The sequence below is a fragment of the Diadema antillarum genome, unplaced genomic scaffold (assembly GCF_040938485.1).
Source record: "Diadema antillarum isolate AM-2024a unplaced genomic scaffold, OU_Dant_1.0 seq00000616_RagTag, whole genome shotgun sequence".
Lineage (NCBI taxonomy): Eukaryota > Metazoa > Echinodermata > Echinoidea > Diadematoida > Diadematidae > Diadema > Diadema antillarum.
Genome location: NW_027271540.1, coordinates 846,401 through 918,489, shown reverse-complemented (window position 1 = coordinate 918,489; position 72,089 = coordinate 846,401). Strand labels below are relative to the sequence as shown.

Below are 72,089 nucleotides of genomic sequence, written 5' to 3'. Positions count from 1 at the left end.
GGATACGCTGAACATTGCACCACTTAACTGCTTTCGCACAGGTGGATTTAGTAACCAACCTTACGACCTGCACAACAACAACAACAACAACAACAAATCTCGTTTGGGGGCATTGAAGGTCTCAGAGAATTGCGCAAGGAACAGGATAATAGGGACTTCCAAAACTATGGGCTCCTGCATTCAATAGGGCTAATACCTCCACCACACAAACTGATACTGCATAGTGTGCATACTGTGATATCCTGTTACAAATATTTTCTTGTTCTCTAGCACTGAATTCATCTTGTTCATGTTGGTAAATGTAAACTCTTATTATCTCAATGCAGCAGAATTCAGCTGCTCAGCAAGACTTACCTGTCCCTTTCTCCTGACTTTCGCCTTCTTAAATTTCATTCTGTGTTTCACTCTTGGAGTCCTCAGCTCTTTTCGTCTGTGTGGCGTCAGTCCCCTGTTCTTAGAAATCTGATGGAAGAAATTATAAATCATTGGATTACTACAACAGTCATAAAAAAGTTTCTTCCTTGCCTGAAAACACATTCCTTTCTCTGAAATGAATTACTTCACAGATGCATCCTTGTACTTACTATACTTTATATACTGTATACAATGTGAATCTACTGGTTCAACCTTTCCTGTTTAAACAGCTCATGTGCTTTTTGATCACTTTGACATTAATTGCATGATTCACAATTTCAGCTATTACTACTCATCAGAAGTTATCAAAAGTTGATTTGAAATTTCAGATGGCTTTTCAGAGCCAAAATTCAATAACACTTCAGGCTGTGCATAATCTGGCCAATATTACAGCCACATTACTCTGTTAAAGAGCTGGTAGCATGGAGACACATTGCGATGGGAAGCTGGCCAAACTAGGATATATTCAGGAATATCCATAAAGAATTGTGTACAGTTCTATCATTTAATCTTTATGCCAGAACATACAACCTTGTATACAGGTGAGAATCTTGACAGGAGTTGACAGTTACTGATTAGCGTATGCTTTGGTGCGCATACTCCCTGATGGGCAATTCTATTCCAGCAGACCTGCACCAGTTTTGACTTTTAAATGTACCCTGGTTGGCAGAGAATAAAGATTACTGTAAAAGTTTATATTTTTGCTTGAGTAATTTTTCACGCTTGGCCAGATGAGAAGAGTTCTATGAGTTCTTAATTCCACGGAATCAAGACATCAACTACTGCAAAATAGAGTAAGCAAAGATATTCGTGTGCTTTTATTTTCAAGCTAGTTTCTTGTTGCATAAAATGCATGAAAATTTCAACACGATGAAAACGTCCACTTTTACAGTAAGTCAGTGAAGCCAGCTTGTCTCCCCACCCATCAGGCCTTAACCCTAACCAGGCCGGGCTTTTTTGGGTGTTCTGTGGCCGGGGAGGGGTTGATTCAACCCCCCCCAAAAAAAATCTCGGCCGTCGATCGCGCAATCGCCATGAAATTTGGCACGTGCATTACCTGTGGCGTAATCTACCAAGCTATACAAAAAGAAATGGAAATTTTTGTCATAATGATTAATTATGCTAATATATGCATAAAATCATACATTTTGCTCTAAATCAGAAATTAAAGCTCCTAGAATCCTAATTTTTGGTGAGAACATTCTTTGTAGCATTCCTAACAATGTACTTGCAAAAAAAATTTGGTATCAAAATCAATTTCTTATGTATTTTATTGTTTTATGAATTTCTTATGTATTTCTTTGTTTTTTCGACCTTTTGTTTTACAATTTTTTTCCGCAAAATTTATGACAGAACCTATATCAAGCATAATTATGCTAAAATTAATTAGTTTCAGCCGATAAAAGTGAAAATAATCATATCTTTATGAATAAGAAGAGAAAACTCAATTTGCATAGACTTTACACACAAAATCATGTTTTTGAGCCATTATCGGTCTGACAGGCATGTATAAAACGTTATGCAGCGTCCTAACGGTATGCACGTTTTTCGCGAAAATGGTGTCAAAAGATGCGCGAGACTTCAAAGTAAAAAGTCAGCGAACGGCGCGGTCAAAAAATTTCGCGCGGCGGAGAAGTCGCGAAAAATGTCGAGGGGGGGTTGATTCAACCCCCCCCGGCCTTTTTAGGGTTAAACTCACTTCACAAGAATTGTTTCTGCCACTTGCACAGAGTTTACAATAATCACTGATTTTATTCTGTGTGTAACCATAAATCATCACTTTCTCAACCATTCCTAGCAGCCACTGTAGGGCATATTTTTTTTTTTCATGAGTATATCAAATAAAGTGCATATTTGGATGCTGAGTTATATTAGTCAAATGTTGATTACAGCATGGATCAAGAAGAGGGGTTTGCTGTAGTTATTGTTTTTGTTGACTTCACCTGATAAGTGATTCCTCTCTTGCCTTCCTCTGCCTCTTCCTCCTCCTCATCATCATCATCAGGCTCTCTGGGTACAGAGAGTAGAAAGGAAAGAAACAATATACATACACTCACATGTAGTATGAATCAAAGACATTGAATGTAAGCTGTACTGGATTAAACACAACGCTGATTTAAGTGTTTTAATTTCTGTTTAGACAAAAATAAAATGTACTTGATTTACAAAAGTGAACACAGCATGGGCAGCTGTGATGGACAGGCAGCCAACAATTGAGCAACTATTCTTATCACATTGTCGATGCTTTGATTTTATTTCAAGAAAGCTCATCTCAATCACTTTTATGGGTTGCCATGGCAACAAAGAAACACTTTTTCACAAGGCTAACAAGTAGGAGTAAGGCCTGTACGAGAACAGAGCCATTAGTTTCTTGTTATATTGATATGACTGTCTGTCATTGATTTCATGACTACATTGCTTTCTACATCATATGTATCTGTTTATATCTCTACCACTACCAAAGACTGTCTCTGCCTACATGTGTTTGTTTGTTTGTTTGTTTTTTTTTTTTTCCGTTTTTTTGTACATCCTTCCAAACATGACTTTACCCATCATCAGCCATCTTTGCTCTCTTCTCCTGCTGTCTGCAAGCTACACTCCTGTAGTATTCCAAGGCCTTAAGTTCCTCCTCTGACAGGTGTGGATTACCAGCAGTTTTCTGAGATGTTGGGTAAAAATGTCAGGGAAAAGCTTTGTGAATGGTTTCTCACAATTAACAACACCATCAGCTTTTTGGGGTATACATGTACATGTCATTGATTTGTTTTACTGTCATTACTTTGAAAGATTCCTCAACTCATGATAAGGTTGATGAAAGAGAGAGAAAGAAGAAGTTCATTTTAATACCATAAAGAATATGCTGCATTTCAGTTTGATCCTCTTTTCACAGTAGAAACTTTTATTACGGCAATGATGTGTAAAATAAATAAATGTGGAAATATAGCATGTTTGTAAAGGGTGACAGTTGGTCCTTTTTGTGTTTTTGACCTTTGATGGTGCTGAGTGGTTCCTTTATTTGTACTTCACCTGTAATGGTATTACGTAGTATCGTGATTTATGTTCTACCTTTGATGGTACAGTATTCATCGCATAATCGGGACAGGTTGGGAGTAGCAAACACGGCCCCTTTAAGCGAGGTGCCCGATTTCGCGATGAGTACTCACCATACACTAACGGCATACGACATGTACATGTAGTGCACACACACACACACACACACATGCATACTGACGTACTGTACATGTACATGAATACACAACACGCTACCCCTCGGCGCGACCCTCCAGCTCTCCCTGCATTCTTGCAATGATGTAGAGTAATCGCAACCGGGTTCGATTCTTCTTCTGTCAAACACGCGTGTATACGTAATCAATGTCAGCTCATAGTCTAGATTCATAAAACGTTACGTATTCGCACATACATTGAACCCTTCGCATGTTTCACGCTCTCCCTCCCACTCTCTCCCCCATTTCACTGAATATGTAACTGTTCATAGCCCTCATTTCAATCACGTAACTTTTGCCCAGTCACAACTGAGGAAGATTGTGACGTACACACAGATCACAGTGTACAGCTGTATTGAAAGTTGAAACCAAAGACAGTAGATAACAAGATACGAAGGCGCGCGATAACAATGGACTTTGCCCTCAGAGTGTATGACTGAGATTAAACAACGCACACAGCCTGGGCTGTATGAGGCATGTTTTTTATTGGATGTGAGTCGAGTAGGAATTGCAAGCGAGCACATGGCTTTGCTTATGTAGGGGAGGAGAATGTTCGTGAAGGCATGTGCTTTGCAATGACATGGATACATGTACGTGTACTGGACGGACGGAGGTCAAAAAACACCAATCCGAAGCTTGCTTTGTAAGTTTGTTGTAAACGACAACTGATACGGAATTTTTGAAATTATTGTTGTGGTATTTTGGTAGATTTTTTGTGTAAAATATTAACAAAATCAAAGATCGCTTGAAGAAAAATTGTCCCGTTTATCAGAGGTCCCCGCCCGATTATCCAGTGAAAATAACATGCATTGGAAATGTTTCTGGGAAGCGTATATCATTTAAGCGAGGATCCCGATTATCAGATGCCCGATTATGCGATGAATACTGTATTAGGTGGTACATTTATTTATTTACTGCAAAATTAAATTTTCGCATATATGTACATGACACTTGAAAATTTTGCAAGGAGACGAAATTTGTGAAAGTAAAATGCATGCAAAATTTTTGTTTTCTACAAGATGCATTGAATGTCAGTGGCAATTTGCAAAAGTTTCATGTTGAAAGAAAAAAACTAGAAATGTCGCTATGGTGACTGGTATGCCTCCGCCATAGTGCATGATTCGCCCAATAGGTGTATAGAAAAATGTCTTCACAATGTGTGATGACAGTTTCACATAACTGACAAAAACATTAAAATGACAGGTTTGTCAGAAATGTCTTGAATGTTCACTTTCCTTGAACTAGGTTTGCTTTAATTATCTGAGAGTGCAGGTTCATGTACAAGTATTTGGGGAATTGTCACTTGAGGATTTTTACTTGACCTTTAACCAACCCCCATATAAGTTTATGCATTGAATAATTTTCAAGGTACGAAGAAAAAGTAATTTTTAAGGAGTTAACCTTGACCTTTGACCCTGACTATTGACCCATGACCCCTAAATTCCCTAGCTAATCCCTGCCAGTCAATGCATGCATATGTACCGAGTTCCATGAAGATACATTGAACCATTTGCGAGAAAAGTGAAATTGTAACATTTTCACTTGACCTTTGACCTTTTGACCTCTTACCTCATGACATGAAACTCTCTCTGGAGAATCATTATGCAGTAGTACATGTCCACATTATGTTTTGATAAAATACCTTTGAGCATTGCATAGATATATGGGGGAATTAGCAACAATTTAATATTTGACCTTGACCTTTTGACCTTTGACCCCTTGCAAATTTCACTAAAAAACTACTCGACTAATTGCCCATCATACTTCATCCTTGGACCAAGTTTGGTGAAAGTTGCTTCATCCAGTTTTGAGTTATCACGTAAACAGATAAATTTTAGGATTTGACCTTGATCTTTGACCTTTGACCTCTGTCCCATTTCACTCAAAAACTATCAAGTAATTGTCCCATCATACATCATCCTCTAACACAGTTTGGTGAAATTTGCTTGATCCAGTCTTGAGTTATCGCGTAAACAGATACAATTTCATGATTTGACCTTGACCTTTGACCTTGGCCTTTAGCCGATTTCACCCAATATCTAATCAATTGCCCCATCATACTTTATACTTGGACCAAGTTTGGTATAATTCCAGTCAATATTACTCAAGTTATCGCGTAAACGAATGCGGACGGACGTAAGTACAGACGGACAGACGTACGAACGGACGTACGGACGGACAACCCGAAAACATAATGCCTCCGGCACCACTTTGTGGCGGAGGCATAAAAATGTCAGCAAAAGTTTCATACCACAACTGTTTCTGGTTTTACAGTATGTTTTATGTTTGATGGTATTAGGTGATAACTTTGATAATATTTTACCTTTGATGGTGCTGGGTGGTCTCTATCTGGCACAGTGCCTTCTTGTTTCCTCTTCACTGAAGACAAAGACAAAGTCAGAAAAAGCAACAACAAATAAAAATTTCTTTGCCCCTACACACACAATCATTAGTTAGGTAAAAAATTTATTCTCTATGCAGTCTCTACTTCAGGCACTGAAAACCTGAAAAACTGAAAAACTTTCCACAATTTTTTTTTTACTACCAATGAACTGAATTTTGTCACTCATAAATGTTATGGTCATATATCATCAGTCATGTTGTGATCATAATTATCATAAGTCATGCTATTGTTTTCTTTTTTTCCTATTACATTTCTTTCATTCATGTTTTGTGGTTGTATTTCAAATTGTAGACACATCTGTCTTCAGTTTTGTTTTGTTTTTTTCTCAGGGTTATATATTTCTATTTTTAATTGACAAACCTCCAAACCTCTGTAAAAAAAAAAGAAAAAACAACAACAACATTTAGAACTTTTTTGATGAGTCTGTCAATGTTGGATTATATGATTACAAACATCTAACTCACAAAATCATCTGAGCTTTTCTTCATCTGGCATGCCCCTGGAGTCCAGGTAAATGAGATCACATGGCTTGCCTTCAATTCTATCAATCATTTCTCATCAATCTAAACAATCACCAGACAATCCATCTAGACAAAACATTTTCTTCTTCATGTACATCATGATGAAAATATTCACATCAACCCATATCGCAGAACAAGAAGTAACGAGGAACCAGTATTACAGTTTGAGTAGCTTGTGTGTGTGTGTGTGTGTGTGTGTGTGTGTGTGTGTGTGTGTGTGTGTGTGTGTGTGCAGCTGTGTTAAATGTCTCTATTTCCGTGTTGCTGTGTTTGTGTTCTTTAAAAAGTTCTGAATATCACGTTACCATTAAACCTCAAACCACTGTCAGTGCCTCAGTGGGATCTCTTGTCGCTATGTACAGTACCAGTATAAATAAAGTCAAGACTTACTCTTTTCTCTTCTATTATCTCTCCTCTGAGCTGGGCCACTGTCATCTACACCTGGTGTCTTCTCTCCATCCAGACAAGAATCAATTTCATCTCTTAGTTTCTTCTCAACAGGCTCAAGTTCAGAGATAAGCTGTGGGAATGTAGCAGTTTGTACTTTTACAGCTAGAAGTCCCTCATTAGCACAGTTTCTCATCATGGGCCTTTGCAAAGAATGCATATTGGCTCTTAATGACACAATCTAAAGAGAAACATCTCCCACTGTATGAGTCAAGTTCTTTGTGAATTTGACTAAATACACATGTCTGATGTCTGATGAATGGGCAAAATGAAACAAAAGACAATGAATTAATATTGAGGGCAAAATCCAAGTGTGTACTACATTGTCTATAAAAAACTGTCTCTAACAGCAGACATGTCACTCAACTATTTGGACATTCTTTGTTCAATACACCAGGCTTGTACGGGAGCATACATTGCAGAGTACATCTGGTATGATTATATTGTCCAACCCTTGACACTGTCAGAACCAGCTCAACTTTTGTCAATAATGTCATTTGTATCTTGCTGGTATCTTGCAAGATAAATGGGAAGACAAACATGCTCCAAGAAGTGAAAAGACACACAAGTTTTCATCTCTTGGTGGTTGTTGGGAGTGGGTTTCTGCAGGACTCCACTAAGTTTATGACAGACAGTTTCAAAGCAGATTCTATCAATAGTGCTGACAATATATCCAGAGGCAATTACTCTCCCTATCCTGAGGGTTCCTCCTAATGACTCATCTGGATTGACTGACTGCTTGGCTGACTGCATCTTGCACCAACAGTTTGGATGGATATAACTCAGGTAAGTCACTTCACCCTAACCTTGTCTCAGTGATCAATAGATAGATGAATAACAAGAATATTGTGTTACCTTTCTAAAGGCCAAGATTCTTGCAATGACTGGATGAGATCTTACAGCTGCCTGCTTTGCTTTCAGGACCATGTAGAAGCTGATATTCATACAGTAGCTGTGAGAGGAATATAAAGTCGATCAATCCTGTTGCATCACTTGATCTTCAACAGACTACATGTACCTTAACTCTTATTACTTTAAAAATGAAATGATTTGCAACAGAAAGAACATGCTTCATGATGACTGAAAAGGAAGGAAAATGTGAAAAGTAAAATAGTTTTTGACTGTACTTTCATCTAGTGACTTTTATCACCAGCTTAGCCCCATGAACTATGTTTCAGGTGTTGCTAAACAACACAGGTCTTTGTTCATGGCTTTGTAGCATTGAATACCGGTCATAGCTTTAAAAAACAAACAAACAAACAAACATTGTACAGAGTTTCTTGCATCTTATTTTTTTTTGGGGGGGGGGAGGGTTGTTTTTTGAAAATAATCATTTCCATCAAAACTTTGTAAAAGGTTTTTCCCATGTAGAGAAAATTTTACACAGATTGTCAACTGTCAAATCACAGTCACCTTCATTAGACAATAGAGATGATAAAAGTAGAATGACCTTACCACAGGTACAACTGGTATTTGGTGTGGATGTAATGGGCAACGTCTGAATCTTTATCAATGGTCCCTTCCTTTATGAGTGTAAGGAGGGGTTCAAGGCGATCCACCAGCTCACTCATCTGAAATGAAAACAACAATCATTAAAAATAAGAGACCGGGGGTCACGCGCTCACTTGAGTATCGCAAGTTCACTTTCCATGCATTCTTGCAGACTCTTACCTGAGAACATTAGAAACTTGGGGCAAGGGCAGCTTTGAGAGCTTGGGGCATGATGTCCATTTGATGACATAAATGGTATCCCTGGTATTCAAAGAAGAAGATGAAAATGTACAATTTGGGCCCCATTAGGACCCCTCCCCACCCCCTCCCCTGGGTCTCAAGGGGGGGGGGGGCCCTGATTCCGCCATGAACAAAGTTGAAACTACAGTCATCAATGTACTAACTTATATTATTAACTAAGTCATATCACTTCTGGTTCTAGAGAAGAAGATTTTTTTTTTTTTTTAAGATTCCTTAATTTTAGTGGGTTTGGGCCCCCTGGCAGCCCCCAGGTGGGGCATGGTGCCCATTTGAACATGTTGAGATCCTATCCCCCTAGGGATGCTACCTGCCAAGTTTGGTGAAAATCGGTCATGGGGTTCTCAAGAAGAGGAAAATGTAAAAAGTTTACGCACGACGCACGACAGATGCCGGACAACGCATGACACACGACGGACACCAGACGAGGAGCGATCGCAACAGCTCACTTGAGCCTTTGGCTCATGTGAGCTAAAAATATTGGTAATTTCACAGAAAGTGAAATTCAATTCGAATGATAAGCTTTGCAGTACATACACACCAATGGACTATAGGACTTTCCAAGTACTACAGAGAACATTATACGGGTAGGCCTACTACCAGTATACTACATATACTATACAATGTATACCGAGAAACCACAGATAACAGTTTTTGTGACAAGAAATCATTACTTTTTTTTCTGGACCAAATACATAATTCCAATAGCATTAAAGTTTCAAAATTTGCATAATCCATTGGTCATAACACTGCTTTATGGGGACTAGTAAAATGTGTTGCTTCTATGGTTGTTTAATGCATTCAATGTATCATCAATGTACTCATGTAGCCAAAGACTGGAGAGAATTAACAAAAAATAAATAAAAAAGAGGACAGTGTACATTTATTACAGCCAGATCAAAACATCTGATGACAAAACATGAAATGAATTCAAAGAGACCGACTACTTCACAACATACATATCTGTTGACAACCAGAATATCAATGAAGAACCTACATTGTACAATGAATGCAAGAAGTGTAACATCAGTGCATTTTGGCACTACAAAAGTATAAAAGTTTGTTACATTTCTGTTTGTAATACAGAGCACTGTGCACACTGTACATCAGCATCCATTCCAAATCAAAATGGTGTAGACCTCACATATTTGGACATGTTCTACCTACAAGTTTTAAGAAATGATTCAATCTTGGTTAGTGTGCCGAGAAGAGACAATGAGTTATAATCAGAGGTATCTTATTATACAAAAAAAATAAATGTAACAAGTCCAACAGTTTTTGCACTACATCTAAATAAATTTTGCTTGTTATCTTGCCTGTATGCTCAGCAACATTTATCTACATGACTTCTACTTTGATCAGTGATCAGTGTAGCAGCAGGCTTCATATGCAAAAAGAAGGAGAAGAAGAAGAAGAAGAAGAAGAAGAAGAAGAAGAAAAAGAAGAAAAAGAAGAAGAAGAAGAAGAAGAAGAAGAAGAAGAAGAAAAAGAAAAAGAAGAAGAAGAAGAAAAAGAAGAAGAAGAAGAAGAAGAAGAAGAAGAAGAAGAAGAAGACGAAGAAGAAGAAGAAGGTGGTGATGTGGAAGACTTAAAGCAAGTGAAAAATCAATTGCCACAATGAGTTGGGAGGTGATAACAAATGTATTGAGATACCCACCCTGAGTTTGAAATCTGCTGCAAGTTGGAGAAATTCTGGAGACTCCTTCTTCAAGATCTGTTTTTGAGAAGGCAAATGAAGTTTACACATATAAGTTTCACTTTTCTTTAGCGAGTAATAATCAAAAGCAACCTGTTGTCAACTTTGCCTAATGTTGCTATTACAAACTTTTTCAATTTGAGTATCAGAACTTATGATAAATGAACTGATCAGAGAAAAAAGAAAATATATGTAGCTAGCTGGTTCAGGCCTAGGTGCAATAAAACTTAAATCACATCATGTTGCCATGATTGTTAGTAACTTGCTTGACAACATGGGTCCAATTAACACAATTTATCACAACAGCATTTGGAGTCATTAGTACAGTGTAAAAAAAACAGTTGTCACATGCTCTATTTGTTTTTTTATATCTATCAATAAATCTACCCTTGTGACTGAATATACTAAATTACACAAGAGCCACAATGATGCATTCAGCTAGAAACAAAGGTCTTACTATTATAGTGCACCTCGCAGCACAAATGCTTGTTTACATGAAATACAAATCTGTATATTGATATCACTCTATATAAGGGAATGCTGTCCTCTGTTGTAATACTTCAGCAGACATGTGCTCACTAATCTCAGCTTCCTTCTCTTTTCAATGAGAGTACAGTATGTAAATGAGAGGCTTAAACCAAGTCAAGGCTGAAGTTTGGGATTCTCTCAAATACACTTTGACTCTCATGTTTGGTATGCCACATAAAATCTCATCAATGAGACTGTCTTGTACTATAAGCCATGTTCAAGTGCTCAAAAGCAAACCAAACCGTACCATAACATGTCACATCGGGAGCATGCAAGCGCTCTGTCAAGACAGCATACAGTAAATGTACATCACAAGTTATTTATGGACTCTAGTCAGAGTGGTAACATGTTACGATGTAGTGTGTGTTACCCGCACTCTTCTTTGTCAACTTCTGGTACGGTCTACTTTTGGACCAGTTTACAATCAAGTGAAAGCTAGATGCCTTTGCACCACATTGGGAAGTGGTCCATTTTTGACAAGTCAAAGAATATTATGTGTGCTCTGTGTACCATTTATTCATTCATAATCTGACAATATGGGGTTTCTGTGCACAGCAACTTCTTAGATTAAAAATACATTTTACAAAAATCAAACTTCTCTTGGTTCATAGCATACAAGAGTTATGCATGTACGAGAGAACTGCAATATGATGGTTCACACACTCAAAAAAAAAAAAAAAAAGGAATACAGAAGACAACTGATGGTTAATACTCACATCCAGCTTTTCTCGTTTAGACAACTTGCTGAGATCCTTGGCAACTTTGCTCTCTTCAAGTTTCTCATCTTTGGACACCTTCTCTGCATGCTGCCCTTGTATCTGTAAATTAATGTGACTATTGAACATTACATTTCATTCCAGCTTCTATTTTTCACTGAATTGTTCCTGTATACGCCAAAAATTTCACAATGTCTTTATTTTCAAAAATTTTGCAAATCAGGTGCTATTCCTGAATTTAAAACACACAAAAAGATTAACTCTAATCCTGACATAAATGAGACGTGCTCGCATACATTTTCCCCATTCAGTACAGTACTCTACAATCGCAAATTTAATCACACGCGAAATAGTTGAGAAGTCCCAATTCGCAAAAAAACTAGACTCGCTACATATATGGCAAATAGTAGTCAGCCTGGTACACATATGTAGGTAGTACAGGAACTTAAGAGATTTGATGAGAAGATTTTTTTTTTTTTTTTAAATGAGTGTTTGTGAAAAGATGCAGAAATATTTTCTTCAAATCAGCACTTGTGCTGCCTTTCTCTCCATTTTTAGCAGGCGGAAGAATCATCCTTGAGAAAATTGCTAATGAAATAAAGTTACTGCAACCATACAATTCTTGTGTCATCAGCAAAAACAAAAATCATAATGAACAGCATGGCAGTGTATCACTGTTTTGTAATTTCCATAAATTGGCCTTTTGGAAAATGAATTAATGCATTGACCCCTCTTTTGTTTTTGCTAGTTTATCTCATTTTATTGGAATCATACAATTGGTAGTGCAATTTCTTTACCTGAAGATTCTACCTCTTTCCCTTTCTCTGAAATACTGGTATACAATGTACATGTATGTTGGTATATGTGACCCTGCACCACAAAGCCAACAAAAAGTCGCCAGACATGGATTTTTCGTTAAGAGCAGACCCTAAGTTTTAAAATGATGGATTACTCAATTCAAATAGACTCTCCAAAGCTATCTGATATTGGAAAGAAAGCACACACTCTGGAAAGAGGCATTGAAGTACAGCGTCTATTCAAGTGCTTAATCTTTACCAAGCTGTGCTAGCTGTGCCATGAATGGAACAAAAGACGGGATGTAAACCACTGGAGCAAGAACAATGAAGAGATTATCAGATTAATCTGAGATTGAGCATGCTTTACGAACACATTCTATAGATGATTAATGCCAACTTTCAAAGCAGTAGCACCGTCCTTTCCAAAGTTATTAGAGTGAAAAATCAAAAAGTATGGATAGGGTTTTTTTTAAGAAATGAAAAGGGGACTCTTAAAGTAAAACCTAATCACACTATTCTACCAAAGTGTACGAGAAAGACTGCTAAAAAAATCCTTTTCATTTTATGATCCCAAACTGAGTAACTTTGGTAAAATGTAGAAGACTTATTCTTTCAGAAAAAGTTTTTAAAAATCAAGATTGGCTGGGTTGACCAATTTCACCTATTTTTAATCCTCACACAAAATCAAGTGAGTGCAACCTTTTGTTGGTTTTGTGATGCACGGTCACATACTTGTATGATAGGGTGATCTCCAGCTACATCTGAGGTTAGTCAAACCTTGAATATTTCCAGGCCAAAATCTTCTTCTTCCAGAGCCTCAGCCATCCTGGTTTGAATGGCCAGAGCCTCCTTCTCCTCTTCCTCCTGCTGGGCCTCCTCCTCAGCTTGGTCCAAACCTGGAGATCATATCATACCATCACCATGGCAACAAGCCAAACAGCATGGTTTGAAGTTCATCAACTACACTCAGTCTAATGTTTGTAAACAAATTTACTGCTCAATATGATTTCCTCAATTACATCACTGATAAAAAGAAGTAAGATTGCTTCTAACGCCCTCAATGGTGCAGGCATAAAACAAACAAAAACTAGAAATGTCGCTATGGCGACTGATGCCTCCGCCATAATGCATGATTCTCCCAATAGGTGTATAGTACAATGTCTTCACAATGTGTGATGACAGTTTCACATAACTGGCAAAATATTGAAATGACAGGTTTGTCAGAAATATCTTGAATGTTCACTTTCCTTGAACTGGGTTTGCTATAATTGTCTAAGAGTGCAGGTACACATATTTAGGGAATTGAGAATTTTTACTTGACTTCTGCACACCCTTTTATAAGTTTATGCATTGAGTAATTTCCAAGGTATGAAGAAAGAGTGTAATTACAGTACAAAATAGATGTTTTGGGGGGCATTGAAACCTGGCCTTTGACTCTTAATCTTTGACCTTTGACCTTCTGGCTGGAAATTTCCCAGAGAATCTCCAGTAGGTAATGCATGTATATATTAAGTTTTTAAACTAATAATGCAAGCATTGCATTTATTAGCATATGAGGGAAATAGTAAAATTTTGAGGAGTTGACCTTGACCTTTGACCCCTGACTATCGACCCATGACCCCTAAATTCCCTAGATAATCCCTGCCAGTCAGTACGCGTATGTACCAAGTTCCATGAAGATACATTGAACCATTTGCGAGAAAAGTGATGTTGCAACATTTTCACCTAACCTTTGACCTTTTGACCTTTGACCTTATGACATGAAACTCTCTGGAGAATCTCTACGCAGTAGTACATGTCTACACTAAGTTTCAAGAAAATACCTTTGGGCATTGCATAGATATGGGACAAATAGCAACATTTTTAGCATTTGACCTTGACCTTTTGACCTTTGACCTCTCGCCAATGTCACTTAAATCTACTCAACTAATTGTCCCATCATACATCATCCTTGGACCAAGTTTGGTGAAAGCTGCTTCATCCAGTTTTGAGTTATCATGTAAACAGATAAATTCTACGATTTAACCTTGATCTTTGACCTTTGACCTCTGTCCGATTTCACTAAAAAACTAATCAAGTAATTGCCCCATCATATATCATCCTCCGACAAAGTTTGGTGAAATTTGCTCGTTCCAGTTTTGAGTTATCATGTAAACAGATCAATTTCATGATTTGACCTTGACCTTTGACCTTTGGCCGATTTCACCAAAAATCTTATCAAATAATTGCCCCATCATACTTTATACTTGGACCAAGTTTGGTAAAATTCCAGTCAATATTACTCAAGTTATCGCGTAAACGAAAGCAGACGGACGTACGGACGTACGGACGGACGAACGGACGGACGGACAACCCGAAAACATAATGCCTCCGGCACCACTTCGTGGCGGAGGCATAAAAAGTTATGAGAGCCAGAGGACCAGTGTAAAGCCTTGGAAGTAGGAAGATCTCAAGTAAAATAGAGAAAGCTCACAACATAGACTTGCATCCAGAATGTTCAATGTACGTCTCCCTGCTCAAAGCTCTTTTGAGTATTTATCTACTAGTAGATTATAATCATCTCTCCTAGGCTAATGCATACCATAAGCTGTGAATCCAACACAAGTTGTATGAATAGCGCACTTTCATTTTAACCTTAGTCCACTGATTTTCATAACATTCAAAGACTGGAATAAAAGTTCAGATACAGTGGGTTTTTTTTCAATACCTGGAAGATCATCATCAATGTAGTCAGTATCATAGAAAGTCTGCTTTCTCTTTCCCCATGACGACAACGACACACCCTCCTCCTCCTCCTCTCCATCCTCCTGGTCTTCCTCAAGATCACTGGCAATTTCTTCTAACTTCTCTTGTCTTCTAAACTCCTCTAGTCGTTTCTTCAGGATGGCGTCTTCTTCATCATCATCTTCATCATCCCAGCCAAGAATTTCCTCCTGTATAGACAAAGCAAAATAAGTTTATCATCTAAGAGTTGTTTCCTCCTATGGTACATAAACTACAGGTACCTGACAAAAATAAATAGAACAAAGTGTATGTACATGTACATGTGGCAGTTAGTGGGCTTTATTATGGCCCACAGGAATCTAATGACAACAGTACTGCTGAGCTCTTCTAACAAGGAAACAAAAAATAAAAAAAAATAGAGAGGAGATTTCAAGTAAATTCAAAGACAATGAATAACTAAATAAATGATAATATTTATAAATTGTTTGATCTACAGTGTAGCAAGAGCTCTTTAAAGCTATTTTGCTGTACTGTACTAAAATACATTGTAGTCTAAACAGTAAATATTGAAATGGTATCGAGTCCATAGAACACATCAATGGACTATACCATTATGCTCAATACTAAAACAAAAATAAAATGGGAGAGTAAATGAACACATTGATAGCTAACTTTATACCAAGAAATCATCTCATATATAAACAAAATGTCATCAAAGTTGTGATTTATAATCACCATTCTCATCATCATAGAGTATATACATATCTATAGTCATTTCAAACAATAATGGTTTGATACATTTGATGCATACATGTATACATACACATTCAAGTAGATCCAACAGACAGACAAAAAAAAATGAAAAAAAATGGGAGAAATGTTCCATCAGATTAATCCCTCATACGATTCCCGCAAACACACAAAACTATAGTTTTAAAAGGAAGTTGCTAGTGGTTTGCATATCCCTCATACCATTCCCGCAAACACACAAAAATATAGTTTTAAAAGAAAGTAAGTTGCAAATGGTTTTGCCCCTCAAAAAAAGAGACACTTTTCATTTTGATCTATATTCTAACATGGTGAATAGATATCAAATCTCCCATCACACTGATGGATAGAAGAGCAGTCTAGCAGAAGAACCTCAACAACATCAATATTTCCATTGTAATCAACCAGGAAGAACTACATGTCAAGAATTTTCATAATGAAAATGACTGTCTGGACAAGGCAAATCAGGGGTGTAGCCGGGGGGGGGGGGGGGGGGGGGGAAGAAGAAACAGAGACTGCTATCCACAACTGGGTCAGAAACCAGTCCTCTTTAATAGAAATACCAAATGTTTCAGTTCTCTCTTTACATTTTCTCTGTGTTTTTTCGTTCTATTCTAATCATTTGGTCAGCTTGCAAACTGATGTCTTTTAGTTACTGCTGGGCCATTCAATTCCCATTAAAACAGTTTTTTGCTAATGGACATGTGCAGCATACTGTATCCTATCAGTAGCTATCAAAAAACATAAATTATTCAAGCAAATCATAGGACTTTTTATCTAGAGCCCTACAGATACATGTATGTATTATCTAGTAGAATGAATCATGGGACAAGTGCGAGACTTACATGTTGTACATGTTATACACACTCCACAGGCTTTCTTTCACTTATAAATACTTATTTGTGGTTGTACAACTGGAACTGTTATTGTACAATGTATGTGATTGGACTGAAGGGTGAAAACACCTGACCTCATAATATTTTGACCCACCTCATTTTCTGAGCTGTCTGCTGGTTCAAATGCTCCTCCCGTCTCAAGATTGATCTTGTCCTTGTTTGCATGGAATTCATCGACATCATCATAAAAGTACTCCCTTGAAGTTGGATCTGGCACTTTTTCATTTTCATATGCTCTTGGATCATCGCTATCATACTCATAGTCCTCAGCCTTCTTCTGATGTCCTCCTTTCCTGTGAATTCATTCAAGCAATGAGAAACAGCATGGTACAATGTATATCAACAGATCAATATGTACATGTACACTGTATGATAGACATGCTAGAGCTACAAATATCTTGAGGCATCTACAAGACATACATTGTAGACTAGTTTAATTTGTAGGAACTTCACACTTTATTTCAGCCATTTTTCTCACTGATAATAAAAGGTGGATCATAAGAGCTTGTTATTGTGTTGTGATGTGTATGCTAGTCATCTTATTTTCATCAGACTGAGTAAAAACATAAGGATTGAGAAAATGTAGCAATATTAGTAGAACACATCATTGAAAGTTTGAGGAAAATTGGACGATCCATTCAAAACTTATGAATTTTTGATGTTTTTTGTGCAGTAACCGCTGGATGAGAAGACTACTGCAGTGTATGATGTCACATGTGTACAACAATATAAGGAAAATATAAAGAGAATTTCACAAAATTTCATCTTTTGAAAAAAGTACCCATTCCTTTGACTCGTTACCGACATATGTCATGGGTAATATTATTCCCCCTACCTTTAGAAAGAGGCAAGTCAAATGCTCTTTTATTATGCGAAAAAAATGAAAATATGTTGAATTTTCTTTGCATTTTCTTTATACTGTTGTACTCATATGACATCACAAGCTGTAGTAGTCTCCTCGTCCAGCAGTTCCAACAAAAAAATTTTAAAAATTCATAACTTTTGCATCGATTGTCCAATTTTCCTCAAACTTTCACTGATGTGTTTTACTTATATTGCTGCATTTTCTCAATCCTTATGTTTATGAAGGTGAACTTGTCCTTTAATTTCTAATCTGCCAAATTTCATAATTCCCCATTTTTGGAGATCGACATAAAATCCCACTTTCATTCTTATTTAATTCAAACACACACACACACACACACACATACACATACACATGCAACACAGAACACTCAACACCTCAATCAACCGCTTTGTAAACAACCAATACAAGACGTGGGACAGGCCGAGGGAAATGAAAAAAAGTATGTCTTTTTAAAGATACCATAGAAAAGCAGAATGTGATCGCTATGGCCATGGGATCGCTACATTCAGATCAACAATCAACTGCAAACTTATAGCTGTACTGCGAGCTGCCGTGAGAACAAATGTGTACCATTGATTTCGAGTTGAAAATCCATCATTTCTTAGGATTTTAAGTGACGACAAGCCCAGAGAGAGATGGAATAAGGTTTTCACAGCTAAGCTGCCTAGTACTATCTAGTAGAAATTGAAGTCTATTTTATGCCATTAAAACTGGAATATTTACAGTAGAGTTCTTTTTCTAGTAAATTACTCAAGAATTCAGGCACCTGTTGCAAAACTACACTACTATAATTTCGTATAAACACTAGCGCCAAGACTCAGAGTACAATCAAGTTCAATGTTGAAGGAAGGCAATCCCAGCTGTGGAGTTCTGTTTGTAGTATGCAGAAGAAGAAGAAGAAGAGAGTTCCATGTCTGACTCTGTTCTGAATAATGTAGATTCCCTTAAATCAGTGCTATTCAAAGAGCTATAGCATAGGCCGGGCCTAGCGCGGTATAACGCTAGGCCTATAGTCACTTACACGAAAGTAATGGGGTCGGACTTCTACTCAGATTACCAACCACAATGATCCAGCACAGACTAGACTACAGTATTGTAGCTATTTATTGGCTTTGGCTTTAGCGTTCTTGCAGTCTGACATGAAATATACGATTAAAAAAAACACTGTCCTTTTACCTTCGTTTCCCCATGTTCATCCACTTTCCTTGTTCTTAGCAGCAAATTTGGCAAAACTGTTGGAGGCGAAGGCAGAGTACATGTACGCTCTCACTCCTGTTCACGAGCTGAGATCCAGCATGATTATCATGCATGCATGCATGCAGCAGAAACAGTAGACGTACTAGTAGTGTACAGATGATACACGTGCACAAGGGGTCATACAGATAGACTTTAGCCCCAGACGTTTGGTTAATAGTGTATTAGCCTATGTCCATTCAGTTCCCTACACATCTGTCTGTCTGTCTGTCTGTGTACACAAAAAAAAAAAAACCAAAAAAACTTGAGACTGGATGAACGCATTCTCACCAACTTGCAGCTTGTGTCCATAATGAATAAAGAAAATATTGAATTTGGGGGTCATGAGGTCAAAGGTCATAGGTGGTCATACTTTACTTACTTACTTACTTTTACTTTTCCGGAACGATGTTGTAGGACAGAGCCTGTTCATCGATCAGGTAGAGTTATCTCTTGATGCTCTCTTTCCAATCAAGCAATTGTCCAGCGCTGTTACCCTTCTAATACAATTAACAGCTCAACTTCTATTGCGTATTTGTGTTATTACCAAAAATGGCCTATGGCAGGAGTTGACAGCTACTGGAGACCAAGAGCATGTATGTACCAATACACATACATGTAATGACTATAATCAGTCATAATCAAACACAACACCTTTCCAGTGCTTGTCTAGCCTATTCTTAAAGGCATTTATGGAACAAGCAGAGACCACTTCTTCTGGGAGAGAGTTCCACATATCAACAACTCTGTTAGCAAAGAAATACTTTCTGACATCTAACCTTGCAAACCGTTTTCCCAGTTTCATGGAATGACCACGTGTTCGTCCATTACTATTATGACAGAACATGTCAAACTTTGTGTGATAGTGTCCATGTAGATACTTGTACACATCAATCATGTCCCCTCTTTTTCGCCTAAAAAAATGTAACTGAGAGATGGCAGTGAAAGGTGGCGTAGACGTTCAGAGTAGGACAAATGCCTAATCCCCGGAATCATTTTAGTCGCCCTTCTCTGAACACTTTCAAGTCTTCTTTGTTCACCTAGCTTGAAAGGTGACCACACAGCTTGACCATATTCCAAGATGGGTCTCACAATGCCTTTAAACAAGAGCCTAACAGTATCCTCATCCAAACACACAAAGGATCTCCTAATAATTCCTAACAGCTTATTTGACTTAAATTTGCAACAGCTTTGGAAATATGGTCCTTGAATGTCAATTGTGAGTCCACTAAAACACCCAAATCCTTCTCAGCTTTTGTTTGAGCCAAGACAATTGTGTCAGACCCTTTCTTCATGACATATTGGGAGTCTGAACATGACCGACCAATTTTCATTACAACACATTTGTCAGGGTGGAAACGAAGCTGCCATCTATCTGCCCATGACTCAAGTGCCTCTAAGTCCTCTTGCAGCTGCTCAGTAGCTCCTGGCTTATCTGAGCGCACATAGGTACCTACAACTTTGTGTCATCTGCAAAGAGTTTTGAGCTAGACCGAACACATGTTGGGAGGTCATTTATGTACACTACAAACAGAATCGGGCCAAGTACACTCCCTTGTGGTACTCCACTTGAGACAGCTGACCAACCTGATTTCTGACCACTGACCACGACCCTTTGGCGTCTGCCAAGTAAAAAAGATCTAATCCAAGCAAGGACTTTGCCCATATACGGAAATAAATAAATTAATTAGGGCATTATACATGTACACTAGCAGCACCCGTGGAAATCCACGGGTCTGAGGGCCTCATATTTTTTTGAATTTATTCATATTATTCTACTAAGGCTCGTGATGTCATACGAGTACAACAGTATAGACCGATTCTGTGACGCGCTATGTGTATTTTTGGCATGGGCAGCGCCATTACGCGGTGTCTTAGCCGACCCCCCCCCCCCTCCCCTCTCCCCCACCCCCTTCCGCGCGCGGAATGAAAAACTGATGCATGGTCATGTGGGGTATTCTGCAATTAAGCCATTTTAGCCAATAGGCGTCTCATACTGAGTGCACGAACGCTTGCTTAGTGCGCGAACCTTTGTTACGGAAGTGCGTGATAAACATGTTGCCCGGGGGTGGGGGAGAGGAGGGGGGGGGGAGGGTCGGCTAAGACACCTCAAAATGAGCTCATGGCTGCGCCCTGTGCCACAAATTGTCTGCTGCCTTCAACGAACCCGAATCGGTCTATAAAGTAAATGTAAAGACAATTCAACATACATACTACTAGTATATTTTCACTTCTTTCGCATATAATAAAAGAGCACTTGACTTGCCTCGATCTTTCTAAAGGCAATGGGAATGATATTACCCATAACATTATGTCAGTAACGAGTCATGGGAATGGGTGTATTTTTTTCAAAATACAAAATTTTGTGAAATTCTCTTTGTATTTTCCTTATGCTGTTGTACGCATGCGACATCATACACTGCAGTAGTCTTCTCAACCAGCGGTGACTCCACAAAAACTTCAAAAATTCATAACTTTTGAACGGATTGTCTGATTTTCCTCAAACTTTCACTGATGTAATCTACTAATATTGCTACATTCTCTCAATCCTTATGTTAATGAAGGTGAACTTGTCCTTCAACATGAATGATTGGATATTCATCCAACTATATTGCACGGTGTGTTTACTTCATGAAGCCTGTCGATCGAGCAGAAAGAAACAGCTACAACAAATTTAGAGTTGCAATTCTGAGGTCAAAGGTCGATCATAGATCAGAATTCGAGACATAAAATAAGCTGCATGCATGTAGTCTCCCATTAACTCAAGTAGGGGTGAGTGGGGTGAAGTGGGACATAATTATGCAGTACTGTGATTTGATGAACTGTTCTCCTATACTAGTAACTTTTCTGTTATTTAGAATGGGGGCCCAAAACCACTATTTCGGCACAATTGGACAATCACAAAACGGGAAAATTAAAGTTGTTAGAATAGGTTTCATTTTTATACCAATCCACTAGACAAATATTCAAGTTTGTAGTTGAAAAATATGAACACATAGTTTTGCCTTATTTTAAAGGTGTGATAATTTCTTCCATGGGGCGTAAATTTCATCATGTAACATACGTTACCATGTCATTCTATTTCAAATGCATTAAGATTGGTGACTACATTCTATGATTGAGATAATTATGCGTCAGATGTGAAGTATACCATCGGCTGCCATGTTTGTAAATGCTGCCTGCAGATGGAAAGGATGGCAAATGACCTGTATGCTATACTGAACACAGCATGTCCTATTGTGTTAAACCTTAGACAGGTAATGTTAATTTGTTTTCTCGATAATTTGACATCAGACTTTCTTCAGAAAATATTTTTCACCATTTATCAGTCCCAAATTGCCAGGTAATTCTTGAGTATCATCGATGAAACATGTGAAACTATATGCGCAAAAGTATAGTCGTTAGATTCCACGTAACGTATGTTTCACGTTAATGTAACGTAAGTTACAAAGACAATACTACTACATGTGCAGCAAATTTTGGAACATTTTCTTTTTGGTTTTTGTATATATTCTTACACTAATTTCTCTTCAACTCTAAGTGAACGAATATTATAACACGATGTCGCAATATTATGGCGATACAATTCTCAAAAATAACAATTAAAATAGTTGTAAAACTGCAAGACTTTATAACATGTCCTCGTATAAACTCTTCAGTAGAACAGTAATCCGTAACTGTTGATATTTTGAAGACAATTGGCTTCATACTTATGAATTTATGGCATTGAAATGATAAGAGTTGGGAACATGCTGTTTCGTGCCTTAACGGATGAAAATATTGTCATGATGTACGTGTAATATAAAACGAGTGGTGGGTAACGTAGGTTTCACTTTAATTTTATCATAATGAAAGTTTTCGTATGCTTGATGTCTTGTGACTTGTTATCTTCATATTGATGTCTTGTAACTTGTTATCTTCATGCTGTTGAAAGATATGTTTCGAATCCATAACTTTGCAGACTCATCAGCTGTCGCAACAGTTACTCTATGCAGGAACAGTTTGAAAATAGCAATTGCAATAAAATAGTATTCACAAAATTTTTAACACTTGTATGAAACAAGAAACGGCAGAAACGAGATGATTACTCTGTTAAAGTGCTTCATAATGAACAATAACGCCGTATTGCTTGTATTTAAAATGTCTGAACTCGGTAAAGGAGAGATAGGGAAAGAAGGAACCGAGAAATGTTCTTTGTTAACTAAATAAATGACCACTTTACTAAGTTGACTTTGGCAAAATGAGGTCCATGAAATAACGTCAAATTACACAGTTTCATTAGCACAATACTGGGTAGGATGAATGAAATTGTCATTAGTGAAATGATGTACTCGATTTTCCTTGTTATGTATGCATAAAACAGTATAATCCACAAGGATAACAAGAATAACAAGTCTTGCATTAATAATTCTTGCCGTATCTTGAAATTGTCTCCAGGAAAAATGTTTTGAATCTTTAAAAAGAAAAGTGAAAGGACAAGTTGCTATGCATGCACAACAAAGGTACTGATAATGATTATAGGCATGCAGGCCCGTAAGTAGGATTTTTATGGGGTGGGGGATGGGGTCAGGAGTTAGAAAAAGTCGACCACTTCCAGTATTAATCTCCTGACGGGCAGAAAAATAAAAAGCTCCCGTGCCTTTTTTTTTTTTGTTTTTTTTTTTGGTTTCATTTCTTTTGCCGGGTTTCATCGACTGACAAGCAAGAAAAAGAAAGAAAGAAAAGAAAATTGAAGAAATGTAAAAAAAAGGCTTCAGCTCAATTCGATGCTGCCAGTACAAGCCCAATTTCATGTTTGTTTGTTTGTTTTTTTATTTCAAACGGGGGAGGGTGAGTCCGCGATTCATTTTTTTCTTTTTATTTCCTTTTGTTTATATTTTGACTGCTGGCAAAGGGGCGGGGGAGCCTGAACCCCCTCCCCTATAATTACCCTGATGTGGTAGGGTAAAAAAAAAAAAGATGTGTAACTTTGCTTCTTTTCTTTGTTAACTATGAGACGGGCATAAGTTTTTTTTTCTTGAATCTTTGCTTAGAGATATGCTTTTTTGCCATTCTGATTACAGCTAACACGTTCCCTATATATGGGGTTTTAATCCTAGCACTGCTCTTCCCCATTGCAACTGTATAACTTCAACGAGAAGGAAGAACAAAAAATGTTAATGTCTTAAACATATAGCTTACTGAAACATATATTACTATAATTACTATTATCATTATCATTATTATTATCATGTAGGCCTGATCTATGATGGTAACAGTAATACAATGTAGTTGAAATTACATTTCTCTAATGCACTGTATTTTTGTTGCCTTTTCTTCATTCAAAATGTGTGTTTCTTCACTTTGAGATCATCAACGACATTACGACAGAAATTTGAGTTTATTTTCTCCATTAAAAATAGTCAGGGAGTAAGTCACCATATTGGTTTATGATAACCAAAGATAAACATAATAGAAAAGACGTATTTCCCTACAGAATTCCTTCAACAATAGTTCTAGAACAATTAAATGTTATTTTTATCCACGCACATTCTCTAAAATATCCTTTTTCAATGACATGAATTGATGAAACTTACGTTACCAAAACTAGAAACTTACGTTACTACATTAATGCAGGGACCTGGTCCACTAGTTTTGAATTAGAGATCTTTGTAATCTCTAATCTTATTAGCTATGCATTGAATTTTTTTAAAACAATGTTAAATTCGTTGCTTATACCTGAAATATGACATCATTAAAGCCAAGTTGAACATCAACGCCCACCAAACGATTTTTTTAAAGATACTATGATTATGTCCCCTTTTACTGCATCCTCCAAACAAACAAGAACATACAACTGTAAATGAATTTGATATGTTTTGACGTAGAAATTCATCAACATCATAACTGCAGCAATTAAATTGTCTCAGATTAAATGGGATTTTCCGTAGATTGTCTGTTATTAACATGACAGCATCTTGAAACTTACGTTACCAAAATTTGAAACATACGTTACTTAATAGATTGAGTGATTTATTTCAAAAGAATAAGCCTGTACAGCAAAGTAATTACTGGATTTTTACGGTGAAACCTACTGACTTAATAAACACACAATAAACAGAAGTAAAGCATGATTCTATGAAAAACAACAACACATTTCCAACAATCAAACACTTACTCAGTTTTTCAACACATCATGTAAAGGTATTTTGCGCCCTGCCAATGCTCAAGATGCCAGTAAAAGAGGTTGCTGAGCTATCCCATGGCCTCAAATCGACGGCACAGATTCGAGAAATATACATTTAGGTGGTAATTAATGGTGTAATTAAGCTTTCTGTCATTTGGTGGTAACGTAAGTTACATCACGTATGTTACACTTGTGGATTAAATCGTATAAGTTAGCAACATAATGATGAATCTTTTGCCACCCATGGGTATGAGGACAATCTACTCCATAAGTCTCAACTTTAGAACAATCATTCAGAGCCATGCACCTTCATACTTTTTACAAAGATGGTAACGTATGTTACTTCTCTTAAATCTACCTTTTTAAAATCTATATTTGCGAGATTAGCAGTCGCATGTCTTTTGAAGCTGAGTGATGAAATATTTTTTAACATAAACTTAGACCCCTTTTGGTCAGAAAAACAATACAATTGTGTAGCATTCACTGTAATAGCGTTACCAAGTTTGCAGTACAAAGATGGTAACGTATGTTTCAGCAGATCTGGCGACACATTTCCATCAGGTAGTTTGTTGTTAAAGAATGATAAGCTTATAAAGTTGTGATAGGTTTTCATAGAACTTTCGGCTACTTTTCTGAAACTGTGAGTAAGCTTCTTCTTTATGCTCATATTTTCCCACAAAGTTGAGAAAACATAAAAAATCATCGTTGGCGACATGCACTTTTGAGCCTGTTGGCCGAACTTAACCCTCCACCGATGGCTTAGTGGTACAATCTCGCCTTCGAAATGATTTCAGTTTTTGTCTATATGTCCCTTGGCATCACATAAAATCACCGGAGCATTTTGAAAGAGCTTTTTATCTCTCCTAGGTGAGAAGGAACATAAGCGACACGATTTTTGACCAATTGCGCCGAAATAGTGGTTTTGGGCCTGGGACGTACACCACATGATGGGTTGTAAAGTCTCATATTTGTGTTAATTATTATATTGATTACAAAAAAGGGGGGCTTTTGAATGCAGGAGAAGTGGGACATTGGGTTGAAGTGGGACTAATGCTATAGTAACTATAGGCTAGACACAAGCATATACTCATATATAGGCCCAATATATATATATATATATATATATATATATATATATATATAATGTGTGTGTGTGTGTTGTGTGCACGCGCGTGTGCGCGTGGGCAATATGGGTGTGACTGTTTGAATATTAATATACACACAAAGAGTTTCATCAAGTAGACATAAAATAAGCTCATAATCTCCCAACAACTCGAGAATGAATGATCGGATGTTGCAGGATGTATTCATATCAATGTATATAAGCAAGAAGCAATTAAATTTGGGCTCAAGGATCATATAGTTTTGGTTCGAGACCTAATTTCAGGTTTCTAACATTTTTTGGTGTGATAATGAGAAACCTCTTATGATATATGAAAGAGCATGTAATTCTATGAGGAATTCAATATTTGTTGAAAATCTGGTTTTGAAATGGCTGAGATATCCAAAAAAGAGCAATATTCTTATAAATGTGGGACCAGCACTTTATTACGATCGCTTTGTTTTACTTTGTTTTTGGATGTTTCAGTCATTCCAAACCCGATTTTCATCAAATAAACTTTGAATTCCTCTTAATGGTATGCTCTGTCCTCTATCATAAGTGTTTTCTTGGTATCTCGCAAAAAGTTACAAGCCTGCTTGGCGGAGATGCTCTCTCAGAGTGCTCTTATTATATCATTATATTTACACATTAGGCCTATACACCTACATTATTATCTTCAGCATGCCAATATGATCTCTGATGCCAGTTATGGTAAAATATATATACACTGCAGTGATTTGTAGATGATATACATTACATTGTAATATAGTATTATAGTTTCTGTAGCATCCCAGCAGCATTCGTGGTATGATAATATGATGACAATGATAATTACATATTATCCTAATCATCACCATCATATTATGAATAAAACGTAAATATAGCATAATTATTATGTGGATGGACAGCATGCAGCAATATTAGTAGAACTCATTGGCAAAGTTGGAAATTCCATTCAAAACTTATGAATTTTTAACATTTCATTGCTGCCATAGCTGGCTACATTGTGATGTCACACATGGACAATAACAAAGAACCCCACAAAATTTAATATCTAATGAAAATAACATTTCCCCCTAATAATTCCCTCTCTTTTCTGAAAGAGGCATGTCCATTTTTTCATTGTGCTACAAAAATGACAAATATATACTTGGTAATTAAATTATTTTTCTATTTCCTTTATGTCATCTATGTGTGACATCATGAACCTTTGCAGTCTTCTCATCCAGCAATGGTCACACCAATATTTCAAAAAAATCTATAACTTTTGAACAAATTTGCTCAATTTTCCTCATACTTTGCTGATGTGTTCTGCTAATATAGCTTCATTCTTTCATTCTATATACATACATGACATATTATTGGTCTCATTCTCCCAACATAATCAGCATTATAATACATGTATATTAACACAGTATCACTCCAGCCTCATACAGCAGCACATAGTCGTGACCTAAAGTATTACATGGAGCCTGTATTAAAGTCCTCCTTCTCCTGCAAGAATAACAACTAGGATCATCCATCATTTCACAAAGTTTATTCAGGCATGACAAAGGTAGGCCTACAGCATTTAGCAGGATCCAGAAAGCTACATAACAAGGAACATGAAGTGGTTTTTTTTTTCCAACACTACCGATCTATAGGAATAATAATCATCTCCCTCTGCCTCTGTTACAGCTCAATTCACAAGTGATGTCAGTGTATACATCACCCCAGTTTAGCTCTTCTTAAGCTGCCAAACAGGATTTTCCATTCAAGATTCAAGGTTTTCACAATCATTATCACTATATATATATATATGCATATATATTATTGTTGGTATGACCAGGGAGGCTTCTCTTCCACCTCCCTGGTATGACATCATACAAACAGTATCTACCTGTATAGTAGTAGGATAGTAATCCATTTGTACATGAAACAAAAGATATGACACATACATGATTTGATTGGAAAATTTTCAACCATCTAATATTGCTAATTATATACCAGTACAGCTGTACATGTTACATGTGTGACATCTACAATTGACAGATTTAAGAGGATGATTTTATCACCATGACTCAATTTTAGCAATGTAAATATGTTAAGAAAATATTACTGAATAGTATGACTTCTCATTTCAAAAACCACTCACAGGTATAACAAATAGAAGTCTGGTTAGTATCATTTCATATTACATGCTTGCATAAACTGAGAAATAGCCATGACTTGAAAGACAATACAACTTAAACAGTAACTTGATATCATGCTATCAAAAGGTCAACAAATCACATATGAATAACTATTTGTATTGTAAACTAACTTTATGAGATAGTGTGTGCAGAAAGGTTACCCCCTGGTAAGTGATGACTGTGATATACCAGATCCAAACTAAAGCATTTTTATATAGAGGGAAAAATTCTACTCCTGACAAACTCTCTTTTCCATCATTATACAGCCAATTTATACAGGAAACTTTGGAGCACTCAAGGAAAGAATATGATAGAAGTTCCTGCACACGCCAAGGTCACTCTCAGCCACTTCATCTGTGGTCTTGGCATGCAAGGAGTCTGGATGAAGAAAATCAGAGAGGCATAAGTCAAAGCACTTTAGGAATGCTCACTAAGTTCAACTTAGTGTATAAATGGCATATTAGAAATCACATCTGTCTCATATTGCTGTTTCACATGATTAAGAACATTACTGATGGCATAAGTACTCAGATATCATTAGGACAGGCCAAGGAAAACATTGTAGGAATACATGTATAAAATGTATTTCAATCTAAGGCCAGTCGCACATCAAAGCACAGAACCATAGTCTTCACTTTTTCTTCTTCTGACTGATGATGGTAAAGCATGTACAAGTCTTTTCTACATCTTCTGACTCCATCCATTCCTTGTGCACTGAAGAACATTGATATAATGCTAAACACATTTGATAAATCATTGACTTAGATTAACTATTGCCCCTTCAAATGTCACTCTTGAGATGATTACATAGATGTTTCTAAGCATGGAATTTCATTTTCCAGTCTTGACATCACAGAAATACAGATCAAAGATAGTAGAGATAGAGGTAGGTATCATTGATACAGATAACCTATAAAAATAAGCCACTCCAGTGAGAGGTATGAATGGGTTTGGGTTACCTTGTCATTCTGCTGCACACTTTGATTTGCTAGCATCACATATAAACACTAAATGACAAGATTGAAATATACACAGCTACAACTTGTATAGCTTGATGTAACACACTTGTGTATCTCTATGTATTTCACAAACAGTTGTAACAAAAATAAATATGATCACTTATATGGTGTTACTAAAAATATAATACAGATGTATATCCTATTTTACATGACAAAACAAGGAATGGTACTACTAAAATACTTATACAAACTTTCTGTCAGAGGTATGCTGGCTTTTTTGAGTTTCAAAGTGTCAGTGGATCAGTTTTGTAATGTAAATCAGTGGATGATTTCTACATTTAGGAAGTGATATTTGAAAATGCTTGAAGTTTTGGGAATAATTGAAGGAGATTCAAACAGTGTCTGCTCTACGACCCAGAGTACGCTTACATCATATTATGTGATCACCCAGCTTAAAACCCCTCAAAAAGTCGCAGATTAGGATTTTCTGTAATGAACCAAAACAGTCATTTTGGTTGAGTGACTCAAATTTGTCATGTTTGTCTTTGGTGGGAAAGTAAACTTTTTCTCTATTTCTGTCAAAATTTGGTGGCTTAAAACAGAAAAAAAAATCCAGACATTAGCATTTTTTTTCTGGACCATAATTTTTTGGGGCAGGTGCTGCTTTCACTTGGAAATAGAACATGTTTTAATTAATGCATCTACACTGAATGCCTGAGTGACTCAATTCTTTAAATCCTCTTTTCTCCCTCTGTATTAAACTGCACTTCCTAACTCTCTCTTCTTTCAGTCAATTTTTTGAATACATGTAGGTTAGGGCAGTCCAATCTTGACAAGTTGTACAGCATTTTGAAGATTACATCTTACTTTCTTAAACTACATCTGTACATAAAAAGTGTAAATTCATTTTGGCCAACCCTTTGTTGGTTTTGAGCTGGGTGATCACGTATCATAAGAAGACTATTATTGCACAATGATACAACAATACCAGTGGCTCTGGTGTTCTACAGAATTTTAATGTCACTTTTTCCTAACAGAAAGCCTGAGTGTATAAATCCTGCAAGAAAAATGACAGGCAGAACATTTCACCTTCTTGTTCCTAAGTCTTGAGGCAGACAGAGATATCACTGACTGAATGTAGTCATGATTACAAACTCGATATGATCAACTACTTTAGACTGGTTTAGAGATCACTAGCCTTGGCAGATGTTTAGAACAAAAGACTAACATCCCTGATGCACTCAGAGCAGAAAGAAATGCCATGATGTCTACCTAAAGAACTTGTGGGATTACTGCATAAAAGCTTCACATTGCACAAACAACCTGACACAAATGAGTCATGACGGTCTAATGTTTCCATGTCATTACATCCAAGCTAAATGACTTTCTCTCTTTGGGACCTTCTGTGTGAATATTTCAAATAGTGTATGTCTCTCTTTTTTTGACAAGAATGTGCTTTCTGGATGAATATAAAGACAATATGCACTAAAATAACACTACACTATAGCCATATAAATTTTTCCACATGATATTTCTAGAATTAAAAAAATATTGCAAGGCTAAGCACAGCGTAATTGTAAAAGACATAGTTTACATCTGCATTTACCATGGTAACTTGGTAGAGTTGACCTTGGGAGCTGCTTGCATACGACGTACACTCTAACAGACTGTTCTATGAAGCAGCTTTATTAACTTAACTTGTAGAGCTTTTCTCCACACTCTTCTAATTTGTTGCCATATTCCAGGTTCTGTGGAAAGATGATCAGATGAAATAAGAGTTTAAAAGTGATGCACTACTGAGCAGATTTCTGGTCAACGAGATACTGAAATATCATTATTTACAACAATGCAACGATACAAGCAATCACATAACACAAACACACATACATACACACATACTCACACGCATACACACACAAACATAAAATTGCCACCAGGAGTTGAGTGGACATTGCCATTCACCTTTAGAAATTGACACATGTCTAAACAGATAGAGTTGAGTATACAACATAAAAACAGGCTGACCAAGTTTACTCTATTTGGCCAAAGCTGTTATTGCCTCGACATGCATTTTATCTTAGCAAACTTTTCGCAATTAATTAAAAAAAGGCTCATTTAATCATCCTTTTAGATACATGTAGTTCTTTCATTGATATGACCAGTGCTAAAGCATCATATATACAAGGAAACTGTTTTGAGGCACACCATGTCTAAAATATTAGATATTGGTATACCACAACCTACTGTCCCTGGGCAGTTTGGACTCTCCTCCACATGAACACCTACAAAGAACATAGGACTTCCAAATGTTTAAAGCTCACCATGTACATAAATGTGACCATGCATCACAAAACCTACAAAAGTCACATCACCTGGTTTTATGTGAGGACTGAAAATAGGTGAAATAGGTTAACCTAGTAATTTTTTTTTTTAATATCTTTTGAAAAAGCAATTCTTCTACATAATTTTCAAGTTTGGAAATATATAACAAAAGGGAAACTGTGCTTTATGGCCTTTTTTTATTATTATTATTACTATTTTTGTAGAATAGTGTAACTCAGCCATCTGATGGTAAAACGGTCTAACTCGAAAAATTTTTTTGAGGTAAATTCACTTTCTGGGACATGTGAGGGTGCTCTTTCCAATGGTGCTATCGAGAAAAAAATTTCATTTATTTTATAATTAAAACCCCAAATAAGCACAAAATTCTTCAGTTATCAGTGTTTAATATGCTTCTTCTTGTCCCATTGCTAAAAATGCATTATACCCATCTCCTAAAAAAGCTCAAACCTCTAAACTTTAAAGTCATTTTTCTCAGAACAGCAATTTTCGAGATAGACCATTTTACCATCTGACGGCCGAACTAGGTATGGTATAGCAGCCCCTATCCATTTTTTAAAACCCTTCACACGTTTTGCTTCGAACTCTTATAACCATTGATAAGATGCTACTGCTTTGAAAGTCAGCATTAGTCATAAATAGAATGTGCTAATAAAGTGTGCAAACTTTCATCTTAATCTGATAATCCCTATACTGTTGTTTCTGAATAGAGTTTTTCATTTTGTTTTTGCCCCATTCACCGCACAGCGCACAGCCTGGCGTGTTAGGCACTTGAATACACCTTAAACTTCAAAGCCTCTTTTCTCAGTACACACTTTCCTAAAGTCTGTACTTTCTCTTCATTATTTAGACAGCTAAGGAAATTCTATTTGTATTTTGAAATTGATATTGAAATTCTATTTGTACATCATTCTAAAGCTTGGAGTCTGGTCTTTCAGAATCTGCCCTTAACTGAAAGTCCATTTCTGGCAAGTTTTTGGTGGTGTTGTGATGCAGGGTTACATAAATGTTTTTCTAATTTGATGGATTTACTTCTATTCTTATCCTATCATCCCAATTGATGTATACAAACTGATGAAAGTATTGGCTGACATAAAAACACTGGACCCTCTAGACTTGTACACATGGCAATTCTTGGTATCACCAATGCACAGAAAACTTCTGCACACGCTGCAGAGCCCCATCAAAGATACACTGTGGGATTCTTCAGTGCCATTGTTGCTTCCGGTGGTCTTGCGCACATCACAGTACCCATACATTTCAATGGAGTTTCAATATTTGTCTACTTTTTCGTAAATTACCTTTTTTTTTTTAAAGAGTTGAAAGTTTCTAAATTTAAGGATTTGCGGTCACTAGAGTCATAGTTCACAACTGCAAGGCTTCAGTGTGCAGGTCACATGATGGAAAGCGAAGAAATCTTCCAATAAAAAATATCCCTGGATAAAGACTGGATGTGACCTGAGTGCACGTGCAGCCAAAGCTGGGACAAGTTTGTCTCCTGAGCTCTCCCATAATGCATCTACAGCGTAAAATACTGCTCTGCGCATGGCCCCTAGGTATTGGTGATACTGAGAATTCACAGTCAGTCCTCTTTATGCCAAGGTATATCTTATACAAGACTCTTCAACTCACCTCATAATTACACTTTGGTACTCCCTCCATACCATAGAGGGCGCCCCACCAGCAGCCAGCCATCACCCCAGTAGAGTCATTATCTCCCCCATGTAGCATTCCTCGATGGCACAGCTCCTCCCAGCTTCCATCACATCCTAGCAATGCATCATATCTGTCAAGGAAACATCAACAACAATGATAATGGTAAAAATGATCATAGAAATTGATCTTCTCCATCCAGGACAGCCTCCTAAGTGTTGCCATTGTTTTGCCAGACAGCCCTGCCAATGCAAAGACTCCAACTCTCCCGCTTTCGACTGGAGATCTCCCGCCAAAAGCCCATTTTTGCAGAATCTCCCGTTCTCCCGCTTGAGATTGAATTTCTCCCGCTTGAAATGATTTCTTACTTAATTTCATTGTATGTTGAAAAATAAGCCTTAGATATCACAAGACAGCATCTAGAACCCTAGACCGCAAGGAACTTCATGCTCGTGATGTGCGCTTTGCGCACATCAAGTTGGAGTCTTCCGTTTGCTAGGGGTTTCAGGCGGGAGAATCTCCAGATCAGAAGGTGCATAGGGTTGGAGTCTCTGCCAATGTTATTACCCCAGCACTGCGAGGTACCCACGTTATACACCTAAGTCGAGAGGGACATGGTTGGTAAAGAAATATTTTGTCTCGGGATATAGCCACTTGACGGGATTTCAAGTTGGAACCTCCGATTGAGTGTCAAGTACAGTGTCCCATTCACTATGTCACAGCGCCCCCACATGACCATGAGGGAAGACAGTTATTATTCTTTTTTTTTTACGATGACTTTTGAATAAAAGGGATGAACAATTTAAGAATGTGACAACATAATAACATTACAAAATAACCACAAGTGTTTGAGTATCACTGAACAAACAAAGCTCATTTCATTCCATAACAGTGGAACTGTACAGTATCTTGGTAAATGAAATTAAATGATAATGATAATAAAAAGGACTTATTATGTGCCATTACTCTAGTGTTACTATTCTGAGGTGCAGAGGGATAGATAACATAAACTGTATACGCCATATATTTTGCGAGTCAAAATTTTCGCAAATCGGGAATTACCAACGATTTCGCGATCGTGGAGTCCTGCACTGAACGGAGAAATGTACACGCGTATGTCACATCCACATCGTAATCAGAATCAATATTTTCGCATAATATTTTCAATTTCGCGAATAGCACCCAAATTCGCGAAAATAAAAACCTTGCAAAATATTTGGCATATACAGTACAAATCAACATAACAGTGTGTTTCAAAAAGGAATCAATTCAATCTTTGCAACTGATTGACAAATTGCCCTACATCGACGTAAATAAGCACTGAATTGATCAGTGTTTTAGTAGTAGCCATGATAAAAAATCATGGGCGTACGTACTCGAGCAGGATCTTGTTGCTCACAGAAATAGGGTGAGCTGCCAACTAACCCTATGAGGTATTTCCTAGATATCATTTAGTAACATATCAACTTTCTTAATATTTTGCTCCTGCAAACTACATTGTATTTCCATAAAGTCAGGTCCATCTTTATGATATACCAATCACCTCAGCTGTTACAGCAATGCAGAACTTCCTTGAAATATACCACTTTAATTAATTTGAACTCACCAAACTCATGATAATTCATCAATGATTATATAAAAGAATTACCTCTATTCAAAACAAAGAACAATCTTGTCATGTATTATTGTCACTTTAATTAATACAACTTTCTTTGAATCTACACTTTATAGGAAATCCAATCAACTGGCAAAAGGAAACTCACGCAATCATTGGGGCATCATGTCCACTTGATCCTCCCCAGCCACCGAAGCTGACACTCTTGTAGAAGGCATCTCTCTCTACCACTCCATATTTTTCTGGAAACATAACTGTTGGCTCTTTTCCTTCTTCTACAGACTTGTCAAGACCTCTCTCCTTCAGGTATCCTTGCCACTTGTCAGTGAAGTATGACCATGCCTTTTCATTCTCTGTCACATCTCTCCCTACAGACTTGATGTACTTCATGACGTCACCAAGAGAGTTCAGGAGATGGCTTCCCCATCTTGTGATTGCAACATTTTGGATTGCTAGCGATGTAAAGAAAGCTGCTGCAAAGGAACCCAGGTAGCCTGTGGGATGATTGTGGGTCATGCGTCCAGCCTCCACGCTGACCGCTATGAGATCTGGGAGCTGTTCCGGTCTTGGAAAGCGAAGACCAATGCACATTGCTCTCATAGCCGCCCCACAGCCTCCACCTCTACAAGAAAAAACAAACAAACAAAAAGGAGAAGAAAACATATCCTGTTTAAAGAGATATTGATCATATATTTTTTTTTTTGGTCTTGTACTTCCCTAGAGCTATTTTCTTCACAGAGGTTTGTTTGTTTTTCTTGTTTAAATTATTTTCTGCCTCTGTGTGTGTGCGTTTGATTGTGTTTGTTCTACATAATATATTTGTTTTTGTTTTTCATTTTCCCATCTACTAAGAGCATAATGAAAAAAAATAGGACAGTATGTTTTAAACTTTAGAAAATGCTACCTCAAAGACTGAGCACTGTCAAATGACAGCATTTTCTGGATATTAATATTTCAGCTTTGGTGTAATCTGTACATGGACAAATTGTCCTGAGAATAGTCATTTTTCAAGCAAGCATCACACAAATTACAACAGGATCAAGAATGTAGCTAATGGCACATGCATTTATTCAGAATACACAACTGCATGGGCCTTTCATTCACTCTGTGCAGATGTCATGCAATATATATTCACAGGTCACTCATTAGTACACTATATGACCAGATCCTCACATGTCAAATGCCATCAATGTACATAAAAGCAGTCAATTGACATTATACTTTTCAGTATACAGAGTTTAGAATTCTTTAGAACTTGATACATGACACGCAGGGTAATATCTATTCAAAGGTGTATACATACACATACAGTTTGACCTCGATTATCCGGCCTCCTTTGGAATATCCAGAAATCTCTATTATCTGGACGCATTCACGCAGTGAAGGACTTTTTTTTTTCATCCAAAAATTGAGAAAAAAACAGTGACTTCAAACTCAATTAAAATTTCTACAAAACTCACACGATTTACCCACAATATTCCCGACAGAACTAACATAAATTCACACCACATTATCATCATAAAAGTAAGCAGTCATGATCTTTAAATTCACCGTAAGAACATGGATGGAAAACTTGTCAGTAAATCACGGCGCTACCTGCCTAGCTGCCAGTGCACTGGGATGGCAGCTTGGACGGCAGCTATGGATATACATCAACATTGTGTCTCCCATATCCGGCCTATTCGCTTATCCAGATGAGTGCCGGTCCCGACATGGCCGAATAATCGAGGTCGAACTGTACTATGTCTTACAGGCTAAAACCTGATAAATCATATAATGCGAAGTCTAAGTTTGTATTAAATGCAATTGCTATTTACCGCACTACAGGTGCAAAACCTGTAAGTGTTATATCACCCAATACACTCACAACTGAACATCGGTAATAAAATTACCATGGTTGAATTATATCTACTGGATGCATCATCAAATTCAAATAAACATTTGTAATCTTGATGTCAGCCAACAAACTCTCTGCTATCCTCTCAGCCCTGTGAGAATTATAAACTAGAATGTCATATTCCAGCAAATTTCTCACCTTTTGTTGAAGGGAACAATGTATCCACCTGGTCGGCTAAGTTTGAACTTGCTGATGGATGATAGTGTTGTGCCTCCTGGAAAATATCATGTGGCATATGATGGGGATTTACATTTTAATCCAATCAGAGTTCAAAGAGTAATAGCTTCATAACTTTTTCACAGTTTTGATGCATTCCCTAGTTTTCCAGTAATGATTGATACTGAGGGTAGAGTGTAAAACAACTAATTAATGCCCTTGAAAAGAAAGATGGAACTCTCATTAAAGGAGACCTCTGGATGATTTTCAGATTTTTGCATTTGAACAACTATGAATTAGTTACTGTAAAACATGATATATTCGCGGCATGAAATTTTCGCGAATTGGAGCCGACAGCCCTTTTCGTGACATGAAATTTTCGCGAATTGCCACTGGTGTTCAATGCATGTAGTGTAGACAAAAGCTTTCGCGTGCATTTTAATTTCGCGAATTTTGGCGCTCGCGAAATTCGCGAAATTAAAATGCACGCGAAAATTCCTCGTTTTACAGTATACTGATGATAGAGTTTCAGAATTTATGATAACTGGGATGAAGAATAAGAATATTTTCAAAATTTAGAACATAACAAATTGCAATGAACAAGGATGATGACATAGCAGAGTCACCATAAGTATGCATGAGTTAGGGCTCAAGGAAGCAGAACAAAAGAAGAAGGCATGCATAGATTATACACAGGTGAACTCTCAAACAAGCGGTATTGTAATGGAATTACACTGCTACATTTCTGAAATATGTGAACCTCCTATGTCATCATCCTAGTGCAGTGTAATTTGTTGAAGATTTTTCAAAGTATTGTTTCTCTGATCAAGAACCACAATAAATTCCACAAATCTATACATGGAGTTGTCGATTTATGTACTACATGATGTGAAATTATGAAAATCGTTTGGAATGTCCCTTTAAGAAATTGGTATCTTTGGTGCCTATCACAAATTTCAGACCTCTCAACATGATACAGCTTTTGAGGATATGTTAATAGCTCTATTCTACTCAGAGTTACTTCATAGAAAAGACAGTGTCAATGTTCTTTAATATCAAACATTTTTGTAGGAACGAAAAATGCACAATATATTACTTTCCTTTTCTGCTACAATTATAGAATACAACCAAAATTGACATGTAAACATCAGAATAATTGAGTGGTACTGTAAGATATCAATATAAAAAAAAAATAAATATCTGACAGATTAATTATTCATACCCGGTGCGCGACCACTCATATCTTTGCTGCCTTGGTAGTATTCTCCAGCAAGCTCCAAGAACAGTTTCTCCCCAACAGGCTTGCCACTAAGAAGAGCTGAAAATTGAAGAAATTCAGAGATAGAAAATGATTGTGTCCACTGAATATACATTGGTAAGGGTTTGTTCATTCATTGAACTTATCATTTAGTGCCTAAAATATCTTTCTATGAATATCAAAATCGGCAGAAAAAGAAGTGTTAAATTGTGCTTGTAATTGTGGTGAAAGTTACATGTGATATTGAGAGTAGTTGTAGAGCATTATAGGCTAGTCTCCCTTGTATTAAATGCTATCTTGTGTAATGCTATCTCAAAAAAAGGTTGGAGTAACTTTACATTTGTTGCTCTCCCCTCCTCTGCCCTTCCTCCTGAATAAGTTTTTGTTGTTATTGGGTTTTTTTATGACTTAATATGAATAGTGCACATTCCCTTGACTCGTTACTGACATACATTTTGGGTAATATCGTTTCCCCCGCCTTCTAAAAGATGTAGGTGCTCTCTCATTATACAGTGAAAATACATTGATTTTTCTTATATTTTCTGTCCATGCATGATGTCACAAATTGTTGTAGTCCTTTCATCCTACAATGGTGGCACCAAAACTGTTAAAATTGTTAACATTTGAAAGAATTGTCAGATTTTCCACAATAATGTGCATGCATTCCCTCAATCCACATAAAAATAATTTGGGTTTAAATCTCTTTTAAAAACAGATTGATATTCTTACCTCTGGCTGTAGCAAGATGAAGTACTGTATCATCACTCACTGGAAATGCAGGCACTGGAGACAGAAAATAAGGAAAAGGTCGATGATTAACCACAGAGAAATTTGTCTATTACCAAGTCTTCATGGTTGTAATGAAGCCAGAGAATTTATAGTTTTCAACTTCAAATAGGAGAATCTTTAACCCGTTCCTTCCGCAATTCTCTAAATACCTTCAATGTCCCCAAACGAGATTCTTTTTGCCCTTTGACAGAAACGGACAGGTTGCTAATCCACCTGTGCGAAAGCAGTCAAGCGGTGCGTGCATCAACTCCCCAAGGTCAACTACATGTGCCCTTGAACAATAGAAATATCGATCGGGTGCAATGTATGAATAGAGCGTGCGCTGATGGGCTCACAGACTCTTTTGTTCTACACAAATCAGGCACCAGAATGCGATGACTGGGGTCAGCGAACTAAGATATCTACTGTGATCAGCTTTGATTGCTCGTATGTTCTTACGAGTTTTGTAGTAGAGCAAGGGCAAACAAAATCAGAATAAAGGTAAAAAATACTGTGATATACAAATTCTTCCAACAGAAAGAGAAAAAGTGCTGATAGAATAAACTCTAAGCTTTTTATCAAACCCATTTTCGGGGACTTTATAACACAAAGAAGCATGAATTTAGGCCACGAAAGCAGACACTCTTGTCTTCATCTTGGGAATACCAGGTTCCCGTATATCAGTTGCTCCCACGGAAACCTGGTATACCATGTTCCTGTAAGGAATGGGTTAATTTAGTTTTAAAAGACTGATATTTTCCTTTCTCAGCTTTTATGGGAGGATACATATATTGTTGTATGTAGATAAAATAAATCGCATTAATAAAGGGCCTTCCCAGAGCCACTAGAGAACTAATAATAAAAAAAAAAAAATTGTGAAACCGTAATATTTTCTCCCGTCCCTCAACCCCATGGAACAACTCTTCCCATACAAAATAAGTATGCAGTATAAGGAAGTGTATCAAGTTTATACCAATACACTGAAACATTTCTAAGGTACATCCCTGTCTAGAGAAAGCGATATAAATTCTAAGTTAGCCAAGCCAAATCCTCACCAAGGTCCTCACTGTATCTAGCCAGATTTGCCTCACCAGTATGGTCCTCACAGCACTCTAAACACTATGTTAACTTGTATTGTAGTACTACAGTACATAACGTAAGAATTAAAGTCAGTTTCTTACACTTGACCTTTAACTTGGTCACTCCTCCCAGGGCTGTCACCTCTTTATGGATGTCGGCTCCAACAAAGTTGAATTCCCAGGACCCAGATCTGTACCCCATCGCGTCCCCCACACCACTCAGCAACATGGATGCCTTGTATCTCGACATCATGTCTGCTTCACTTCCACTGGCCATCTGGTTGTCAATTCTGAGACAGGATTTTCTACACAGATCTGTAAAAACAATCAATGAAAGAAAAGATGTGGCACAAAAAGCTGCTGAAAAATAATCATCAAAATAGTGGCAAGTCAGTGGAGTAAAAAGAAGTCTCTAGGGGACTCAGCAACACCTACCCTAGCAGAATCTTTTTCAGAGCCAAAATTACCATGTTCCTTTGACAAAGATTCTGCTAGGATCAAAAGCTCAATCCCCATTTGACTTCATAAGAAACGATTATACATAATGGAGGTCACATAAAAAAAACATATTATATCTGAGCATGGAGGGCAGAGATGATGTGAGAAGATTAAAATGGTACTAGAAAACTTATATCCCAGTGTTCAAAAGTCTGTTGTTGTTGTTTTGTTTTGTTTTCACCATAGATAGTGTTTAATGTGATATGTAAGGAAAAAAAGAAGAGAATGGCAATTGGGAGGTGTTTGTGTATGTGTGTCTATCAGAGAAAACAGTCACTGACTTTGAAACACACAGACAGATACACAAACACCATACACACACACACACACACACGCACACACGCACACGCACACGCACACACACACACACACACACTCATACACATGCACACACACACACACAATTCAGACACGCAAAATATACATCTGCATCCATGACCATAAAATTTCCATAGCTATGATATTATCATACACAGTCTATCACAAAGACAGACTTGATTTGAGGAGCTGAAATGTTGTCCTTCTACATTGTAGGAAGGTGTGTCTTTCTATCTCCCTCCTTGGTGGGTCTTACTCTGTCTCAGACCAGAGGCTGTATGTTGTATTATGGCCATTATGGGGTAGGCCTATAAAAAAAGATAGTCTTGGAGTTTTTTGACTGCCTCAGAATATTATTATTATTATTATTATTTATTCGGCAATTCAATATACAATGTACAATACAAGCTGATATAAAATACAAACAGAAAATCGTAAATACATGATATAAAAATTGTGGTGGTTCCAGGTGCATGCTGCTGGTTGCCAGGGGAGGAAAAGGCAAACTTAATCACCGAGGCTCGAGACCTTCCTCCCCGACCAGTGCATGCACCCAGAATCAGCTATATCAATGTAAAACATATGGAAGAGATAGGACATGTATTCACTGAGATACGGAATGAAACATTTATAACCTTTGACCCTAATTGACATACCCAAAATGGTGTCTGATCAAAAAGTTGTTATTTTATGAATTAATGTATTAATATGAATTATTATGAATTAATGTAAAATTAACACACAGTACAGAAATTAGACAAAAATAAACAAGAATGTGGCAGAGTAGAGTTTGAGAGGAAAGAAAGACGAGGTAGCCTTGGTTGAAGCAGAGTTTGTATTGTGAGGCTCCTCTGAAAAATATAAGGTAGCGCCTATGTGATTTTAAATTAAACCTTCAGTGGTTTAATTAGCAACTGAAAAAGGCATAAATGAATAAATAAAGAATACTGCTTATCAAGTACATACAGTTTGATAGGCAAGAGTATAAAAACTGGCTTAAATAAGCAATCTACACACTACAAACACTAGCTGCTTAAACATAAAACATATCTATAGATCCAAAAGCAAGAGTATAAGAAAGCCTAAAAAAAGAAAATATATAGTGAAAAAGAAAAAGAGAAGAAATAGAGATTACAAAGGAGTATTAAGACAGAGGTCATATGAGCGTAAGAAATACTTTATAAGCATTACCAATCGTTTACATGTATGTAGACTTTATAAATATAAATGTAAGTCCTGCATAAGTGAAATCAGGAGAGATTATTCAGGTTAAATATACATAATGAAAATACCATGACTCAACACAATATCTGTTTAAAAAAAAAAAATGTTTTAGTTTATGTTTGAATACTGACAGACTGCCTCCCTCTCTAAGTACAGAATCAAGAGAATTCAAAAATTTTGGACCAGTGAAAATTAAAGAATTAGAAGCAACCTTCATTCTGACAGAAGGCAAATGGTAAGAAGATGCTTGTCTAGTAAAATATCCATGAATTTGGTTATTTTTCTTGAACAGTGAACAAAGCGACGTGGGGATTAAGGCCGACATCTAACTCAAACATAATACTGCTCATGTGATAGTTGTATAAATCCTCTGCTTTAAGGAGATTACTTTGATAAAAGAGGTTTTCAGTATGTGCTAAAAAGCTGCATTTATTAATGGTTCTAATAACTCGCTTCTGAACAATAAATATTTTTCTTGTCTCTGTTTTCAAGTGAGTTCCCCCATGCAAGAATGCCATAATTAAGATATGGGAGGATTACAAAGTTGAATATCTATAACATTTTTTAAATGCTTTTTGGAAGAAAAAAAAAAAACTTCAATTTGTATTACACAGGGGTCTGTATTTCTAGACAACAGCTTTGTAAGATTACTACTAGGTGCTATTTCCAACAAAGATTATCATCAATGTACACGTATAGCCCAAGAAATTTCGTGGAATTTACTCTATTTATTTGAACACTGTCAGTAAAGTATGACATTGCCGGGCAATTCACTAAGTGAATTAATAAAAAGCATATAGCTTGTCTTATGGATATTTAATGATAACTTATTCGCACAAATCCAAGCAGTGACATCCCGTTATCCATCAATGCAGAATTCATCTTTGGCAAGAGAGTGATTAGATTCGCGTGGGAAAGAAAAACACTAGAATCATCAGCAAATATTAAAGATAATCTATAGACAAAATATTTGTAAATTGTGGATAACTGAAAGTCATGAATATATAAAATGAATAAAAGTGGACCCAGGAGAGATAATCATCTAAAGTCAGTAAAGATACATATATATTGCTTTCTATTTGAAAGGTATGACTATGACTTCACGTTCTAAACCAATCACACAAGAGCTACTACACCTTAACTCCATACTGGCAAAGTTTCTTGAATATTGTGATCGACCATGTCAAATAAAAGGCTTACCAAAGATGCAATCCATAATATATAAGCTGTTGGCGTATAGTTTATGAATCTTATTTAGATGACTGGTGTGATGAGAGGAGGATCTTATTCTTCGACACCCCACAGCTCCAGTGAGTAACGCCAACGGTTAGACCCATCTCCATGTAATAACACATTCATACCTAACCGCAGCAGCGACCCCATACGGACAAATACATACCGTAAAGGCTGTTACTGTGTTACAGCGCCCCGCGACGGGGTTAATTCATACCTAACCCCGCCCCCAGGGAGCTGTAGGTAACCAGTCGCTGGTGCGGTTAATTCACGTATACCCGGAAGAAGTGTATTTAAGCTAACCTGTTTTCACTTCTGTACATCACATCATGACTCATAAATAACTACGTGAATGTCAATGTGCAAATACCCACCCCGTCATTCCGATACTAATCTGTATGTCTGTTAGTGTACTATAGACATAGTGTTGGACTATGACTTGTCGTTATGCCACTTTTATGGACACCGTCTGTTTAGTATACTAATACAAATAGGCAAAGCGTTGGTGACCGCGTGAGATGAGATGATGGTCATGATTCAGTGAAAAAGAGATTGCGCAACACAGGCGATACATAGCATGCCATGGCATAGGACTACATGACATTGCAGAGCTCTCGAGCGAGAGTCATTATCATGATTTACAGTCCACATTGTGGGAACAATGATGTATTTACCTTAGTGCTATGCTACGACTCCGAGCCTTCGTTCACTAGACAACCTGCGCTGCTCTGCTGACCCAAGCATCAGGTGCAGGTGTGTCGACAGAAATCAAGATCTCTTTTATTTTCTTCAGCTGACCCGAAAATGTTGCTGTTGCTGTAATGCCAGTATGCTTCGAGTTCAGATAGAATTCGAATTGCAGATGGTGACATGACGTGGTGGGCCTAGGTATACCCTGAGCAGTGCGTAATAATAGCAATCAAAACGTAAACCACGCCCGTGTTTGACAATGATTACTAGTACCGTATGCCCCGGTCACCTGACATCTCATCATCACGTGATCTTTGGCACGCTCGTGCAGCTTTGCATGCGATGATGCAGTGTGCGCCTGTAGCTCCCCCCCCCCCCCCCCCCTCCCCACTACCACCACCACCACATGGAACCACATAGGAAGTAAACCATTATACACATAATGCTAGCCGTTTCAGATTCTTAGAGACACCCCTTTCATTGATTTGATGGTAGAAGCCAATAAAACCGAAGTTTAACTACAGATTCACACCCTGGGATTTGGTATCGCGATATGAAATTAATTCTACTGTTTAATGCAACTCAACATTTAGGAACCTGATACTCGAGACGTTTCTAGTGATTTTTTCTTTCACATTCAAGCAAAATACTGAATTAGGGACCTATACATTCCACGATACTCTTTCAAACGAGGGGACTCGTTGACAACTATATAATTGAAGTGAAACTGAAGTGGATTTAACCAAGATTTCTGCAGGATGATAAAAAAAAATGATACCTGATGGGCACTGTGCATAACCTTCTTTTCTACTATAAAAAAAAAAAAAAAGGTTCTGGCATTATGAAAGAGTAATTGACTAACCACTTTCAGAAAGCAGGGTGGAATAATTGCTACCCTTGACATAATATGCCAGTATCAATTAGCTGATGGAATGTGGAATTTTCATGAAAAATGAATTTTTGTGGAATTTTCTTTATATTCTCTTTTGTTGTCCACACATAACCTCATAACCTCTATCTCCTCATCCAGCACCAACACTAACACCAAAATATCAAGAATTCATAACTTTTGCATTGATTGTCCTATTTTCCTCAAACTTTCACTGATGTGTTCTACTTATAAATGTTGCTGCTTTCACTCAATCCATATTTCTCTTTGGGTTTGAGTTCCCTTTAACTCCAGGCCATATTGAATGGTTCAGATGACCCATGGCCATTTTACATTAAACGCTTTACAGTTTCTCATATTAGAATGGTGGGTTGATTCTTGTGAAGCACGAATTAGCAATAATTAAGTAGAATTGATAGTGTTCTTGACTCCTGTCAAGTCTGAATATTGCCCGAGGATGCTTACATCCCGGAACAAAATGCTATACACCACTCTGTTCCTCCTGATCCGCAGTATTTAAATGTAGGTATTATTAAGGTGATGATATAAGATAAAGATAACGATCCCATTTTCATAGCCAGAGTGGTATTTCCAGTGTCATCGTTGCCTCCAAGAGCACTATTCTTACATCCCAAGGAGATTCGAGAGATGGAGTTACAACTGACTATAATTATTCAATCAACTGTCAGTTTTCTATGGATGGACAAAAGAATTCCACAGGTGCATTTTGCGCCTTTGATGTTCGATGCTTGAAGCCGCCATCTTTCTGAGCAATCTGAAGATTCATTTTTAACGCTACCATAATATCGGGTATATGCTGCTCGTTTATATATCAAATGCAATGAAATTTCACCTAATGATAAAGCATATAAGACAAAAGTCGATTCCTTTAAAAATATGTGCAAAAGTGTAAATCTGAGCTGCATTTTGTGATGGTGTTTGAAATTGTACCCTCATGAAAAGCCAGTTTTATCACTTTTCTCCTTATTTCCGCCAAATGAAACTAATATGGTATCATCTTCAAGTATAGTTCTTCATAAATTGATATGTCAGATTAGCGTATATAAACACGTACAGTCGAGTAATTCTGATATCTATTTCAGCAATATTTGAGCAATTTCTATTCGCGCACCCCCTTGCCTTTACCATTGTTTACCGCCCATCGTTTGTAACATGTAGGGATAGCGAAGAGTAATTACCATCACAAAGACATACCTTCCTTGAAAAGGGGCTGGAGATTATGCAATGAGACACGAGTCAATTGTCTTCGCATCTGAGCGGCAGATCCAGTTTGACACATATACTTCAAATATTTTTGAGTGGAGGCTTCGAGCATGGGATCAAAGCGAATATGACTGTTCTGACTCCATTTCTCGAACCTCCTTGTTTATACCATCCTAGCATTACCAGATATATTACCAGTTTACACACCCTAGTCAAGGGAAACATAGTGGGACAAAATATAATTTGCTCAATAGGCCTACATAATTGCGATCAACCTAATTTCTGTAATCTTCGGGACTCTCTATACAATTGCATGAGTTGTTTGATACCATCAAATAAAATTATCACACTAAGTTCGAATACAGTCGACTCTAGAAACTTGAGTTGGACCGTAATGTTTTACCCCAGGTTTAGAAAACACGGAACAACCTGGGCAGTGCTGGGTGATGATAAGGGCAACACCCTCGAGATGAACAGTGAATACCACTAGAAGTGATACCCAGCTGGGCAAGCTGGGTAAATAAGACCACAAATATATTTAACGCATATATTAAAATTAGTATGCAGTTTGCTTCTTAACCCACCTGCCCCCCCCCCCAACACACACACACACACACATACACACACACACATACACACACACACATACACACACACACACACACACACACATACACACACACACACACACACACACACACACACACACACACACACACACACATACACATTTGCGCGAGCGGGCACACATAGCACACTCATATGCACGTACCCACACAAGAGATACACGTATTATCATAGATTATAATGATAATGATGATTCATAATTTATACAGGGCCTCGACATTATTTCTGGCGATGGCCCGTGGCCACTAAACATTGGACAACCATATGTGTATTTTCGAAAGGTTACTTTTGGTGCTCTATCGGGTAAACAGCAATTAAAATGGATTGCTACTTAGTTTCTTTTAATTCACCTTTTTATTCGGGCCACCAAAATTTGTTATTTAAAAATATTAATGAACCAACGGAATGGGCCACGAGAGCAGTTAGTAATTAGGCTACATACATCATACTCTTCTCTCTTTTTTTCTTTTTTTCTTTTTTTTTTTTTGGGGGGGGGGGGGTTCCAAGCGAAAAGCAATTGATATTTTTAGAAGTCACCCACATTATCTTACTAACCCTTTTCTCCCGTTACACCAAGGAGGTACTAGTACCTCCTTGGTTACACTCATGGATCTGTAGCACACATGGGCAAATTCCCATGATGGTTGCTCATGGCTGCATTTTGTGATTTCGCGCGTTACAAGCCGACCCGCAAACATCATTGGGTTTGCCATAATCCGTTGTTTCCATTATTATGTACACGTGTCAACAGAGGCCTGACCGGATAATGTAAAAATACATCTTAATAGTCCAAGTTGATTACAGTCATTGCATACATTTTGTCCTTTTGGTAGGCGTGTGCAAGGCAGCTAGCTCGGGACTGCACTATTGCAATGTCACAAACGGGCTATCTTTGTGCGGTATTTCTATCGATGTATGAAGTTCAAATCTGAATCCTAGTCTGTATGGGTAAATCAAGAAACCCGTGTGTTGGCAAAGATGAGCAGTCACAACTATATTGCCTATATACCACTTTCGTAATAATCACGTTTTGGCAGTCATAATTTACTCCACTTAGAATGGCGTTATGTGTTGAGACAGGAATTATCGTTTTCGGGATAATTGTTAATCAAAGTGATTCATTGAATGTTAACATAGCAGACAATATTTCAAAGAATCTGATGCAACACTATTTATAGGACATGGCAGTTTGCCTAGTTAGTCATGATAGTAGTATTTCTTTAAGTATCTTGCTTATACGGCTTAAAATCACTCCAAATTACTTTGAGATGTTCACCAATAGACCTATTGTCCATAACTTTAACGGTTTCGTGATTATATCTCAGTTTCTTTTTAATTTTCGTCTTATTTATTCCGTATTAAAGCGCAGTATGAGGAATGTCGCACTAGAAATAGCTAGAGCTTCAACCAATTCCAATAATTACGCATGTGAAACTTAACTTTTGTTGTTGTTGTGACGCATAGGGCCTCCTTTCCCCAACCGATGTTCGTTTCCTGTATCACAACAATGTGTTCACATTAGAATGAGGCACAATTATTATCATAATAGTTCAGTTCAATATATTGTATTGATTCAATTCGATTCAATTCGTTTATTTCCATTTCAATCACAATAAAAACAAAATGAAGCATTCACTGTTACAGATGAACATAAAAAAACAATGACATATGAAAGAAACCACAACGACTTACAGCAGGCAACAAGTAATGGAAAATGGTGTATACATAAAAAGCCAATGAGGCCTGTAGGCGCGCATACACCGTTGTTACAAATCATGTAGAATTGGAATCTAACAGAAATCATAAATCAGTTTTATACAGAGGATACACAAAAGAACATCAAACAAACAAAACAAAAACAAGAACAAGAGATAAACATAAGACGGATTGCTAAATACGTCAATGTAATTTCAATAAAAAGACAAAAGATGTCTTTTATACTGCTTCTTAAATGAATTATTATATTGCTTATTATATTGAACTAAAGATTATATATATAAATACATATATACATATAAGTATGATATAATTATAAGGCTCTAATGGCAAATTGAAAAGAAAAACAAGAAGGCCAGAAGGCCTCGTGTTAGGAGATGCCCTGAAATAAAGAAATCTTACATACGATCGAGGTCACTATACATGCGAGAGAACGTTGAAATTCACCACTGTGGTATACATAACATAGACACCACAATAACACACAGAGCATACACAAGTGAACATGGATTGCAGACATGAGACATAACGCAAAGAAACCACCACTTCGTGGTTCTAATGAAGAGAAAGAAAGAAACATGAAAAAAATCACAAGTCGATATATATACATGTATATATATATATATATATATATATATATATATATATATATAAGTACCCGGTATTCTTAAAACTCCTGACGTGTTGACTGACGTCTCGAAAGCAAAGCTATATCAAGCACATCACACTTAATTGCCCAGCTTGTGGTTATCACGCTCATTACATATTCACAACTTGATGACCACGTGGTGTCATGACAGCAAGCAGCTAATATCGCACCACGCACGTCTACTCGAAAATCACAACATATGGTACAGTTACCAGCATTATAAACAATGATTTCTACCCGTCCAGCTTTTGACTCAAGGCTCTTCGCATGATTATAACCCAACGTGAAGGAAAAGCAGCATTTATTCCTCACCATGGCAGTAACTAAAGAGACAATATTTCGAGTTGTGAGCCTTCTCAGCTTCTTTGTGATCAGCATTGTTGGTATGGAGTACAAACCAACATTCGAGACTAGACCATGGGCAGATTTCATGACCACCATCCTCATCATGCCAGCCAAATTTGAATGTTTCTTCCAGGATGCAGGGGTTGGAAACTCGCTAGCTTTTGAATTTGAGGTGGGTATATAGAGATACGTCATAATGAAGTATACGTATGTGCCTTATGCTGGCTGGAAGGTATTCCATGTCGCTTTTGGTATTAATGGTACAATTTACCATTTGTAGATGAAACAAAACCCTAGCATTAGTGCTTTCAAATAGTTCTAAAATGTGAGTTAGGGATAGAAGTAACCATTGTAAAAATTTGAATCCGTATTATCAATGTTAAGTATTGTTAAATACACAAAATGTAAACAACAGTTATAATAACAATGTTTCCAGACTAAACCGTCTTTAAGAAAAATACTGATATATCCTTATATTTCAGGCTTTATTGCGAAAATTTTAAATAGTAGGATGTTTTGTGATACAACAGACCTACTTCATTTATTCATGAAAATAATGTTCGGATATCTTGAAAATTTTTAAACCACTGATCCCAAAGGTAAAATTGGACCTTTAATGTTTCCCATCAACGCGTACACATTTTAGGTCACAATAGTCTCATAGTCACGTATAGTTTGATTTGAGTTCGCATGGTTTATTGTAGTCACCTCCTCGGGGACAGACCGGAAAGCAATCAAACCTGAAGAAAAGCCTTGTATGCTTGTATAAAATGAGCTACCAACACTGAAAATATATCTGTTCTGAGTACACTTACATAGTGTTAATGTGAGTAGGCCTATACGTTATCCAATACAGGGTATATAGCCCTAGGTTCACATAGATTAGTTGGTATAAAACATTCCGATATCAAGAATTAGGCCAACATGAAAGGACATTAAATAATGTGGAGAACAAACGAAGGGTTACAGGTAATATCTTGATTGAATGTCAACGAACAAAACAAAATGCAGAGATTGAGTTGATGTTTTTTGTGTGTGTTTTTTTTTTTTTTTTTTTTGGGGGGGGGGTTCATGGTCGTTTGCTGGTGTGTTTTTTTTTAACTCGTCGAGTGGCTGAAAAGTAGCTAATGCAGTAAAATACGTGTGATCTCACCGTGTGCGAGTGTCGACTGAACTAAATATTTTGAATATCGTGTGGAAAGGGGAGAACAGGTATACGGATGGGAGCAGTAGTATTTCATCTGCAGACTGACGTAAAAGATTGACCCACTGGCTTCAATATCCCTCATAAAGTAATACCACTTCCAGTTTAGCTTATAGTTAATAGATAACCAGTCTTATAGGAGAGGCAGGTGTTCAGTCACACAAGGTATAACCTCTGAGATACACGCTATTGCGCGGATAGGTGGGTTGATGGTGATGCAGCGTGGTGTTATTAGTGAATGTGAACTCCGAGTGGACATGGTGGAGGTATACATAATTATACTTGTAATTTACAGAATATAGGATGGTATCATTGAGTGGTGGTAACTTTAGTTGAGGTAGCGACAGGTGTAGTGGTATAATAGAGAGGACTGACACATTGTAATGGTAGACACGTACGTGCATAAGATTATAATGTATGTTATGGGTAATATTCTAACGTTTAACTTCGGCCTGCTATAAGTGTTAATCTCTCAATATCAGATAAACTAATTCTCTCTCATAAGCGCTTTTTTTTTTTAACTTGATGACCTGTTGTAAAACGGTGTAGTCTGGTAAAAATGACCAAAACTCATTTTGCTAGATAGACTATAGATTTGTCGTGTGAAAGTGCTCTGTGAATGAAAGATTCGAAGCAGGCTACTGCGAGTCGATTAAGCAATAATGTATTGTCAGGAAAAGGTCCATTATTGAAGGCATCTTTCTCCTCTCTGTTCGGGTGTGATACAGCTTTCAGGAAAGGACAGACGACCTAGTCTGAGTGGCTTTGTAAAGAGTCCAACGGGACTTGTCCTCTACAACAACGACAACACGAACGTGGGAACGTTTTACCACACCGCGGAAGTGACAGGTAACACATCAGTCACAGATCATGCACGAAGCACAATGAAATAAGAAGATATTGATAGTATATGGTTCTATAGACAGAGTAATTATTGTCCGTCTTGTCTGAAGCATAATACAGTAGTACATTACCTGACATGCCTGCATAGATTACATTGACCATCTCTTTATAGACTTTACAATCACTTTACAATATAATGATCTTCAAGACCAGTTTATGTAAATGTGAATAAACATAACCGAGTTCAATGATAGTTTCCGTACGTACAATTCAAGATGCGTCTCTGTCATTCATCTTTTCCACTCAATTCTATGAGAAACAAACAGCAAAGAAAATGATATATACATTGTATAGCGCTTAGCAGGTGTTTCTTAGCGCATTGATACAGAACTAAAAGTTCTGAGTTTTATAGGACACAGAACATAATTACCGTAAAGAGTATGGAGATGATGTTGACAGTCTTTACTAAAGGAGGGCTTCATTTCACTAAACGGTAATCACGTCTATCATATGCCTATCATTTTGCTGTCTACCATCAATGATCTATAAGTAACTTCGTGTAATAATGTCCTGTAGTGAAAATATTGTTTATCATTGTTTGCTCGTTTTTTAATTAAGTATGCAAATGCAAGGGGCACGTATGAATGGTTTGAGGTACTATACGAAACGCTATTTTTTTTTTTTTTTTTTTTTTTGGGGGGGGGGGGGTCTGGGTCTAAGGTATGTAGGCCTACCCCTCCATTTCCCCTCCCCTCCCATCCCCCTCCCCCGATCTTATAACAATGGAAGAATTTGAGGACGTAACTCTCAGAAAGTTGTGGTAGTTGTTATTTTCTTCAGCACCCCCCCCCCATTTTTTTATAAACCCCCAAAGTATAGGGGCTGCAGCAACCCCAGCCCTCCCGTTCCGTTTCCCTTGTGTTTGTATTAATGTGCTTGTCGCTTTGTCTGTCTGTAGGGCCTATCCTTTCCTTTCCCAAGTGCCTATACCATATTGCTGTCTGTGCAATTGGTTACACATGATCTCCCTGTTATTTACTAAACTCAGGAACTTACCAGTTTTGTATCGGCAACAATCATCAAAAATACTACCCAAAGTACGTCAAAATGTACCTTGCGGTGACCGACAAGCAACGCATGAAGGACTATTACAAGCTGGAAGAAGGCATGCAGAAATCACTCGGGAATATGTCGGTAAGCTGTTAAATTTACATCAAATTCATATTTGACTTTATACTTTGGCCCTTCTCATCAATCCATGCACAGATCACCTATTTCAACGTCTCTGAATTCATCGCCGTTTTGATCAATATCTTTTTTTTTCACTTTTCTGTCCACCCGTCTATAAAAGATTTTTAGCTAAATAATGGGACATGCAATGGATTCTCGAACAATCCAATAATCAACGCTTGCAATAAAATCTTTGTAGAATATCAAGACAGTACAGGGGCGGATCCAGGAAGAGGGTGCGCCTTTACAAAATTAAAGGGGGGCGCACGCACCCCTCCCCCATTTTTTTCTTTTGTTTTAGCAAAAAAAAAAAGGGGGCGCCCCGCTGTGTGCTCCCCCTTGATCCGCCACTGCTATGTGGTCGTACTCAAATGGAACTATTGAATGAATCGCTGACAATAGAAACATTTTTCATCATGACATTCTAGTCATTTTTGTTTGTTTTTCGTCTTTTTTTTTTTGCAATTGTCAATAGTTTTCTCATGTTTTTTTTTTTTTTTGTGTGTGTATCTTGCACGTTGGATGATATCCAGAGCACGTTGCAAACATTGACAATGCGGGTACGTACAATGCGACGGTACCAGCAGTGGAGCGGCATCCGAGAGAAGAATGACCGGGAACTTCTGGAGGCCAACAAGAGCTACGTGACCGTCTGGTCCTCCATCCAGTGCCTGGTGATTGTAGGTGCAGCTTTCATACAGGTCTACACGCTCCGCAGCCTTTTCAACACGGCAAAACTGACACCATCACAGAAACCCAGGTGCTGACGTCCCCAAGAGAAGTTGAATCAGGGAGGTGACAATTTCTCTCATCTTCCTGGTTGAATCTATCATCATATCATGCTGTAAAGCCCTCCGGAGTCACACGTGCGGTGTAAAAATAGCTCTCTTGGTGCAGATGTTGAGATGAATGGCTCTTGTCAAAATGTAACAGGTTGTATGGTTTTCTAATTTTCTTTTTTTCTCTTCTTTTGTTTCTTTCTTTGCTTTCTGGAAGCATCATTTTATTTCATGTTGACATGACTCTGCTTCAGTTTTTATAATCTATGACAATTTTGTTGGGTTTGTATGCGCCATGTTAGGATGCATAAAGGTAATTAAATTTTGATGACTAGTAAGCTCCCAAGTTGGAACTCGGCCTTGTCATACTCATTCTATGAAGCGTTTTACACGTGTCGTAATTATTTGAAACGCGAGTTACCTCTTTGTATTAGTAATCGAATGCTCTTTTGGTAATCAATGTTATTTGTCCATGTGAATGTGTGATGCTCTGATTTATTCTAGAGGTTTTTGCAAACCAATTTATTGGCCCCTTCATATCATTGTCGACATCCTCTTATCTGCTTTACGATGCATTGATTCAACTGTATATGTACATTGACATAATTTTAAATGAAGCAGTGTACATGCATTTGCTAATGCAGAGGTGTTTTTTTTTTTCATTTGTTGGTTCTATCTATCAATTATCACGTATAATCATATAATCTATACCTGCTAGTATAACACCTTTTTTGGGCTATATAATTGTTTTGTTTCGTTTTGGTTGCTGCTGCTGCTGCTGCTGCCATTTTGTTTTAGTCGAGTCAATTACGTCCTCGGTGTCAAAAAGATGTGAAACGGTAGACTGCGTGCGTTTTTTAGTCATAAGAAGAAGGTATTTATCAACTTCACGTATTTCTTCCGTCATGACTAGATAAAAGCTTCCCTTGATAATGTAATCGATATTCACTGTGTATTTCTAGCAATAATGATATGAGCTGTCTTCCATCATTATTCATTACCCTTGTAAATTATTTAAATGAGTGAAGAAAAAAATGAAACCTACACGCTGAAACAAAGAAAATGGGAATGTATTCTCTATAATTCATGCATACTGTTGTTTTTTTTTTAAAACAAGTCGTCAATGGCAATGCATACTTTGGATTTCATCAATGAATATTGGAGTGAACCAGATTTCCCCTTCTGGCTTAACCCTATAAAGCCCAAGGGGGCACATTGTGCCCCCCCCCCCCACCAGATTTTCGTTTGCCACTCCTTCGCCCTTAATCCGATTTCAACCAAATTTGGTGACTTTTCCTAAAATCTTATTGCAAACATTTTGATATATAATTTAGCTATATTTGATGTTGCTGGTTGCCATGGCAACCATAAACTGACAACCATGTCAGTCAGATTTTGCATCTTTTTTTCTGTTCCCATTTCATTTAACAGCTTTACAGTGTATGAAATGGGTGTTTCTTGGCTGAAATTTGTTGAAGGAGCAAAATTCGAAGTAATTGTGGTCCTGGAAAGTTTTTCTTATTATTTCCTTTGTTTTTATGTGACAAAGGCATAAAACAATAGATATAATAGAAATAATTGAAAACAATATTTTCTAAAGATTGCCCTTATATTTTGAGTTATTTTAATTCCTTCACCCGAGTTATGCCTCTTATATCATTAGTTTATCACATTATCAATTTTCAATCTCAAAATTCCAGTATTATGCCAATATGAAATGTCATAATTATAACCATACATGTAGCCTACCCATCCCAAACATTTCATCTCAGGTCTCATAATGTATCACTATGTTGATATGAATAGCGCCCCCATGTGGTGACCTTGAGAAATTTCAACCATAACAAATAATAAAATTCCACTTGCTTATCATTTCTGGCAGAAGACATAATTGGGATAAAGAAATTATACAGGAAAATCATGTTTTTAGCATATTTCCTATGTATTTCTTTATATTTTGGTAAATAGCGCCCTCCATGGGTGACCTTGTGAAAATTCAAATGTACGGTCATGTAGAGTATGAGTTACTCTACCCACGTGCCGAATATGACGATGATACATCAAATAATAAAAAAAGTTTTATGGGGGGGAGGCACAATGTGCCCCCCCCCCCTTGGGCCTGCGAGGGGTCAAAATAGCTTGGGCTTAATAGGGTTAAGCCTAATTCAGTGTTCCATGTAGTTTATAGCTAGTGTAGAAGATATTTATATTAAAGTAACCACATGGATTATTATTCAATGGGGGTTCTGCAGGTTGTTATTTGTGCCTCTGCAACAGGACTCTTCGTAAGTTGCTGATTTAAAGTGTTACATAAGTAGCAAATGTCGTGGCTTGTCTTCCATTTTTACATTCTTCTTTGCTTCTTCTCGCATATCACCCAAACTTATAACTCATTGGTAGGGAATTGTCTTATGATCGAATTACAATAGAACCCGCAGTGTACTGTATACAATACATTGTATGTCGAAACTAATTCATTCTCTTGCTTTATGAACTGTCTCAAAACAACATTTATTTCGAAGGAAATTTACTTGGTAAAACGTAGTTGCATTGTATCGTTTCAGTTCAAGAAAGTCTTTTGATGTAATTCCTTACTCGTATTATGTTTTGTTGTTTTGCTTGTTTGCATGTCTGATTTTTTTATAATAACTCAGTATACCATGTACAGTAAATTGTACATTACCTTGCAGTAATACATCGAGCTGCATTTAACTGCCCAACCTCATTGGCTGGAGAGGGCGCCCTGTAATATTCCAAGGCTGTATGGTATGAATCGACATCTCTGTTCTCATAGTCCGGCCACTTTTAAACACGTATAGCCGGCCCTGTACTCGCAATCCCGCCTAAATTTGTATTGCGTTTGGCTTATCGGTGCTAAATATGGAATAAAGGAAAACAAAACGTTCAAAGAAGTTGTCTAAACAAAAACTGGAAGTAGTAAAGAGATTATGTTTCATGACTATGAACTACATGTATGTTGCCTCATCCGGAATGTTGGTTACCGTCGAAACTGTTTGAATGTGTTGTCCTATATGTTGCCATTAGACGTACAGCTGTACTTAATTTGAATTACTCTTTGGTAGAGCTTGTGATATTAATGTCGTATTTAGGAATAGACGAGTCCTATGTGAAAAGAATTTACACAATACCCTATGTATCTTTTCAACTACATGTACCTTCACATGAAAGTATACATGCACCACTTCTCATCAAGTGGCACAAAGATGCCAGATAATGCTAGAGATATACCATGTAGATTAAATGATATAATGGCAGTGTGTATGTATAAAGCGTGTAATAATCTAGAAGAGACTATATCATTACAATGCGCCCTGTACACTGCAATTCTCAGGGGACACTGCCGGTGCAAGGAGATACAGCGTACATCTCAATATTTGTCTATGAATCAGAGGACTTATTCTGAGGTCACAAGTGTGACGAACGGTGAGAAAAGGCTTGTTGGAGCTGCGAAAATCTGAATGTGTCCAGCAATAGATACAGAGCGAGGACAAATTTAAAAAAAAAAAGATCATTATTGATGTTCAGCATAAAGGCACTGGTTTCAGAGAGTAGAAACAAAAGGATGGCGCAGAGACGATAAAAAGCAATATGTGTATAGGTCTTCAACCAGGTAACGCTCTGTATGATTTATATCAGAAACGGGATGAGAAGAGATGAGAAAGAGAGAGAGAGAGGGAGAGCGGGGGAGTAAGGGGGAACTATCGGGACTGGCTACTGTCGAGAACTGGAAAAGCATACAAACGAATGGGAAGTATAAACGGACATACAATTATTACATTGTACAATGTATTTTGGATTTTAACAAAATCCCTGTAGAGAATTTATTTTTCATCCAAAAATTCATAAATATGACCATTTATTTGCGGATCGCTTTAAAATAAGAAATAACTCCAGTCATTGGGATCAGCTTTGGTTAGACTCAATTTCTCTTTCAATCACGTAGGGGTCAAGACTTAGTGAATTAGATTGCTCCTCCTTAAAATCATGTGTGCCAAGACGAGTAACTCGACAAATATCCAATCCTGGACAGCTCGCCATGCTTCGAGCCAAAGTAATGAACTCTGAATGTGAAAACGCTACGACGCCCCCAATGTCGAACGTACGTGTGTTGAGAAAGAGTGAATGTTTGAGAGGTATACAATACAATAATCTTATAGGAGGCTGCTTTTCATACCATGCCTAAATTCTCGCCAGATAAGATCTGCCAGAGAAGATAGTGGAATGACGTGAATATGTATCAAATCATGGCCAAACCAACACGATCAAAGCAGTAATAAACTGTATTTACTTGTTTACGTCATCACTTCGTACCTGTTCAGGCGTCTTATGAAGCCCGAAAGATGAAGTGTTCAGGCGTCTTATGGAAGCGTGTAAGAGTAAATACTCGTTCGCTGGTTACACTTCATCTTGACAGACGACTAAGTTCTGTGATAGATAACATTGTTCAGGTTGGTAAGAGAGGGAAAATAAGGCTTTAGGCCTACTCTCTTCTCGACACCTCCCCATTGACAAGCAAAGAGGATTCTACCTTTAAAGGGACACAGTCCTCACGAAATTAAAAAAAAATATGTTGTTGTTGGTACCTCCAATGAACTACTTTCACCAAAAACAAACTTTAAAATCACCAAATAAGCTCGTACATTTTGGTTGAAAAAGTGTGACTCTGCATGGTGAATATGCTAATGAGCAAGTCTTGGCGGAGAGTCATACGTCGTCGATGCACAATTCTTCCCTGCCGTGTTCTGCTCGTTATCCGTACGCTCCCTAGTTTACCCGGATGCATGAAGACGTCGGTGGCTACTCCGACTCGTATTTGACATTGTTTCTACGTTGTGTGTGTGTGTGTTTGTTTGTGTGTGTGTGTACGTATTGTGTATTATATTATACGAATAATTTATGAGTTGTGAGTGCATAGGGCACGAATATCGCACGAGGCGCGAGATGAGCCACTGGTCTATTCAACAAGGCGCGTAGCGCCGCGTTGAATAGACCAGTGGCGAATCTCGCGCCGAGTGCGGTATTACGTGCCCCAATGCACGAACAAAATCATAAATTATTCGTTTTATACAACACCTTGTCCACAATCACAATACAAAATTAGTGACCGCCAACTCAGGAAGGCCCAAAAATAAATGTAACAATTAGGCAGAGAATTGTAAACCACCCTGTGTACTGCTTTCAAACACTCGTCATGATTCGACCACACAGTCACAGGAATCACGAACTCCGCAGGGTCTATACCCATTCTACGCTAACGTTAGATCGAGTTAGGCCCGACTGTTAGGTCGATCTGAGATGTCGGTAGATCTAGTAGTAGGTCTAGACTTTGTCTATTTCCGAAAATGATTTTGTATAAAAACACAGAAAAATAATCAAATTACGGTTTCTCAACTTGAAATGAAGTCTTGATGTTGGGATCACTGTGGTCCACGTAGCAGATCAGAGTCAAAAGTAAAAACACAGCAGTACCGCTAGGTGTATACAGGCAACTAGCTAGGTAAAGTAACTGCGCGTACACGTTAACGTTGCAGTACTCCGCCGCGCCTGGTCTGTGAGACTTACCGGCAGCGCAGCGCAGCCGGCCAGCACGTACACTGTACAATGTAGTTTGCTGGCGCTTTGCTACGGGTGTGAGCCACAGAACTCTGTGAGCGGCCATGCATTAGTAGCCCCCCGCGAAGCCGTGCTATAGTACCTTCGAGCCGTGCTATAGGCCCATGCCAGGGGCCTATTGTATGGCTGTCACTCTCAATGAGTTTGATAGGTATTTTCTATTGAATGTCATGTGACATGTTCTTGGCCAATCACAATTCGACATCATTCTGAGGTGTTGTATAATCGCACATGTGGACGGTACAACTAGATGATAGATCTACGGTAGATACGCGTACGCGCACCCCGTACGCGGTTTGCCCTTCGCACTTTTCCAGTTTCAAGCGCAGCTGCAGCCCTACCTGTCGCCGCTCATGCATGTTCTATATATAGTACGTACAGAGTGTACATATTTGTAGATAGAAACGATTCTACACAGGCCTGCTAGTACACTACAGGGGCGACCGCATTCAGCGTCGTCTGGTCAGGCTATCTTACATCAGTAGTTTTGCTCGAATCGTGCAGAAAATTTCCCAGGAAAATCCTTTTTTCCGTCCCAGGCCAACAAAAGTATCGTGAAAGGTGAGCTGTGTGGCTGGGAAATATCGGTACAACGATGCCGAACATAAGAAACTTAGGGCCTACAAAATCTCGAAATCGTGTTGTGACCTACCTTACCTGTGCGTGGACAATTTGTGAAGCGTTGTTTTTACGTGGACCGGCAGGCTGTGGCCCTCGGTTATAAACCGAGAAAACTCCTGAAACCAGATGCAATCCTGACCATTTGCTCACATGAGTTATAAAAGAGAAATACCTCGAGCATCGACTTCGAAGAGAACCGAGGGAAAAAGCGTAGAGAGGTAAGGAAAGTGGCTAGCTATGTTTAATTTACCGTGGGCCTGCAGCCGGGGTTGGACTGCAGTACAGTGCTACTGAGCTAGCTGCTGCCAGTGCCGACTGGACATGCACGGCAAAGTGGAGCGAAATCATATCCCTACGACCCCCTGTGTTTACCCTTCCCGGCTCACGTCATTTTTTTTTTTTTTCGAGGAAAGGCGATTATCTGACTACTTACAGAAATATTGAGATACAAACAATATTTTCTTTGAAGAATTCGACTCTCTCATGCACAGGTTATCTTCGGTTTGAATGCCAAAATCGACTGGACGGAGTCGATCGAGTGTACTGTGTATGTATACATTGGTATGGTAAGGATTTGCGCGCGAGAGTGGTTTCTACGCTAAGAAGTATGCAACACGGACGGAAGCTAGAAAACGACCGTGCCTATTTGATGTCAAGTTCATGGTATATTTGGTTTAAAAATACATATAAATTTATGTTTACAATATTAATTTTTCGTAAATTATATATATCTACGCTTGAAATATTTTGTTTGAAATTATAAAACCACAAACTTTCACATTATATGATGAAATTGCAACTAATCATTTGAACACTTAAATTGGTTTTAGAGGCACGGCTGTCAACTTGGTGAGTAGGGCATGCACTACGTAGCATCTTTTTGCCGGCTCTTTCACGATCGCTTGCAGGAATTATTTTTCAAAAATCGCGTACGGAGACAATTTTTGATGTCCAAGCGTATGAATTGGTGAAAGTTTATATTTTTTACTCTTCTTAATTATCAGTACAGTGAAAATCTCAGGACTGCTTCCCTTTAACGCTTAACCACCACAATGTGGATGTACCTCGGTCGCCCCTCATCCATTCACTGGGCTGATTTAATGCATCATAGCATCGATTCACACGGTTCCCCTCCATCGCCCCACATGGCGATTAGCAAGTCAAATCAGTTGTCATGGTAACCAAACGACTCGTGTATTGGGGGCACATGGAGAGGGTCAAAGTCTGCTTGAAAGAGATTGAACTCCAGGGAATATTGGAACATTATGAGCTGTTAAGATGGTGATGACTAGATATAGACGTGCCTGAATGTGAGGGAACGTGTTTTTCGGCCTTTATTTTATGCTTACAAATGCATTGGACCTTCAATTTGAATTTGAAAAGGAAAATTATCAACCATCGGCCCTAAATATATAACTGCCTAAAAAGAAAAATGGAATAAAAAATAAAAACTCAATCCCGCAAGACAATCCCCTGCTTTTAATGCATAACATCTTGATATCGTTAAATCCATTAAAATATACCCACTGATGACAGAAGGTGGCAAGGGAAACTGATTTTCAGTAGGATTTTTCGTATCTCTTGTTTAATATCACCGACAAAATATCACAATGTGACACAACTTGATATATGTGCAACGAGTTTGACATGATTTTTTTATTTGAATTCGAAATGGCGGGAAAAAAAAGATAAAGTTTGAGAGAGAATGAGAAGGAAAGAGGAGAAGGTAAGGAGGAGAGGAAATAGGTGAATTATCCCATTGATGGATGCTAACGATGAGGATGATGGTAGTGGTGGTGGTGATGATGACGGCACAGGAATCAGATGGCTGCTTGCATGAGTCTTCACTAATGGCTTTTCATTATCAAAAGACATAACACGCTGTATTCAAGGGCAAAATTAAACGGCAAAAGCATTTGCGATGCTCATTTTAAGCGCTGTGAATTAAGGGGATAACAACCACGAAATGAATACATTAGTTACTACATAACAACATTGGCAGCGTCACATTTCTCTTTCATTAATCCATTACCAAGAGGAAGTACGACATGACTGTACAGCAAAAAGGCGTCCCTTGTTTTAAAACAAAGAAAAATCAGTAAAATGCAGGACGACGTGGCCCCGATGAGTAATTAGGTGATCAAAAGGACGGTCATAATAAACATAGTGCCTGAAACTTTGGATATGTGTTGCCCGATCATAATCATTTTTTAATTATTTTTTTTTTGGGGGGGGGGGTGGGGGTTCTAAATATGGCTAGCCAAGAAACCTATTTGCTGTAAAACAGACTTTCTTTTTGAAATCGGAGGAATACGGCTGAATATCTGGGATATGATTGCTCAAAGACTTGAACAATAAAGTACAATTAGGCGAACCTGCAGAGCAAGAACAACACATGCAGGCTGACGTCACACACATTACACAATACGATATATTTCAACAGGTACACCTTCAACGAATCGGCAGCTTTTGATAGCATATCATAAATATTACGTAATAGTAACAGTAAAGAATTTAACTTTTGTGAGCCCTGGCCCATGTGTCACTCCCTTACATTTGTACGTTGTATTGCAATTGTGTGGCCAAATTTGATAATAATAACATTATTATCATTGTTATTACTATTACTGTTATTATCATTATTATTATTATTATTATTATTATTATCATTATTATTATTATCATTACTATTATTATTATTATTTATTATTATTATTATTATTATTATTATTATTATTATTATTATTATTATTATTAATACTACTATTAATATTAATGCTATACTTTCTTAAAGTCCGTCAAAATCGGAGAAAATGGTCTACGTCGCCAATACAATTGTTAGATCGCAGCAATCGACTAAATCGGTAGACTTCTTACAACTGCCGAGCAGTACCCCAAGAAAAAAAAAATCCACACGAGAATGACCAAAAAATTACAAACAGATCTACTCCTTCAGTCCATTATACCACGGTAACCCCTTATATGACATCAAAATCACGTCAGCTCATAACTGACACTACGTAAGCTGGGACTGTTTTCAAACACTGTCCACACGTAAATGACATTCATTAGTTTTTCTAGTAAGCGTATTACCTTCAGTCTTTGTCTTATTTCTGGTTCATGACTGCACTCTCACTACACGATCACTTCTTATCTAAATACACGAACACGTACTATAAAGTCATGGTTTGCCGCATTTTGGCTGTATCTGCGTTTATAGATCAGCTGAGGACATGTTGAGAAGTATGAAACGGCGAGAAAGAGGATCGAAAAAGAGCCAGGGGGCAATAATTATGCTCGTCTGGCCTCCGAGTGGTATCCAACATTTGTCCCTTCTAGTAGCCCTGGAGGATATGCCATTTACTGCATAACAGCTTCAGAAAACAATTCCAGTGAAATACAGGCTATAATGGATAGAGAAATGATTGAAAATACATGCACGTGTTTTGGCGTATCCCTGCCAAAGGCTCATTGGGGAGCACATCCCCTTCTTGAATGGCTCAGTATTCCCTGCATCTAATGATGATTCCTTCCAAATCGGATCAGGATATATATATATATATATATATATATATATATATATATATATATATATACATGTATATATATATATATATATATATATATATATATATATATATCATACATATATAGGGAGAGAGAAAAAATAAGAGAGGATATCTTATCAAGGGGGCCACCCGAAGAACTGCCATGAAAATTGTTATATTTACCCTAGATAGACATCTGTACAGAATTCCACGAGAGTGTTTCCATTGTCTGGAGGGGATGTTATATACTGACTGTATTTAGTAAGTAAAGTATATTGTAAACTCTTCTTGTTTTCTTTCAGTCTTTACACTCACTGGACAACTCGGCTTATAATTGTTTTCAGGCGATTTGGATCAGTATGCAACCTTCGAAGAAGAAATGGTATGAACTACATCAGAGGCCTTCTGCCTCATAAGTCATTGGTCAATGGTCGCATAATAATATGTGAGCGATCTTAGTTGACGTCACCCAACTTAACATTGTCACTTGGTCGATATAAGTTGTACTACATTATTCTATCTCTCTTTTTTTTTTTACATGTTACCACATGACATCAACGACAAATTCTCCACACACGGTTTACAGCCTACAGTTTCCTTTTACGTGACAGGAATACTGGCGTTTTACGCGGCTTGATAAAACATGAAATTGAGAACGAAAGAGAGAATTGGGGTGGGATATTGTGATCGTTTTGAAAGAAAGTACATTTAATGTCACGACACGTCATGTCAGCTCGTTGATGGCAACATGTGAGGATCCCGCATTTCGAAGAGATATGTCAGTCTCCCTGTGCGCCTCGCGATATCATACGCCGTTTCGTCGGCGCCGTTCTTCAGCGTGATGTCAATATAGCGACTCATGATCAGCATTTGAATCACCTCCTCCGCCTCGGCGTTTGATGCCGCCAAATGAAGCGCAGTCTGCCCGCCGTTAGTCATGGCATTGACGTCACAACCTGCCTGGAGAAGTAGTGAGGCCACGTGAGGATTATTCCATCGCGCTGCACAGTGCAGGGGCTGCCATCCATCTCCCGTCTTGGCGTATAAGTCCGCACCCTTCTCTAGGAGAAGCTCCACCATGGCCTTGTGGCCGTTGTAGGTGGCCCGGTGAAGGGGCGTGTATCCATCCTCGTCAGTGATACATATTAGGTCAGGTTTAGAGGACAAAATCTCACGTGCCGTCTCCATCTCGTTATTCTCTGCTGCCCATAGCAACCGCTTTCCAGGATCATTTTCAATGTCCTCATTAATCTTACTGTCCTCTTCAGGATCGTCCTCGTCCCAGACGCTCTTCCAGCTCCCACGCCTCTGCCTCTTTTCTTTCTCTGTCTCCATAATGTTCAGAAGGAGCTCTGTGTTTTCTCGTGTTTTCTTCGCCTCACTCTCATCGTCATCATCATCGCTGTGGTGGCCTTCAAGGCCAGCCTGGAACGCGCGCTCAATGGCAGCCGAGTATAAATTCCTACTAGGTGCGGCATGGCCACTCAAGTCCACTTCGTCGCAATCTTCCACCTGTTCCACCTGTTCTGGAGTTCCTTCTCCTTCTGACTCCTCAAGACCTCCATCAGCACCTTTGCTCTCACTGTCCGTGGTGCGTCCTTTAGCCATGCAGCCCTCGTTCTTGAGAGGCAAGTCTGTGCCAACTCGAGGGACACTCAGCCGTCGGTCCGTGCGATATTTAGCAAGTTTCTCTTTTAGTTCCTCTTTATCTAGACTCTCCACACTCTCACTTAGTTCCTTCATCTTCTCGCTGCAAACTTCCATGGCCACCAGAACGCCTAATCTCTTCAAGCCTTGCAGCAGACTCTCAGACAGACTCGATAGCTTCGTTTTTTCTTCAGGGGACAGCGTGCAATATTCGATTGCTTCTATCACACACACACACACAAAAATAAAAGCGTATAAAGGAATAACCACAGTTCCACAAATTACGCAACAAGTCTCTAGGTTGTTCAAGTTGTACCAAGACTGAACGAGCATTTAGATATTTAGTGTGCCACGCTTTAAAGGTTTGCGACAAAGGACTTCACAATCACACCGACAAAAAGACGTTAGTAGAGAGGCGGCATGTCACCCGGGGTAGAAGGTACTCCGAGATCGTCCAACATCTTAGAGGAGAGGCCCATACACTTAACGGTCGTTTAGATGTACAGTACGCAGTCGTTGGGTAGGCGGCCTTCTATGTACGAAGAGACCTAGAATGTCTGGACGTCGACCTGAGAGGGACATAATATAAAGAACGAAAAAAGAGAGGCTATCAGTATTGTACTCGCTACACGAACAATATAGAAAGAGAAAACAAACAAATAAATAAATAAAAGGAAACACAAATCTAATACACTAAACAATGAATGCAAAATAATGTTTTTTGTCCTTGTTCAACACCACTGCTTGTTTTACCCGTGTTACTAAGACTTGAGGTATAATTTAAAAGAGTTGTATCTCACAATCTAACGCTTTGTTAAATCATTATTACACGTCACAACGTACCAGGTACACGACGTACAATCAATACCAAAAGGAAATTTCCAAACAACATATCAAATAACAAGCATTAATTACAGCACCTATGGCAGCGGTCATGTAACAACCCACCACAACTAATGTGATTATTGGAGTCATCACCATACAAGTGTAGTTGTCTTGCAAATTTCTTTATGACACGGACACCTGATTGACCCAAAGATTATTTACATTGATTACTTTCACGCCCTCTTTAAACACATGTCTCACACCCTGAATGACCATCTACGCCTCTTCACAATCGTGCAACTCAAAGAGGTTATACGTGTATGCAGTGAGTATGATATATGACCTCTCTATTAGTCAAACTTCACTAGCGGGTTCTCTTTCTGCTACTGCCGAGCTTCTCCATTTTTTTTTTTTTTAAATCAACACCTCACTTGCTTGAGATTTATATCTTGCACCTACAGTCGATGCGCCCTAATGGGGATTTTTCACTGGAAATGGCTGAAGTCGTTGCTCAGTGTGCAAGAACTTTGTCGAGCATGACTGTCAACATTAAACCATGTACATACATACATGCATGCACACATACTGTATACACACACACACTTGCATACATGATACGTATACATCTATGGAAATATGTTACATTCTGAAATGTCTGAATACTAGTATGTATGTTTTGTATGCATCCATGTATAACAGTTAAACATGTGAGTATATTCCAAACACCCGTTTATTCACTGACAAGTAACACGCGTTCGAACAGCTGTTATCAACATGGTCTATGGGATACCATATAGGCAAATTCAAACACAACCAAGAAAGACACAATACATTCGTCTTGATGCAAGCTCCGAGAAAATAAGAAGTGGCGTACACGCAAACGGAATGGTAATGCTATATAAACACAATCATCAACGCCACTATAACAAACAATATTCCCTCGCCCAGAATGCTTGACCAAAGCTGGAGTGTGGCTCAGTTTACACAGTGGATATATAGAGGCTGAGAGAGACGTGTGTTGTTTTTACTGTCACCTTCTATGTACCTCAAGACGTCTGCACAGAGCGATGCCTAGATCAACAGTGCGAACCGACGAAGATCCTTGTAGAACTCGAAGTACATCACTTGACCTTGCTGAATCAATGTCCTCAATATCCTAAATGTCCTCATAAAAGTTCAATTGGCGCTGAATGAAACTTCTGCATTTCTGTCGGCTTTATTTCACCCCTTTCCTATTTTACCAGGACTAAGTACAGTTTCCATTGTTAGGTTGGTGGTATTACACATAGAACGAATCCTTATTAGTGTTTCAATTATGAAACGCACAAGAGAAATATTATAACTACCTTGTATCAAATTCTGATACGCCTACCGCCATCAGCGGCAACTGGAGCAGAAATACAATGTAAGATAGATCTAAACTCACAACGCAACAAAACTGTCCGTCCCTTCCCATATCATAAACAGAGTAATTGAGAACATTATAATGACTTAAAGAGAGAAAGGTTTATAGAAAAGAAGGGGACATTTGAATCGTTTTCGTAAAGCAGACAGCAGTGTGCTGGAGCTATGTGGAAACCAATGATCGCTTCTCACCAGTAATAGCTAGTATGTGTGTGACCACATTGAGAGCGGCTTACAGGAGCGAATGACAGGCTGTATCCTCCAAGATATTTTTCTTCCAACAACTCGCTTTAGCTAAGGTCACTTGGGGAAAGTGATAACGTCGCAAAGCCTACGCGCTTCTTTCCACCTTGAAACGAGTTTCTGTCGACCAGCTAATTCTATTACTGCTCGGACCAGCAGTAGTCCCTTCAGGGGTACATCTTCCGCAGTGCAGGCTGCCCGTGTTGAAAACCAGTAAACATTGTAAACATGCTCCAAAGACGTCGCAGCATTAGCCGAATGAAATCAACTTATTGGCCGTTAATGAAATCTGTTTGACTGCATTACCAACGGGACGCCATCTAAGACAGAGCTTCCCTGCGGTGATCATAGTAAAAATGCTGCCTGGAAAACGAACTGTATGAAGCTAAATAGGGGCCTGAAGTAGAGCTGAGAGTGAACATTTAAAGTGTTAGTAATTACCACCAACAGCTTTCTTCAGTTATAACTTATCTACGCCCCCTCATGTAATGAGAATCTATACAGGGACTCCTTGCATATTTATGTTGAAATACTATTAATATACTATAGTACAGGAATATATAAATCGGTTATATTAGGAAAACATTCAACTCGCATTCCTTACATCATGTTGGCATATCACCGTAATAACACGTGAATGAACAATTATGGTATTATGAATGAAAAAAAAATATAGCCAAACATACAACTCACATTCTCTTCATGACTATAATAATGATAAGACAGTCCTACAAATCCCACAAGCATAAACCAAGCTTTCGTACGTACATTTTCATATCCTGGATCTGTTGTCTGGAACGCTCTACCAAAACAACTCCACCTATGTGATTCAGAAGAAATGTTTAGAAGGAAACTCAAGACTGAACTGTCTCAATAATTGCAATTGTGTTGTTTCTATACTTTGTGAATGTTGTATGTTGATGTACGTACAGCGCTTTGATCGGGTCCTGTAAAAACGCTCAATAATAAATCGTTATTATTATTATTATTATTATTATTATTATTATTATTATTATTATTAGGAGTAGTAGTAGTAGTAGTATCATTATCATTATTATTATGATTATTATGATTATTATTATTATCATTAATATTACTATTATTATTATCATCATCATCGTTATCGCTATTATTATCATTATCATTATCATTCTTATTATTGTCACTATTATTATTATTATTATTATTATTATTATTATTGTTATTATTATCATTATTATTATTGTTATTACTATTATCATTATCATGAAAGAAAGACTTTAAGACATCAATATACTCGTAATAGAAAGCCTCGACATGATGCTAAAACTAAGTGGCGTACATGGTTTTGCCCTGTGAACGGAAGGTTTCAGTAACTAATCATGGACGTTCACATGATCACGGTGCAAGTATACGACCAGTTTCTCGTAAGACAAAATAATCGAGGAAAGTTGAGCTGACTCGAGCTTGAAAGTCTCACTGCACGAAGAGCGACGAGGAGAAGCGTTGAAAACGAGCATGACATTCCTATCTTCCCTCTCAGCATTGCTTGCCCTTTTCTCTCCCTCGACTGAGAGACTATCGACAGACCATCAACTGCTTAAGTTGCATCCTCGTATACATCATAGCTTTGAACAGCGTCTCGCTCATCTCCGAGTAACTAGATTCTTACTACGGTGACCCGTCAACAGCTCCTCGAAGGATTATTTTGCCATAGGATGCCAGCACATAATCCTTCCGTTTCTTCCTATTATTTCCCTTCTAGTACTCTCGCCTCTCCCTGCACCCTATACACACCACAGTTAAACCTCTGTGCAAAGCAGGAGGGCATCGAGAAAAAGTGCAGAAACTAGTCTTCTTCCCTTTTAGATTTGAAATTCGATAGATGCTCAACAACTTCAAAATATAATGCGTATTTGTATGTTTATTGTGAGAATTTGACCTATTTACATCACTTTGATAAGGTTGATAATGTACAGTATCAAAGATTCTATGACAAACATCCTTGTTTAAGGACGGAGTGTTACTAACGCACACACCTGACTTCATTCTAAGTGTACATCAAAACGTGAAGGAATAGTATGTTGAAATATGAAGGGCGTTCACTCGAAGAAAAACCTGCCGTAATGACTTCGCAACAACAGAAATAATAGCTCAGTTTGAACTATACATGCAAATTGAAACTTGTTTTTCCAACACTCTAGAAATGTACATAACAATGGTTATGGTGCTGAAAGATTTTATCCTTTGTCTAATACAATATCTAATTTTCATGTTTTCATTCCACTGTATTTCTCTCATTTTGCCCAAGGTGATAGAGTGCATGTCTATTACATAATACCTACTTTAGCAAACCCTTCGGTTTCAAGTTGTCATGGGAATAAAAATATTGGATGTGCACGACTGTCTGTAAAGTATAACAACTTTAATTCGAGGCGTCGTTTGCAGCGACTATAATGTAGTTTTATGGATTGTTTTTGTTCTTCTTTACGCGTCTAAATAGCACAATGTTCAAATTACCTTATTTCTCTGAAGGTTGAAGAGGGTACGTCGATGGCATTTGATGACAAACAGAGTGCTAAAAGTGATTTATCAGTAATCCCAAGATGAAGTGCCGGACAATCAGGTCTTCATTATACAAACATCTTCTACAACGGACCACAAGAACTCACTTTGTTTCACCCATCACTTTTTATTTCACAAGGAAAGGAACAATAACTATTGTACGATGGACTATTATAGCTGTGAGCTGAAATGAAATAACGAGTTGGCTCTACACGCAGTTACTGGGATTCGTTAGTTCGGGTTAATGAAGAGAATGTCAGCTAATCGCCTAATATAAATCATATGTTTAAGATATGATGAGGTCACATTGTAGAATGATATTTCCCTGTTAGATTTCTTTTGACAGTCTCATGCATATACATGTAGGTATCAATGCAGGTTGCCTTACGTTACACCGTATACAGTCATTTACTATACGGACAATTAACATCGCGCAGGACCGTGGACAGTAGACAAAGAAACACTGGCGAATGATAGATATAATACGAAGGTCCTGTTTTACACACATAGTAACAAGCCTGGTAACAATCTATATATGCAAGAGTCAGGTAGAACGCGATGGTTAAATCGTCGTGCCTTTGTGTTGGGGAGGATCGATCCAAGGACCCCCTCTTCACGAGCGCAGAATCTTTCCACTATCACTGCCGTGATCCACTATCGCTGGGTTCCTGCTCCACACTGCAGTGCCTTAAGCACATCAGTCATGTGGAATTGGCGCATTAGTACCCTGTGTTGTTGTTATTATTATTATTATTATCACTAATATTATTATTGTTATTATTATTATTATTATCATTATTATTATTATTATTATCATCATCATCATTATTATCACTATTATCATTATTATCATTATTATTGTTATTAATGTATTTATTATTATTACTATCATCATCATCAACATCATCATTATTATCACTATTATCACTATTATCATTATTATCACTCTTATTATTATTATTATTATTATTATTATTATTATTATCATCATCATCATCATTATTATTATTAATGTATTTATTATTATTATCATCATCATCAACATCATCATTATCATTATCCACTATTACAGTGCTCACACTATACACACTGTGGTAAAAATAAATGACTTTCCCCGCGTTTGGATTTGCAAAAGCTTTTGCGAATATCTTCCGACCATACCAATATCCAAAAAAGAATACACTAGGAGCGTGTTTATGGCCCCTATCCCCCCCCCCCCTCCCTCTTTAGTGCGTAGGAATAAATGTTGGACTACCTGTTGACGACTCAAGGTCAATGAGTGACAGTCAACATACTTATCGATCAAGACCAAAGAGGTGATCAAGATTGACTTGTCCTTTAGTAACGTACTTCAACGTAATGTATACAAAACCTCAAAATCAGCAAATTTATTTCCTGGGACATAATTTATTATAGCATGAAAACATCAGCTGCTCTGTGATCCTAACGACTAATGAGAAAATGAAATTGTCATTAATTCTTTTTCACGATTAAAGTAGCGTTGTTACAGCGATAGAAATGTGACTATGATCAATCAACTGTGTACCTACAAGTATGCAACCTTTCTTGACCTAGCTTTGAAAGTCATCAACTGGTCGTACTGGTTGTTAACAGCAATAACAGGAACATAAAAAAAACATCAGAAAAATGTAAATCTTGCCTTTAAGCTACGTATAATAACACGTGTTTGTTTGTCTGTCTGTTTGTTTGTTTTGCAGCAAATATGAGTAGAGAATTCTCTCCTACTTCTTCTAACTCTCTTGAGCAAGTCACTGCATGATGTATGCTTTCAACATGTATTTCTTACTTTTTTTCCATTTTACGGGCTGCAAGTGTATCAAACTCTGTTCCAGTTGATCAGTGTACCGATCGCGATTTTAGGTTTTGCATTTTATTCACATACAAAAGAAGTAGGCCCTATACATTCTTTAGTATCATACAGTACAGACACTAACGAATCGAAATTGCATTATGCTGCATGCATGGAACATTGCTCGATTAAACG

At 37.7% G+C, this 72,089-nt stretch overlaps 4 protein-coding genes across 4 annotated transcripts in view; 1 reads left to right on the top strand and 3 right to left on the bottom strand.

The window, feature by feature from the left end:
- LOC139735975 (something about silencing protein 10-like) overlaps positions 1-19,010 on the bottom strand; it is a 19,762-nt gene extending 752 nt beyond the window's left edge. Inside the window, exons 1-13 of the mRNA XM_071646730.1 lie at positions 18,929-19,010; positions 16,979-17,177; positions 15,204-15,429; positions 13,274-13,392; positions 11,700-11,801; positions 10,417-10,473; positions 8,466-8,581; positions 7,866-7,962; positions 6,954-7,083; positions 5,890-6,017; positions 2,964-3,073; positions 2,358-2,424; positions 355-462 (exon numbers count right to left, since the gene is read on the bottom strand). Coding sequence (XP_071502831.1) covers positions 355-462; positions 2,358-2,424; positions 2,964-3,073; positions 5,890-6,017; positions 6,954-7,083; positions 7,866-7,962; positions 8,466-8,581; positions 10,417-10,473; positions 11,700-11,801; positions 13,274-13,392; positions 15,204-15,429; positions 16,979-17,177; positions 18,929-18,948 — 1,479 coding nt within the window. The 5' untranslated portion in view covers positions 18,949-19,010. The remainder of the gene's footprint in view (positions 1-354; positions 463-2,357; positions 2,425-2,963; positions 3,074-5,889; positions 6,018-6,953; positions 7,084-7,865; positions 7,963-8,465; positions 8,582-10,416; positions 10,474-11,699; positions 11,802-13,273; positions 13,393-15,203; positions 15,430-16,978; positions 17,178-18,928) is intronic.
- Positions 19,011-29,590: 10,580 nt separating this feature from the next.
- On the bottom strand, positions 29,591-40,412 carry LOC139735992 (ADP-ribosylhydrolase ARH1-like). The gene is made up of 7 exons (XM_071646744.1): positions 40,252-40,412; positions 39,032-39,085; positions 38,267-38,362; positions 37,027-37,102; positions 35,140-35,613; positions 33,356-33,509; positions 29,591-31,131 (listed from the first exon to the last, which is right to left on the bottom strand). Exons 1-7 carry the CDS (start codon positions 40,400-40,402, stop codon positions 31,072-31,074), a joined length of 1,065 nt encoding a protein of 354 aa, XP_071502845.1. The 5' UTR covers positions 40,403-40,412; the 3' UTR covers positions 29,591-31,071.
- Positions 40,413-49,378: 8,966 nt separating this feature from the next.
- LOC139735991 (transmembrane emp24 domain-containing protein 6-like) lies at positions 49,379-53,606 on the top strand. Its single transcript, XM_071646743.1, has 4 exons — positions 49,379-49,734; positions 51,495-51,615; positions 52,658-52,803; positions 53,373-53,606. The coding sequence occupies exons 1-4, from the start codon at positions 49,531-49,533 to the stop codon at positions 53,604-53,606; spliced, it is 705 nt and encodes a 234-aa protein (XP_071502844.1). The 5' UTR covers positions 49,379-49,530.
- A 10,544-nt stretch (positions 53,607-64,150) lies between these two features.
- Positions 64,151-65,418, bottom strand: LOC139735989 (uncharacterized). Its single transcript, XM_071646742.1, has one exon. The coding sequence runs from the start codon at positions 65,399-65,401 to the stop codon at positions 64,151-64,153; it is 1,251 nt and encodes a 416-aa protein (XP_071502843.1). The 5' UTR covers positions 65,402-65,418.
- Positions 65,419-72,089: the final 6,671 nt, after the last annotated feature.

Excerpts from the sequence above, each read along its gene's own strand:
- LOC139735991 (XM_071646743.1), top strand. The coding sequence starts at position 49,531 with ATGGCAGTAACTAAAGAGACAATATTTCGAGTTGTGAGCCTTCTCAGC. Across the intron at positions 49,735-51,494 it reads CGCTAGCTTTTGAATTTGAG|CTTTCAGGAAAGGACAGACG; the intron begins GTGGGTATATAG and ends GGTGTGATACAG. Across the intron at positions 52,804-53,372 it reads AATCACTCGGGAATATGTCG|AGCACGTTGCAAACATTGAC; the intron begins GTAAGCTGTTAA and ends GATGATATCCAG.
- LOC139735992 (XM_071646744.1), bottom strand. The coding sequence starts at position 40,402 with ATGATGTCGAGATACAAGGCATCCATGTTGCTGAGTGGTGTGGGGGAC. Across the intron at positions 39,086-40,251 it reads GACCAAGTTAAAGGTCAAGT|TGCCTGCATTTCCAGTGAGT; the intron begins GTAAGAAACTGA and ends TTCTGTCTCCAG. Across the intron at positions 33,510-35,139 it reads CATGATGCCCCAATGATTGC|ATATGATGCATTGCTAGGAT; the intron begins GTGAGTTTCCTT and ends TTTCCTTGACAG.
- LOC139735989 (XM_071646742.1), bottom strand. The coding sequence starts at position 65,401 with ATGCTCGTTCAGTCTTGGTACAACTTGAACAACCTAGAGACTTGTTGC.